The sequence below is a fragment of the Pan paniscus genome, chromosome 20 (assembly GCF_029289425.2).
Source record: "Pan paniscus chromosome 20, NHGRI_mPanPan1-v2.0_pri, whole genome shotgun sequence".
Lineage (NCBI taxonomy): Eukaryota > Metazoa > Chordata > Mammalia > Primates > Hominidae > Pan > Pan paniscus.
The window spans coordinates 35,504,333-35,572,634 of NC_073269.2; the positions used below are offsets into that span (position 1 = coordinate 35,504,333).

A 68,302-nucleotide genomic window follows, 5' to 3' on the forward strand; every position below is an offset into this window, starting at 1 on the left:
GGGCAGAAAACAGATAGACCAAGCTGAACAGACAGGAAAGAGACTACAAGTCTAGCTCAGGCTGCTCCTTGCTCCCATCAGTCAAGGGTAGGGCCTTGCTCTCCACACCAACTCGAGGCATCAGGACCAGGGGCTCACCTGGAGTAGGGAAGAACTTAGTATTTTGGTTAAGATCCAGGACCCCAGAGTAAGACAGGCTTTGGGTTGATGCGTCACTCAGCCACTTACTAACTATGTGACCTTGGGCAAGTTCCGTAAGCTTCTGAGCTTCAACCATAAAATGGGGTGAAATCACAGTGTCTACCCCTGGAGTTGTGACTGAGGTAAAATGAGCTCATTCATTCATTCCACAAGTATTTACTGAGCTCCTACTCTGTGCCCGACCCTGTTCTAGGTGCTAGAGATACATCAGTGAACAAGGCAGGCACAGTCTTAGAGACCTGCAACAAGACACTCAATAAATAAGGATGTGGTCCCATGTGTTGGAAGATGGCTGGTGAAATGGAAAAAATAAAGGAAGCAGAGTGAGGGCCTGGGAGTGCTGGGTGGTGGGAGGAGAGGCAGTGTAGACTGCAGTGTTAAATATGGTGGCCCAGGTGGGCCTCATGGAGAAGGTGACTGCTTGACAAAAACCAGAGCACAACGGAGTTAGCCAAGCAAGTATCTGTGGGAGAAGCATGTCAACCAGATGGTGCGGCTGGTGCAAGGGCCCTGGGGTAGAAGCATGCCCAGTGTGCTGCATTGTAGGAAGGAGAACAGTGTGGCTAGGGGAGTGTGAGCTATGGAGAAGACAGAAAAGATGAGGAGATGAAGGAAAAGGGTGAGCAGGAAGCAGAAAGGCAGATGGTTTGAACTTGGCTGCCACTGCAAGGCCACTGGTGTTTATGTCGAGTGAAATGGGAGCCACTGTGGGGTTTTTCAGCAGTGGAAGAGGGATCTGATTTCCCTGAGAAGGATCTCTTTGTCATGTTGAGAACTGATGCCTAGAAAGTGTCTAGTACATGGAAAGCATGTGAAAACATGTATCTGTCGCTCTTAGAGCAATACCAACTCATGCAGTGGGCAAAAAACACCCAACCCCACAAGGCGGTACAGGGATAAATTACTTCCAGATAATTCCCTCTAGCTACAGGGATTCTCCCACGGGCATCGCTGGTCTCCAGCATTAGCCTCTGCTTGGATCTGGCATCAGGAAAGGAGACTGCTACCTCTCCAGGTGGGCCACTGCGCAGTGGGCTAGCTCTTTCTTCAGAACCCTGCTTGGAATCAGTCCCCAAATGAGCCTGCTTTCCTGGAACCCTGCCGTGGTCCTGAATCTGCATAGAGCGGTGCAAGTCTGCCCTCTCCCTTCAGAAGCTGAGGACAGCAATGGGGCCCGGCAGGGTCTTACATTCGGGGGTCCAAAGTGGTTTCTAAGGGCACATGGGATTTCCTAGGAAAAGCTCCTGCCATGACAGAAGGAGCTGGCAACTGCCTCTGTGGAGCCCCTAGAGAGGAACTTGAGGGAAAGGAGGAAAGTCCTATAGGACCCCCTTCTTCCCTCTGCCCCCAGCAGGAGACCTTAGAAAACAAGGGCTTGATAGATGAGCCACAGTGAGCCAGGGGGTAGGAGTGACTCCTGGGCCATAGACGAGGAAACTGAAAGGCAGGCACTGGAGGCAAGAAGGGCTGGCCCGGGGCACCCGCTGGCGAGGACAGCCTTGGAGAGGGCCTGCAGCTCCTCCCCTCTGAGCTGTGCTGCGCTGGCCGCCTGGACCAGGGTGGCTGCTGGAAGGTGTTTTCCCTCTGGGTTTCCTTCTCCTTGGCTCCCAGGGAATCCTCTGGCTGCGCCTCCGGGAGGCTGGTAGCCGGGGAAGCAGGCACGTGAATCCACCGGGCTGCCCCACCCCAACCTGAGGTCAGAGCTGAGGCGTAGGGGCGGGGTAGGGGCAGAGGTGCCGAAATGCACTAGTTGGGGACTCCCCGCGGAAGGAGAGAGGAGAGACCCAAGGCGAGCCTTAGGACTCGCCCCTATGACTATGACTACGCGCTGTGTCCGAACCACATGTCCACCCCGCATTTGCCTTCGGGGACCAGACCGCGCTCCCTCAGATGGCTGGGGAGGGAGCAGGCTCCGGGTGAAGGCTGGGGGAGGTACCGGGATGCCGAGTACGCCAGAGCAGGCGGGGGATGGGTTCCGGCTTCCTGCCGCCTCGGCATCTCGCTTTGCACCGGGCAAAGAAGGGGCCACGACCGGCGAAGAGCGCGTGGAGACGCAGGGACCCGCGATCCAGGGGCAGGAACCCCGCCCCCTCCCGGAAACCTCCCGGGCCCTGAGTCGTGCCCGGCGCTCCCCACCCCACCCCCGCCGCCCCTGCCGTCACTCACGGCCGCTGCGGGCTGGCTAGCGTGTGCGCTCTCCGCGCCGCAGGCACCTGCTCGCTGGGCGCTGTGCGCTCACTTCTCCCTCGTGCACTGCAGACTCCCGGCGCTGCCGCCGCCACCCAGCGTAGTCTCCGGCTGGGCACAGCGTTCCGCCCTTCTCGCGGCCCCGGGCGCCCACCCACCCGCCATGGCCCAGGCCTGGGCCAAACAGCGGGGCAGCTGGTTGCCCAAACTGGGGTAAGGAGTTGAGGGCTGGGAGCTGCAGAGAGGACCGAGGGACACACGGGGAGCAGGGATGAGCGGCCGTCTGGAGCCGTGGAGACTGGGAAGAAGCCAGGGAGAGTTTGGGTGGGAGGACTCCCAACCCAAGCGGGTGCGGGGCGGGGCTGTACTCCAACCAGAAAGACGGTGGTCCCTCCGAGCGACCCCCGAGGAGAGAGGGGGCGCGCTCTGGGGCGGGGGCGGGGCGGGCTGTGGCAGGAGAGGGGAGGGCGGGGGCGATGCAGCGGTGGAGGCGGCTTGGCGCCCAGCCACTGACCGCCCCCTCCCTTCCCCTCCCCTCCCCCTCTCCCCGCCTCTCTCCGGCTCCGGGTCCGCCACGCCGGACCCGCTCTCCCCGCGCTGCGCTGGGTCGGACGCCAGGTCTGCGCGCCGCGGCTGAGCGCCCACTCGCCCTGCGGAAAGAGCCGCGGAGGAACCGGCGGGGGCGGCGGCGGGAGCCGAAGGAGGTGGCAGTCGGGAGCAGAACCAGAAGGAGACAGGGAGGCAGAAGCTCGCGGCTCCGTGGCACGCACTCCCTCGGCCAGGGATGGGTCCCGGCGCGGCCCAGCCCCTGCCCGGCCCGCCGGGCAGAGACTGAACCGCGGATCCCCACCGTCCTGTGGACGACCAGACAGAGAGAGGCACTGACCGATCGCCAGCAGCCTCCCGGTGGGACCGCGTCTCCTGCACACCCCGCGCAGCGCCCCCCGCCGGAGCCGCACCGGGCAAGCCGGCGAGGGAGCGGGGCTGATTGGCGGCCGCCGGCGGCCAGGGGAGGGGGCGCCGCGCGGGGCCATGGCAGGCTCGGAGGCGTCCTAGCCCGAGCCGGAGCCGATCCGAGCCCACGCGGCCGCCGCCTCTCCGCTCCCGGGCCCCCGCCGCCACCGCGCCCCCCGCGGGAGATGGAACAGCGGAACCGGCTCGGTGCCCTCGGATACCTGCCGCCTCTGCTGCTGCATGCCCTGCTGCTCTTCGTGGCCGACGGTGAGCGCGGGAACTTTGCTGCCGCGGTGGGCTCGGGGGGGTCTTTGCTGGGGCCGCCACCGAGAAGAAGAAGAAAGAGAACGAACCCGGAAGCTTCGCGGTCTCCAGCAATCCCGCTGTGCAGCCCGGGCCCGGAGGGGTAGGGGGAGGCGAGCGGCGAAGGGTCGCCGCAGCAGCAGCGCCGCGCCCGAGTCGTTCCCAATCCCGCCGGGGCCCCGGCTGCGGAAAGGATGCCTGCGGGGAGCGGGAGTTGGCGCGCCCCAGCCAGGCTCTGGCGGTGCGGCCAGGGGCGGGGGAGAAGCACGAGTCGCCCCTGCCGCCCCGCCCCATCCGGAGGGAAGCAGTAGGCAGCCGATGGCCGGTCCCTGCCTCGGCCCTGCAGCCGCTTCCCCGAACTTTGCTAGCCCCTCCGGCCGTGCGCCAGGGAGCAGCTGCGGGGTGGGGGGCACAAGGCCAGCGAGCCAGAGACCGATTGCCTCGCTTTGGGTTGCCCCAGGCCCCCGACCTACAGCTGGTCACGCCTCTCTCTCTCTCCCCACCCCCAGCTACATTCACAGAAGTCCCCAAAGATGTGACAGTACGGGAGGGAGACGACATCGAAATGCCCTGCGCGTTCCGGGCCAGCGGAGCCACCTCGTATTCGCTGGAGATTCAGTGGTGGTACCTCAAGGAGCCACCCCGGGAACTGCTGCACGAGCTGGCGCTCAGCGTGCCAGGCGCCCGGAGCAAGGTAACCCGCCGCCCACGCGGTACCGGCGCGCGCCCGGCTCGCGCCCGGGGCGGCGAAGGCTAACCCGCGGAGGGAAGCAGCGGGCTTCACTCGCGCAGGGCGCCGCCCTGTGGCGCAGCCCATCTTCCACCTTCGCATCCCAAAGCATCTTCAAAGTCAGCAGTGGTTACCCCCAAACCTGTCAATTATTTTGACAGCATCGCTGTTCCCGCCACCTCCCAGAACTCCATTCACGCCCAGCCCCTAAAGAGCCACACCTCAGCCAGGTCGCTTGCTCGTGCTCGCTGGCTGCGGCCCTCTGATGGGTGCTGGGTAGTGAAGGAAGCCCCCTTGGTCCTATCTGACTCTCCCCGCCCTCTGCCACTTTGAGGACCCCAGGGCTCCCACGGCTGCGTTCCAGAGGCCACCAGAAAACCGAGTACCGGAAAGCCGGCAGGACCTCCAGCCCTCAGGGGCACAGAGGGGCCACTTCTCTGTGGCCGAAAACGGGCCCACGCTGCCTGTCTGCCTCAAAACCCACACTCTCTTACACACTCTAGTGTGCACGCGTGCACACACACCTACACACACACCTACATTCTCCCAGGGTCCCACCCAGAGTTACTCCCACTGAGCCTCCCGCTGGGTCCTGTCCGGACACAGCGGCCCTCCCTCCAGTTCTTCACGGCTCCCAGTGAGCTGGGGGAGGATTTTGAGCCACGCGGCAGGGCCTAAGGATGCCCAGAGGGAAGGAGAGGGGCTTTCCTTCCCACGCTGGTGTCCATCCAGTCTCCCCAGTTCAGCCGGCAGGTGTGCACCAGGGCAGCCACCCGTTGGTCAGGCACCATGCTAGCTCCAAAGCCCGCTTCCTCCTGGGAAACTCCTGGAAAGCCGGACGTCCTTTGTGCCCTCAACCCCCATCCCCCGGGCGGTTTCGGTCCTAGCCTGCCGGAGGAGGGTGCCCTTGCCTAAAGGCGGATCCGAGTTCCCCTAGCCAGAAGGCCGCGAGCCTCACGTCTCTCTCTCTCCCTCTTTGCATTTTAGGTAACAAATAAGGATGCAACTAAAATCAGCGTAAGTGTGGAGCCCAGCGCGGGCCGCGGGAGACCCCTTCTGGCCGCCTCGGGTCCCGCAGCTCCCTCCCTTAGCAAGCCGCGGCGGCCGCGCATGTGGGGCCGCGCAAGTAGGGCAGCGATCGCAGCCTTGCATTGGTGGCTGCTCGGCGTGTCCGGGCGCCATCTGTCGCCGGTTGCAGGGTCGGGTTCTCTTTTGTGTAAATCAAGGGTCCAAGGCTTGAGTCCCCTAATTCGGCTCGGCGCTGACCTGTAAAACTCCCCTTGGTCCGGACTGCGCGCTTAGGCCCTCTCGCGCCTGCCAGCCTCCGCTCTGCGGGCATTCCTCCTAGCACCGGGAGCGCGCGGCTGCTCGCCCCCGCCGCGACCGTGGCGCCAGCTTCCCGCCCCCTCTGCCCCGCCCTGAGCATCTGCTCTGCGCCCTCCGCTGCAACCCTTTATCCTCCGCCTGGATTGCGGGTCTGGGTGCGGGGTGTTGCAGGCTTGCAGGGGACGGGGTAGGGGGTGGTTGTGCCAGGCTGCGAGGGGCCCGGGTCATGGGGTTGCTAACTCTGGGAGGAGATGCGCCCAAGCTTCCCAGCTGGAGCGTAGAAAGGCCTGGAGATGACGAAGCCTCCTCGGGGGCTCGGTTCAGAGGTGAGGGCTCCCTGGGTGTTTGTTGAGAGCCATAGAGCAGTACTTCCCGAAGTCCCCACCGGGGCGCAGGGGAGGAGCACTTCGCTGGGGGGCTTCTGGAGATCCCGCGGAAAGGCGGGTTGGTAGCAGGTGGCCAGGGAGCCAGGCAGCAGCCTCAGCGTTGCTTGCCTTCTTAAGAAAGCAGAGTGTTAGCCGTAAAGGGCGGTATCCGGTGACAGGGTGGCTTTCCTTAGGAAGCGATTCAGGCAGGCCCTCCGTGCTCCGGGAGGTGAGGAGGGCCGGCTGGGGCGGGACTGTCGGTTGGAGCGCGTCGGGGCGGGAAAGACGTGGGGCAGTTAAGGAACAAGGAATCCAGCCTGGGGTTTCCTGAAGGGGCAGGAGGGAGGAAGGAGAGGTGGACTCTGCCCTTCTGAAGCGCCAGCTACGGGAAGACAAGCAGTGTTGGTTTGTATGGGCGGGGCAGATGCAAGGCGGGCGTTTGGTTAACGTGATGGGGACGTGGGGACACAGTCCAAAGAGCTGGCTGCCCGGCGTCCACGCAGAGTTGGAAGCCCTATGCCACGGGGTAGAGCGGGTGAAAGGGAAGCCGGATCGTGATGGTGGGCAAACCAGGATCCGGGAAGTGTTGGGGTGCGCGGATGAGGGGGCGCGACGGCTAGGGTGGCCAGAAGAGCAGGTTTGGGAGCTGCCCAGCCCGGCCTCTAACCCTGCTCTCTTGCAGACCGTACGCGTCCAGGGCAATGACATCTCACACCGGCTTCGGCTGTCTGCCGTGCGGCTGCAGGACGAGGGCGTGTACGAGTGCCGCGTGTCGGACTACAGCGACGACGACACGCAGGAGCACAAGGCCCAGGCGCTGCTGCGCGTGCTCTCGCGCTTCGCGCCGCCCAACATGCAGGCCGCCGAGGCCGTGTCCCACATCCAGAGCAGCGGCCCGCGTCGCCACGGCCCAGCCAGCGCCGCCAACGCCAACAACGCGGGCGCCGCGAGCCGTACCACCTCCGAGCCCGGCCGCGGCGACAAGAGCCCGCCGCCCGGGAGCCCTCCCGCCGCCATCGATCCCGCAGTCCCCGAGGCCGCGGCAGCCTCCGCGGCCCACACGCCCACCACCACAGTCGCGGCAGCTGCTGCTGCCTCGTCAGCGTCGCCGCCATCGGGACAGGCGGTCCTGCTGCGCCAGAGGCACGGCTCGGGTAAGGGCTCCCGGAGAGGGGGCGCACGCGCGGGGATGGCGCAGGGCTAGGGCTGCGCCGGGACGCCCCGGGGGGCTCCGGACCCAGGACCCGCCCCCTGGGCGCATTTGCATATGCATACTCCTTCCTAGTTAGGTCGGGAGCGCCCTCCCCTAGGGCCCTCTTCCCGCGGTTTCTCTGTCTTTACTCCTGGCCTCTGGAAGCATTTCTGATGTGCATTTATGAATGGAGGAGGGGGCTGCCCTGCCAGCTACCTCAGGGTACGCTGGAGGCTGTAGTGTGGGGAGGCGACCTCTTTTGGGTTTGGAGAACTGGACCCTGAGGGCTGAGCTCCGATGGTGGCAAGGGGCCAGTACTCAGCCAGCACCGGTGGTGGAAATGAGCTATCCCCAGATGGGGGCACTGGCACCTGGTGGAGAGCGGGAGGCGGTTAAAACTTGAGTTGCGTTGGTTTCTATTTTGTGTGCTCGATTGAACAGACTTTGTCCAAGGGCGTGGAGGGGCCTGGCTGTGTAACCTACGCCCTCTTTGGCTAAATGCAGGATGGCCCTAGGCACCAGTTCTGCACTCTGCTGTAAATCGCAGATCTTCTCCCTTTGGCTTTGGGGTGGGGGCAGTAAGGACTGAGCCCTAAGCCACTGTTAGGAAGGCACCCAGAGGGGAAGGCTTGCTTTCTTAGGGAGCTGAGAGGCTGGGAGAAGGGATTGGGGGTGGGGGGCGGGATGTGAGAAGGCAGAAGGAGGAGAAAATGATGGCTTGACTACCCCCTGGTAGGCAGCTCTGGGGCGGTAGAAGCCATTGGCAGAGGCAGGGGTGGAGGCGGTGGGAGGTGGTTATGGAGGGTAGAAAGGTTTGCCCAGTGTGCCCCTCCTCCCAAGGCATCCCCCACTCTCTCCCCCTGCTCCAAGCTGGGCCTCAGAGCCCACCCCAGTGCCTGACTGTGAGCAGGTTGCTCCCTCCCTCAGCCCCTCTCCTCAGTCTTGTTTGATGCAGAGTCCCACAGGGAGCATCTCTCCTGGCCACATGGCCCTGGGAGCCTGGCTTTGGGTACAGGTGCATGTGAAACTTCCTAGATGTGATGGAGCACATTGTCACACCCCTACAGTGGTAGTTCTCAAAGGGTGGTCTTCCTGCAGGCTCCTGGACTACCTGCAGAATCCGCTGGGGCAGGTCTTCATGTCCTTAGTGTCACCATCTCATCCTGCCTCCCTGGCTAACTCTCAAGCCCTCCGACAGTTGAGCCTGCAGTCTGCCTGGCACATCAGTTCAGTTCTGTTTCTCATTTAGCTCTACCCACTGTAGCAGCCGCCTCAGTGCGTCTCAGGCTATTGGCTTGATCCAAAGGCCTCATCCCTCTTGGATGCCACACAGGGCCCCACAAGACTGTCCCTCAGGCTATTGGGGAAGGTAGGGACCTGCAGAGAGACTCCACAGCCCAGCTGGGAACTTTCCAGCCTCTGCACTAAGATATCACTAGGTGCTGTGACAAATAAACCCCAAAAGGCCAGTGGCTTGACACAATTCAAATTTAATATTCCTCGTTCATATCAAGTCCTGCCCTGGAGTGCCCCAGGGCATGTGGCGGCTCTGTTCCATGCAGTCATCCAGGGACCCAGGCTGAGAGTACCAGCCTCAGCAGGAGGCTTCCAAAGTCACTCTGGGCATGACATAGAGCCAGCAGACCAGTGAGGAGAGACAGAAGCAGCCCTTGTCAGCTCACTGCCCTAAGAGAATGAAGCCCTAATGCTCTCAGGCATGCATTGTGTATAATGAATCAACTTGTTTCATATGCATTTAGGACGGCCCTAAATATGTATCATTCTTGGGAGACTGAGAAAATAGCCACTCAAATCATTCTGGCAGCGCTTAACTCTCTCAGAGAAAAGCTGGTTTAGAAAAATGGCAAGACGTTTTTTAAGGGCTAGGTCTAGAAGTGGTAAATATTACTTCTACCCTCTTCCATCGGCCAGAACTCAGTCACATGGTCCAACATGGATGTAGGGCCCGCTGGGAAATGTAGTCCTTGGTGTGGCGGCTGCTTTCGGGCCTCATCTCTTCACAGTGCAAGGGGAGCGTGACTCTTGGAGGAGTTAGCCATCTCTGTTCAGCATACAGGCAGTGCTCAGGGAGAGTTCCTATTGACTTACAGAGCCATTGGCTTAACTGATGCTTGTTGGTGAAGAGAACATCCTTCTTACCCCTCCCCTTGGGCCCCAGCAAGGAAATGTGTGCATTACAGGCTGGGACGTACCTCTAGGATATTCCTGGAGGATTTGAAAGGCAGAAGTTCAGATGTAGGTTGTGCCTCCACCACTTACTGGCTGTGTGATTTTAGGCAAGTGACTTACCATCTCTGAGTCATCTGTAAAATGAACAGGATAATCTCTCTGACCTCAGAGGGAGCTTGGTATGGAAATTGCTGCACATATATGTTCATTATTATCACCCTGGTCATTAGCTGCACTAGCTGGAGAGGAGGGGATGGGCAGATAAAGCTAAAAGGTTGGCAGTTGGAAGCCAGGCTATGGAGGGCCTTGAATGCCAAGTGGAACCAGCAGTTGGTTAAAGACCGGTCAAGACCATGTGAAAGAGATCTTTGAGAGTGAACTTGGTTGTGCTCACAAAATGATAATGAGACCAAGGTCATAAGCGCACTCCTGCTTGAATCTCCCTCTTCCCTTGGCCTTCAGCCTGAGTCCCAGGCCCAGCCACAGATGACCTGACTGCCTGCCATAGCCAGTCTGATCTCCAGTCTCGGTGCTGGCCATGGAGGCTGAATGAGAGAGTGAAAATGCTCCAGGACATCTCATCCAGGGAAGGGGGGCCAGTCAGTGCCCTTCTTCCCAGAAGATATGGAGGTCCTCAAGTCAACTCAATGCTGATGGCACAGTGCCCAGTGCCATCCCAGCAGATAGGACCTTGGGCACCCACCAGCCACGGGGCCATATGTTAATGCCCATGTAGGTCACTCGGCCTTCCCTGGAGGGGCTGATGTCCACTGCCATCTAGAAAGCACAGCTTGCCTGGATCCCAGCGGGGCTGACAGCAGCACCCCTGGGATAGAAGTACAGTGGCCTCTGAGGTCTCTGTCACCCCCTAACCCTTGCCAGCTCCTGAACTGGCCAGGAACTGTGTAGACACATCTCAGAAAGAACCTCCAGTCTCTCTCCAAGTCTCCTTTGGGGTGCCCAGAAGGTGGGCCTTCAGCTGGAAGGTCAGAAAACCTGTGTCCCTCACTCTCCAGGTGAAGCTCTCATAAGAGTGGTTCCGCTCCAGGCACTCTATGTCCCACTCTGGGCACGGAAAATGGATGGCAGACCTGTCATTCACAAACACATCCGAACAGCCTTGATGCCAAGGAGGGAACCATGCTCAGTCTTGTGTCCCACCTCACCCCGGTCACCCAAGGCCACGCAGGCTGTGTGCTGTCAATGTGAAGCCTGCAGACTGTGTTTTGGAGGATGGGCATTAGTAACCTTTCTGTAGGGCTGCATCACCAGCCAGTGCCCCGAGCTCAGCTGCTGGCACCAGGTCCTGCTGAGCGCCCTGAGAGGCAGCAAGCCAGCTGCTTTGCTCAGAACCACAGCAGCCTGAGCTGCAGAGGGAGCTCGGGGCAGACGACCTTGGGCCTGGCCTCCCAGCCACGCAATTCTAGGCAGCTTGATGGGGAGGGGTCCAGAAAGGACCGCTGCCTCTTGGTTAATAGTCAAGAGTGTTTGCAGAGGATATCAACCAGGGTGCTGGCAGAGGCACATGGAACATTCAAACAGGGTCACCGGGGGGGATGGAAAGAGCGTAGGTATCAAGGTGTGGACAGGATTAGGGCAGCCAACAAAGGATTGGTGCAGGTCCCCAGGGCTGGCATCAGTGGGAGCCATCAGCAGACCTAGCCTAAAGGTCTGGGGGCAGCTGGTAGCACCCAGAGAGTAGGAGGGGAGGCACACAGCCAACCCACAGTCACCCAGCAAGGATCTCACTCTCCTCCTGCCCTCCATTCCCTGTCTGGGCCTCCCTTTGGCCAAACCCTCCTGGAACCTGAGGGCAGGGGCACCCAGGTGGTGCAGGCTGTAGAGGTCAGCCCTCAGAGGCTCACAGCAGAGTGGAGAAGGGTGGGCTGAGGACCTGGGGGCACCGAAGAGGCTCAGGGCCAGGCACAGTGGCTCACGTGCTGGGCACAGTGGCTCACGCCTGTAATCCCAGCACTTTGGAAGGCCGAGGCGGGTGGATCACCTGAGGACAGAAGTTTGAGACCAGCCTGGCCAACATGACGAGATCCTGTCTCTACTAAAAACACAAAAAAATTAGCTGGGTGTGGTGGCAGGCACCTGTAATCCCAGATACTTGGGAGGCTGAGGCAGGATAATGACTTGAACCTGGGAGGCGGAGTTTGAAGTGAGCCGAGATCGCGCCATTGCACTCCAGCCTGGGCAACAAGAGTGAAACTCTGTCTCAAAAAAAAAAAAAAGAAAGAAAGAAAAGAAAAGAAAGAGGCTCAGGACACTGGCCATTTCAGATTGGCAACTGCAGGGGCGGTCCCAGTACATCTCCCCAAATAGTCCCCCATTAAGCGATCGTTCCTGGAAGGAAGTCAGAAAAAAAGTCCCTATTTTTTAAGTGAGCCACTTTGGTAATGCCACGAAGGAGAGAGGGGGGACTTCCTCCAGCCCTCATCCGTTAGCTACTGCACAGCCAGGCAAGAAAGCCCTTCCCATGCCGCATGTGTACCTAATACACCCAAATACATATTTGCACTAAAAGTTGATGTGCAAAAACTCATTCATTTCACGTCTCATTTGTCAAGAGACATTTTGGTATTTGTGCTTAAAAATAAACTTGGACTGGATTAGCAGAGCAGAGCAGGCGCAGGAGGCCGGGCCCAGTCTTAGCTGTGTTCATAAATCTGGCTCCTAATTAATCTGAATGCTGACCCATTTTTCGTGAACACTTTGTTGCTGGTTGCCATTTCTAGAAAAGAGAGAGAGAGACCAAACAGAGTATCTTCCAGACTAACACTTCTAAATGGAAAAGGCACCGCAGTGAAGTCTAGCGCGGCCTCAAAAGAATCCAGTTTGCAACTGAATGGCTGGTGTGTTGGCCAGAGGTTCCCCTCTGCAGGGACCTTGGGATCAGAGCAGTGGCGTGTGAACCTCTAATTAGCCTCAGGGCTCTGGCTCCAAGGAAAGGCACCATGGCCCCCACAGAGAGCCGGCTGGATGTGTCAAGCTGCCGCTGGGTGCCCACACGGAGAACTGGCTCTCAATATTTCAATTAATAATGAGAGAAAGACAGCCAAGGCCATGGGTATGATGGCTGTAGAGAGGCTGTGGCTGCTGGGAGCCATCAAAGGGGAGCATCCTTGGATGTCGCCATGGCAACCGTAAACCATGACCAAAGGGGGCCGTGGGCAAGGTGGAGACAGTCACTACATCTCGACCCATGCCCCGGTGGTGACAGAGCTGAAGGAATGGCACACACGTGACCCAGGAGAATCGCAATGCAGCAGAGTCACCAGCAGTACCAGCAGGCCCAGGACCTGTGGGCCCTGAGCAAGCCATTGAGGCAGCCATCTGGTTTTCCCATCTCCCCAGACCCACAAGGACCCAAAGGCCCTCACCTTAAATGAACAGTCCACTCTTCCCCCAAGCTCTGATGTGACATGAGAATTATAATTAAGAAGAAAACAAATCTGGCAAGGGATGTCCCAGAGAAGAGAGGGCGAGGCTCTCTGAGCATCCTGAAAAAGAAAATTAAAGGATTTCATAAAGGAAATGGCTGAGCCTCACAGCTGGCAAGCAATGCCTGCTTCATCCCTAACAGCAGCAATCTTACGCCATTATCAGTGACATGGCATCCTCTCCCCCAGCAGCCAGTCACTGGGAGCCTGCTGGGCCCAGCCCCACGCTTGCCATGAGGGGGAACCAGAGATGGCAGCGTGGACCCAAACTTAGAGGAGCCAGGGCACCCAGGTAATTCCAGGACAAAGCAGTCTGTGCTGTGCCAGCACTAATCCAGCTGAGGCAATCAGGAGAGGCTTCCTGTAGGTGGTGTGTGACTTACAGCTTGAAAGAAGCACCTGAGGCTGAAGTCCTCCCAATTAGGTCAGACCTTGGAAAGCTTTCAGATGCCCCCTCTCTCCTTCCCACGGTTGGAGAAGTCCACACCAAATGGAATGGCCTTTGTGTATCAGTCAGCTCACTGGGCAACCATCCTCTCAGCATCAGCAAGACCCTAAATTCAGGATAAAAACAGCTGCTCTTGGATTATAATAATGATAAATAATAACATTTGCCTTTTACTGAGCACTTACTATGTGCCACGCTCTCCTCTCACCGGCTTTCCTCCTTCCCGCAGTTCTCCCTAATGCCTCCTGCTTCAGTCCATCCCTCAGAAGACAGAGCGCTCTCTCTGTGCTCATAGCCAGAGCCCACACTCTCTGCCCAGCTGGAGTGGCAGCCCCCAAGAAAAGAGCTGGAATCCAGCCTTGTTAAATGTCACCGGGAACTAACCCCCCAACAAGGAGCTGCTCATTAAACACGCCAGGTGCATATCCTTAAAGCTCTGAATATTAAGGATTCCCCAAGCATCCGTGGGGATAAATGAGGTCAAGTGCTTTTGTAATATGATATTGATTAGTTCTGCTCTGTGTGGACAGAGCAAGGCCTTGGCTGTGGTCTAAACTCCTGAGCTTTCTGGGAGATGCCAGCATGGTTTTAAGACATTTTTGCAGCACAGGAGAAAAATAAAAGCATTATCTTTTTTATTCCCCCATGCTTTGCTGACTATCACCAGGCATCTCTTGTAAACTTGTATCCAGAGTGGTGAGAAGGTTTCACTTTGCCTTACATAAGGGCTGCAGGGAAGTTTGAGATGGGAAGTCAACAGGCTCAGCCCCTGTAACTCTTGATTCCTGACTATTCCTGATGAAGAATGACACACCTCCTTCCCTGGGGTGGTGCTTCTAGGGAAATTAGCCTGCTTGTCAGTGGCTTTGGTGCTCTCAGGGAAGATGCGCTATAAATACCAAGATGGAGGATCCAGTCTGGCCTGCTATGGGTTAGGGTGTAGCTGCTGTTAAACAGCCAGCGGTGGAGGTGGCTGGGGGTGCTGCTTGCAGACAGCAGCACCCTCGGTGACCGCAAAGTATGAGCATAGCCCAGGCCCCTTCTCCTGCCTGCATCTTCCACAGGACGGCCCTTGAGAGACAGACCTTGTGCGAAGCCTGTCCCTGCCAGCAATCCTGTTTCTGGAAGTTATTGGTTGTTCTGTTCTGTCGTTACTGCTCTCTGGGCTAAAATATCAAAGCTACTTTGGACAGGCTTCAGTTAGCTCTGGTTCTTGCAGTTCAAGAGGAATGTTGAGGGGTCCTGGCGTTGGCATGAAATAAGGAGCCAAAGTGGACATTTCGGAAGCTTTTCCCCACAACCACCCGCCCCCACACCCACCTACTCTCCCGCACCCACCTAGTCTCCTGCACCCATGGGCCCTGCTCCATCCAGCTCAGAAGTAACCAGCTTGCCAGAAGGGCCACTGAGAGGGACAGAGCACCCCCTAAAAGTCCCAGCTGAGCACCCGATGCCCGCTAGAGACCGAGGCCAGGAAAATTACCTAGGCAGATCAGTCCTCCCCACAGCTGCCCATGCTGGTGGGATAACCAAAGCATCACCCGAGGGAGACTGAACATGGTTCCGGAGGAAGTTACACTCACCACCACTTCCAACCATTGCATTCTCTCCTGACATTTCAAATGTTCCTCACTGTTCAGCCTGCTGGCTCACAGGTAAGCCAGGATTTCAATGCCAACAAATTTGCCCCATTTCTGGGCCATTACAGGGCTCTGGCCCTGCAAAAGTCACAGCATGTGCTTCTCACTCCTGCCCTTCATACCCTAAGTATTATGCTTGTTTTCCAGATACATCCAACCATTTGATTGGAATCTTGAGTCCATCACTTCCCACTCTCTGTGTGCGAGTTCCATCATCTGTTATCATCAGCACGACACCGATTCCTATGCCAGAGAGTGGTTGGCAGGATCGGGGGGGATAATCCATGGAAAGATGTTAGCTTAGCACAGGGCCTGACACCTAGAATACACTCAGTGGATGTTGGCTTTGGTAACCAGCGTTATTCATGGGAATGGTGTTAACCATCCAGGATCGCTTACTAAGCTGGACAGGGTGCTCCGATCTGAGACTTCCTTCATGAGACCGCCCTCCCTCCTGCACATGCTGTGAGCATGATGGAGCTAATTGTGATTGTATTCGTCCATTTTGCATTGCTATCAGGGAATACCTGAGTCTGGTCATTTATAGAGAAAAGAGGTTTATTTGGCTCACAGTTCTGCAGGCTGTGCGAGCAAGGCACCAGCATCTACTTGGCTTCTGGTGAGGCTTCAAGGCGCTTTAACTCAAGGCGGGGAACTAGACGTGTCACATGGTGAGAGAGGAAGCAAGAGAGAGAGGGAGGATGTGCCAGGCTCTTTAAACAACCAGCTGTCATGTGAAGTAACAGAGTAGGAACTCACCCATTATCTCATTACCATGAGGAGGGCACCAGGCCATTCGTGGGGGATCCACTCCCATGACCCAGTTACCTCCCACCGGGACCCACCTCCAACACTGGGGGTCACATTTCAACATAAGGTTGGAGGGGATGAACGTCCAAACCATCTCAGTGATGGGGCTGATGGAACTCAGAAACAGAAAGAGCCATCAGATTGCAAATGGCTCGGAGAGTTGCTGTTTTTGTACGTTCTCTGGCTGCACCATTTCAAGGGGGGAAGGTAGAAAGATGGGGATGGTGCCACATCCTCATCCTAGTCTGGTTGGGGTTGTTTGCCATGAGTCATGAGCTCCTTGGTGAACAAGGACAGCTTCATCATGGTGTCGTGTGGTCCATCAGCAAATTAAACCCCCAGGTTTGCCCATGTGCCGAGTCCTGGCTGTGCTAACAGGGCTCCTGGGGAAAGCTGCTCCATGTCATGCCTGGTCGTGCTTCTTTGTCATATAGGCTGCTGCCAGTGGCACGGGCACTGTGATGTGAGGGGGTAGGGCCTTTCGGGTGGCAAGGAGAAGCTCAGAGGAGAGGCTGGTGTTTGCAGCACTGGACAGCTGTGTCTCCAGGGGAGAAGTGGGGAGAAGGTAGAAAGCTCTCTCACCATGTCATATAGCCAGAGAGCCTCCTGGGGTAGGTCTAGACTGAGAGGAGGTGCCCGGAGTCCCCATCCCTGGGGCCTTTACAGAGATAGAGTGAGAGAGAGAGTGAGAGCCACCTATGTCAGGGAGTGCCCCACAGGGATGGGCCTTTTGGGGACTCACGCCACCGTTACAGGCTCAGGACGTGTGCTGGTTCTTCCACTTGCGTTCCTGCATTTTGCTTTTCATGTTCACATCCACCCCAGCTTCCCTTTCTGTGGCTCACTGTGCCCAGAGATTGCTAATAAAGGTGCCACTTGGCACCGAGGCTAGTGAGAAGAATGCAGGACAGAGATACCACCTCTGGGATGTGCTGGGAGTGTAAGCAGGCTGCAGGCCAGGCCAGGAAGCCAGGACCCCTCCTGCCTGTCTCCACCCCTCACGCCCATGTGAGCCTGCCTCCCTCCCAGCACAGACAGCCCACTGCAGACTCCTGCTGAAGGCCCACCCACCTGTAATCATATAGCTCTAGAGACAGAGAGCCTTCCCTCTGCTGACCCTGGCCTGCTGTCCATCAGCTGCCCTCAGGGAGGAAGGCACAGTTTTCTTTAAGCCAGGAAAGCCCAGCTGCAATGTCAGTCCCCTTAGAGTGACTTTTATTACAATTGATTCTCATACAAATGCCGCTTGGCCCAGAGGAAAGATCTTTAATAAACCCATGGAAGGGGGAGCTGACATCACATCAGGCTCAGTCCGAGTGGGGGGTGGGGATTCCTGGTCTGCTGTATCTGGTCTGGCTCAGGCCAAGGGGCAGGGAGCTACCCAGAGCATCAGGCAGACCTAGCCCCTGCCCCAGGGAGGAGCTCATGGTCTAGTTATGGTGGCCATGCAGGAGGATGAACCCAGGGCTCAGCTCAGGCACAAGAGGGGCTCAGAAATGGTGGGCTACCAGGATGGACTAGTAGTTGGGAAGAACTCAGAAAGGTGGGGCCAGGGTGGGCTGGTAGTTGGGAGAAGACTTCCTGATCCTGTAGCCAAAGGAGTTTCTTTCATTCTGAGCACCTAGATGTGCCTTGCTGCTGCCTCAGGGCTCCCAGCAGTTCTTTCCCTGTCCTGCAGTCAACACCTGGCTGAGTGCCCCATCCAGACTGATGCCCACGGACAGCAGGCCTGGTTCATTCTCACTGCTGTTTCCCCACTGTCCTATATTCATTGGACTTGGTACTAGTTCATTCATTCATTCAATCATTCATCCAGCAAATGTCCATGGAGCATTTTTTTATGTGCAGGAACTTTTCTAGTCACTAAGGGCATAATGTGATTAAGACTAATGAGGTCCTGAGAAAGTGACAGAGGAAGAGACAGATATTGATCAAATAGTCACATAGCAAGTGGAAATTAGCAGCCATGGCTGGTACTCTAAAGGAGAGGCCCATGGGCTATGGGAGCTAAAATAGGGAGATTTGACCCAGTCAGGGAAGGGTCACCAAGAAAGTGACATTTGAGCCATAATCAGGAAGACAGTTAAGAGTTGGCCAGGTAAAGAAAGAAGGTAGAGCTTTCCAGGAAGAGAGACTCACATGTGCAAAGGTCCTGTGGCAAGAGGGATCTGGGGAAATGCAAAGGCCTCACAGAAGCTTACTGTGGTGGGTGCAGAGAAAGCAAGATGGGGAAGCAAAGGGGAAATTAAGTCAAGGTTAGAGTTTACTGGTCAAACAGGGTCAAACTGTAAGGCCTTTTGAAGAGATCAGGAAGCTTTGACTTTATCCTAAGGGCAGTGGGATGGGGTTTGAGTGGCTAGGGCATGATGCCTTCAGAAGTGGTCACTCTGGTTGCAGTGTGGAGATTGGAGAGGTGGGATGAATTTGATAGATGGGGAAGACCACTTTGGCGGCAGTGATCCAGTCAAGAGATGATGGGGCATGGACTCATTGGATGGATGGGTTGATGGATGTCTGAATGGGGTGATAAAAACAAGTAGCTGGTGGGTGAGTGAAGGGAAGGATGTGTGAATGGATGGGGGATGAATGGGAGGAAGGATGAATAGATGGGTGGATGATGGAAGAATGAATGGATGGGTAGAAGGAAGAATGAGTGGATGAGTGGATGAATTGGAGAATTAATAGATGGGTGGAAGGAAGGATGAATGGATGGGATAATGAATGGATGGAATAATAAATGGATGGGATAATAAATGGATGGGTAGACAGAAAATGAGTGGATGGGTAGATGGGTACATAGAAGGGAGAATAAATGGGTGGGTAGAAGGATGATAAGTTGATGGGTAGTTGGGTGGATGGGTAGAAGGAAGGATGAGTGAATAGGTAGATGGGTGGATGGTGGGAGAATTATTGGATGGGTGGAAGGAAGGATAAATGAATGGGTGAATGAGTGGGAGAATGAATGGATGGGTAGAAGGAGAATGAGTGGATGGGTAGATGGGTGGGCAGATGGGAGAATGAATGAATGGATACAAGGATGATGAGTGGATGGGTAGATGGGTGGGTGGATGGGAGAATGAATGGATGGATACAAGGATGACGAGTGGATGGGTAGATGGGTTGATGGATGGGAGAATGAATGGGTAGGTAGAAGGATGGTGAGTAGATGGTAGATAGGTGAGTGGATGGGAGAACGAATGGATGGGTAGAAGGATGATGAGTAGATGGTAGATGGGTGAATGGATGGGAGAATGAATGGGTGGGCAGAAGGATGATGAGTAGATGGGTAGATGGGTGGATGGACTGGAGAATGAGTGGATGGGTAGAAGAATGATAAGTAGATGGATAGATGGGTGAATGGATGGGAGAATGAATGCATAGATACAAGGATGATGAGTGGATGGGTAGATGGGTGGATGGATGAGAGAATGAATAGGTGGGTAAGAAGAAGGATGAATTAATGTGTGAATGGGTGGATGGATGGGAGAACGAATGGGTGGGTAAGAAGAAGGGTGAATCAATGTGTGAATGGGTGGATGGATGGGAGAATTAATGGATGGATAAAAGAATGATGCGTAGATGGGTAGATGGGTTGATGGTTGGGAGAATGAATGGGTGGGTAGAAGGAAGATGAGTGGATGGGTAGATGGGTAGATAGGTAGATGGATGGGAGAATGAATGGGTGGGTGCAGGGATGATGAGTGGATGGATAGATGGGTGAATGGATGGGAGAATGAATGGATGGATGGATGGATGGATGAGTAGATTGGGAATGAGTGGAAAAACAAATAGCTGACGGATAGGTGGAAAGAAGATATAAGTGGGTGGATGGGTGAATGGAGAGTAGAAAGTAGGAGAAATGGGTAAATAGGTAAAACATGGATGAAAAGATGGGTAGATTTGGGATACAAGTTGAGGCTTGCAGGATGGGTGGGATTGGGATTGCAGGCATGCCTAAGGTTGGAGTTTCCAGCAACTGAATACTGCACACTCATGTCTTCCAGGAAGGAGGCCATAGGAAAAAAGTCTCCAAGTGGTGGTAGGGCCCAGAATTCCATGCCATTCCATGCTTCTGCCTGCAGTCCCTAGGCCACTGAACATAGACAGAGGGGAAGGGCAGAGTGAGTGGACACAGCCAATCCCAGCCTGCTTCCGGCTCCCCTAACCCCTCAGCCTTCAGGGACAGGAGCAGCGGACCTCCTCCCTCTGCTGGGCACTGGGTTCTCTGGTGGATGCAGCCTGGCCCAGATTTGCTGATTCTTGTCCACGTACAAATTAATGTAGATATGTTTTTTCAGGCATTTAAGAAATCTCATCTCCAGGTGGGCAGATAAATAACTCTATTCACATTAAAGACTAATGTAACAAAAATACACCAGGCAATAATTCATAATGCATTCTATTCTACAGAGTCATATTTTAATGTGTGACATATCCCAGGCAGCTCCTCTGTGCTAATTTCATTTAATGAGCACATGTTATAGAATTTTCAGAGCACTATCCCTGGGCAATTAAAATATGTTAACCTTTTGGTTAAATTGTGTTTCTAAAGAAAAGTCCTCACTGTGAAACAGAAAGAAATATCCAGGTGTCACTGAGGTGGAACCCAAAGGCGGATTGTAATGGGAAAGGGCTGCTGTTAGGTCCTGCATGTGCTGGCTGGAGGGACCTACAGCCTCCTCCCGGACCTCAGGCCATGCTGCACCATCCCTGCCCTTGCATGACCCCAGGCCCATTTCCACTGTGCAGGACAAGGAGCTGAAGCCTGGACCCATACAGTGAGCAGCCTTCCTTGAGCAGTCATTAATTGACTACCCACTATTTGCCTGACCCAGGAGATCCAAGGTACACCCTGGCTCCAAGGTTGGGAAGATTGTAGCGTGGAGGTGAGGTACCCCCAGACAACTGGGGTTTAAATAGGGCTAGTATAGGAGACTTCAAGGAGGGGCAGGCTCCTCTCTTTCAAAATATGGACAGGTCCCCCAGCTCTGCCATCTACATAATGGGCACACCAGTGCTCCAGCATTCCCAAGTCCGAGAGTTTCAGATCTGGAAGGGGCTCTTAGAGAGCCTAGGGTGAGTGATTCCCAAACTGTGCTCCTTAGAACCCCAGGAGCCCCACCCCAACTTCAACCAGAGCCATTCTGCTTCTAATGGTTTTACATATTGGGGTTCCATGCAGCCATTAGTTGAAAATAGGGTTCTACTGCTTTAAAAGATTTAAAAGCAGCTTATATAGTTCTCCTGTGTGTATATATATATACCTACATATATATATGCACATTATATTAAATATATATATGCACTTTATATTAAATATACAGATAGTTTTCATATATATGCTGCCTTCTAAGGGAAGAATTTGAAGTGGCTTATAAAACTGAATGTGGCATAATAGAATGAAAAGTTTTTAATGAACAAATTGGAATAAAAGGAAAATGAAGGTGAATTTGTGAAATTATCTTGAGAAAAAGTTAGACAAAGACATGTGTACTGGCAGTGTTGGGAAGCTGGAAGGTGAGGTCAAGGTCACTCTTGCAGCCCTGGGCTCCCCAGAGGGAACTCAAGACGGGCCTCTCAGCCCCAGCTTGTATCTGAAGGTTAAAAATGCAAGGCCACCTTTGAAGGACCTGGCCCATGTCTGGTGCATTATGGATGGTTAGACCAGCTGGGATGTCTAAGAAAGACTTTCATTCGTGCATTCAACAAACATTTTGTGAGCCTGTCAGGGTTCCGGCAGTGTGCTGGGTAATGAGGACATATGCAGCTGAAACAGCCATGGTCTCCACTCTCTCAGGCACACCCGCTAGCAGAGAAGACAGGGGTCAGACGGTAACACACTACGGCCATCCACATACAGCCCCGAAGAAATGGAACTTGCCTTGGAGCCTGTAGGACAAAGGGAGCCTCCAGACTGGATCAGCGAGGGCCCAATGTCTGAAGGAGACCCATGGTCTGAGGAGGACGGAAATGAGTGAATGGGAGGTCTCCGGGGGTTGGCAGGGTGGATTCATGATGGCACTGGGAGTCAGGCAGGGGTGCGGGGAGAGAGGTAGCCAGGCGAGAAGAGTTAGGTCTTCAGCCTGAGACAGAGACTCCTGGGAACCTGGGGAGCAGGAGGAAATTGTGCTTTGCATGTGAAAAGAGTACTCTGGGTCGGGCACGGTGGCTCACACCTGCAATCCCAGCACTTTGGGAGGCCGAGGCAGTTAGATCACCTGAGGTCAGGAGTTCGAGACCAGCCTGGCCAACATGGTGAAACCCCATCTCTACTAAAAATACAAAAGTTAGCTGGGTGTGCTGGCGCATGCCTGTAACCCCAGCTACTCAGGAGGCTGAGGCAGGAGAATGACTTGAACCTGGGAGGTGGAGGTTGCAGTGAGCCAAAATCATGCCATTGCACGCCAGCCTGGGTGACAAGAGTGAAACTCCATCTCAAAAAAAGAAAAGAAAAGAGCACTCTGTTTCTGCAAAGGACATGGTTTGGTTCTTTTTTATGGCTGCATAGTATTCCATGGTATGTATGCATCACATTTTCTTTATCCAGCCCACTGTTGATGGGCATCTGGGTTGGTTCCATGTGTTTGCTGTTGTGAGTCATGAGTGCTATGATGAACATACAGGTGCAGGTGTCTTTTTGGTAGAACCAACCTGCACATGTACCCCCGATTCTAAAATAAAAGTTGAAAAAAGAAAGAAAAGAAAAGAAAAGAAAAACGGCACTCTGGGCAGCCACGTTAGAGTGCTGGGCTATCGGTGACTGGCTTGCGGGGGCTCAGTGGATGCAGGGAGGCCAGTCAGGAGCTGCTGCCCCCACCCAGGTGAGAGCTGATGCAGTGAGGGGGACGGTTGGAGTGCCAGGGCAGGCTGGGTGTGGGGTAATGGCAGGGGCAGGAAGTAGATAGATTCAGAGCTGTGTTGGAGTCAACTTGTGGGGGCCTCTGAGATGGGCCAGAGAAGATGGGTGAGCTCGAAAGAGCCAGAGAGGAACAGGAAGGGAATCTAGCAAAGGGAACAGACTGAGCAAAGGCCTGAATTCAGGAGAGCCTGGGTGCATGCAGCCCCCAGCGCAGGAGCCCCATTTACCTGGAGCTCAAGACACTCAAAGGAGTGTGGAGACAGGCAAGGCAGCACTGTCCACTGGGTGAAAGGGCTTCCAGCTGGCTAAGGAACTTGGACTCATTCGTAGGTACCAAGGAGTCACTGGAGATAACCTTCTACCACCTACCCACTGTGTGACCTTAGTCAAGTCACCCAACCTCTCTGGGCCTCACCTATGAAAGGGGAAAGTGGTTTCTACCTCCCAAGGCTGCTGAGAGGGATAAAGGGGAAAATTCTCTTGCAGGGGCCGAGTGCAGCTGCTGGCACTGAGAATTGTGTGCCTTTTAGCAGCCCACAGCCTCAAAGGTTAGCAATCCAGATGGGGCAGGGGCCCCTCAGGTGAGGAATGGGCCCCACGCTGAGGGAGGCAGCCTCGCCGTCCCGGCTGGGGAGCGCCCCCCCCCCCACCCCGGTGCTCACTGCAGTTGGGCCGCCTGCGGCCCCCTCTGACAGCAGCTGCCCGACCACAGAGAAAAGGCCTGTTTACCATTCACATTAAGTGACATCATTAAAGGGCCATTGGGGGCAAGATGTTATCTCAAAAGAGGTGGAAAACTGGAGAGGAGGTGGCAGCGAAGTTGGCCACATTAAAAAGCCACCATGAATGTTAACATTCAGGGAAAAATCTCATCCCCCATTCTCCTTCCCTTGCAAGTAGTCAGGGGCCAGGGTCAGGCTGAGGCATTCATGGGGAAGGAGAGTTCCAGCTCTTTGGGCCCGAGAGGTGGTGTGTGTGGCAGTGGTTAGGTATACACAGGGGCCAGACTGCCTGGGTGCAAGTCCCAGCCCTGCTGTTTATCTCAGTGTGGCCTTGGTTGGGCTGCCAGATTTAGCAAATAAAAATATAGGACACCCCGTTAAATTTGAATTTCAGATAAACCACCAGTAACATCTTATGAATGTAAGTATGTTCCATGCAATATTTGGGACATACTTGTACTAAAAAGTATCCATTGTTTTTCTGCAATTCAAATTCAATGGAGTGTCCTGTTTTTTACCTGGCAACCCCAGGCCTGGGGCAAATCACTTCATCTCCCTGGACCTCAGTTTCCCCAACTATAAAATAGGGGTAAAAGTAACTCCTGCCATTACAAGGACTGAATTTAACGTAGGTCACATGCTTGCTGCAGTACCTGGCCCTAATAAGTGCTGGCAACCTTTGCCTTATTATCCGAAAGGTGCTGGGTTCTGTCTGCTTGACTGGTCTGGTCCCTGCCATCTGCTCTTGACTAGAGGTCATCAGTTGCAACACCAGGCAATTGCCATGTCCTGGCTTTGGGTGGGGCTGCTTGCTGGGGGCTGAGGAGAGAGGGAGGCCCTAGGCCAGCCCTCTGACGCATGGGCTTCCTCCACGACCAGAGAGGTAGGACATGTAAGGAAGGCACTTGGGGGTAGCAGAAGAGAAGAAGGCAGAGGCAAGGGGCACCTAAACAAACAGCACAGACGTTTGTGCCAAGCTCTCTGTGTTTGGGTGCTCAGGGAAGGCTGCCTGGAGGAGGCAGCATCTAGACAAAGGAAAAGTAGGGGGCCAGTCGTTCTGCGGGGTCAGCCTGGATATGCTTGTAGGGAACCAGAGCACATGGCTGCAGCAGGCGAATGGTCAGATTGAAGTGGGGGGATGGGGAATTACGGACAAACCCCAACTGTGGCACTCAGGCAGTGGCTCTTTCTCCTGTGGGCAGAGGGCAGTCATCAAAGGTTCTGCTTCTCAGGGAGAGTGTCCAAGTGCATCTGAAGGATGGAGTGGTTATGAAGGCAGGAGAATGCTGTAGGGGCCACTGCTGTCATTGGGCATAGTGGAGGCCTGAACTGGGGCTGCAGCAGGGGAGAGAGGGCACAGCAGGGAATGGCTAAAACAGGCGGGGAACAGGCAGTCCAGCCACATTTGCCCAGGAGTACTCAGGCTCCTTGCACGTCCTGGACACGGAGGCAGCCATCTGGGCATCATCACCAAGGGATATGACGTCACCCCTAGGAGGACAGCTTGTCTGCAAACCCAGGAGCTGACTACCCAGGGCCTGGAAGCGAGGGACAAGGCAGGAGGACCTGTGCACGTCTTGTCTGCTCTCAAAGGTCCGCACCCCACACTGGACTTTTCTTTAAAATATCTCGATTTCCTTTAAAGCCCAACTGCATCAGTGGCCCCTCGCTTCTGCCCCACTTACAGTACACATTAATTTTATGGCAGAAACTAATTCTACCCAAACTCCGTTAGTGTTCAATTATTCCTCGCTGACTGCCTTTGAATAAATATCCATGAAGAGGCTTTTAATAAAACATCAACAAGGGAGGCAGCCTCCTTGCAAGGTGGCAGAGGTTCTCACCCTGCAGCGGGCTGGGCCAGTGCTGCGTCCAGGGGAGAGCTGGAAGCCAGGTTCTCAGCAGGGCCTGGGAGATCCCGCCAGATGCTCCCAGGGTGGGGCAGGCTCAGGAGCCCCATCAGGAAGCCGGGAATGTGGGAGCTAGGAGAGCCAGCCCCCTACATGAAGGAAGGGGTGTGTCTGGCCACACAACTGCACAGGGACAAAGATAGGATGCATGCCAGGCCTCCTGGGTCCTGCGCCAGGCCTGGCACATAGAGTGCAAATTCAGGCACCCACAAAGGGCCAGGTTGGCTGAGCAAAAGGGGCCCAACTGCGCAGGAGGCTGGGGCAGGACTGGCAGCTCACCCTGGGCCCAGGCTGGTGGCTAGCAGGGAGGGATGAGGGGAAGGATTTCTGCTGGGAAGAGCAGCCGGCCCCCGCCCACCCCAGTGTCCTGTAGCTTGGTGGAAAAGCAGGCCTGGGGTTGCTGATTCTGGGGCCTTTCTAGGAAATACCTGAATCTCTGCTTTTATGTAGAAGTCTCCCAATTTTTACATGCCGGATTATAATTTACAATTTGTAAGACTCTGTGTGCACCAAACTAGACCCTTCTGCAAATCAGACAGCCCTCAGGTGGCCACTTGGTGCCTTTACCTTGTCCCTGGGCTCTGTAGAAGACAGCATTTTGTAACCAGGAAATCAGGGAGTGGGGCAGGCAGGGAAATAAGAAAAGTGAAAGGCCAGTCTCTGGGGGAGTCCCGACGCTGCCCCCAATGCTGCACCCATGCTGCCCCAGGGGAGCTCTAGCACTGGCCCCAGTGCTGCCCCAGGAGAACCTGATACTTCCCCCAGTGCTGCCTCAACATTGCCCTGGGAGAGCCCCAACGCTGCCCCCAGTGCTGCCCCAGGAGGTCCCTGACGCTGGCTCCAGTACTGCCCCAGGAGGCCCCTGACGCTGGCTCCAGTGCTGCCCCAGGAGAACCCTGATGCTGGCCCCAAGGCTGCTCTAGGAGACCCCAGACACTGGCCCCAATGCTGCCCCAGGAGACCCCTGATGCTGGCCCCAATGCTACCCCAGTAGACCCCTGACGCTGGCCTCAGTGCTGGCCCTGACCCTGGCCTTGGCATCTGGACCATATATGTCTCCCCACAGGGAAAAGGATGGGGTTTGACTGTAGCCAGGATGGCTACTAGATGCCCTCTCCTACTCTCACTCCACAAGCCCCTGCAAACCCAGAGAAATTCGTTGTACACTGGCCCCAGGAAGCTCGGAGACGGAGGCTCCTCCTTCAGCTGGGGCATGGCCTTCTGCTGCACTCCTGAGCGGGCCCCAGGGCAGGTGATGGGGAATCGGGAAGAGCAGGTCTGCTCCCAGCTGCCCCAGGCAGACAGCCATCCCCATGGCTAAATGGATGTTCAAGTCCAGCCCATTAAGGCCATGGTTGCCCCTTGGGGGCAGCCTTCTTGTTTCATTCTCAGATGACAGCAAAAGAGACTAGAAATAGGCTTGAACATCAGAGCTGAGGGGCCCCTATCCAGGACCCTCAGCTTGGCTCTCTAACCTTTCTAGCCAAGAAGCCCTTGTTCTGACTAAAGATCTGTTATAAGCCAGGAGTGGTGGTTCTCACCTATAATCCCAACACTTTGGGAGGCCAAGGCGGGAGGATCACTTGAGGCCAGGATTTGAAGAGCAGACTGGGCAACATAGCAAGATTCCATTATTACCAAAAAATTTTAAAATTATCTGGGCATGGTGGCATGTGCCTGTAGTCCCAGCTACTCAGGAGGCTGAGGCAGGAGAATCACTTGAGCCTGGGAGTTGGCTGCAGTGAGCTATGATTGCACCACTGTACTCCAGCCTGGGTGACAGAATGAGCCCCTGTCAATCAATCAGTCAATCAATCAATGTGCTATGACAGCACAAAATGCAGAACAGACATGAGTGGCCTTGATCTGCTTGACACAGAGGAGGGATCTGTCTGTGAGACCTCCATGGTTGTCCTCATGGTAGAATATCCAAGCTTGCTGTTGGAATGGCTTTGTCTGAAGATGACAATGTCTTCCCTTGAACTAGCTCTTCTCTAGTGGCTGCCTGTACTCAGTGTGTGAATATTCTATGCAATACTGGACAAAGCAAGTGAAAGACAGAAGCATTACAGCATCAGCCTATGAAATGAGCCTCCACTTAGCCAGGCTGCAAGAGCCAGACCAGCCTGTTGTCCATTTTTGTGTGTAGAGCCAGACCTCAAATGTGTCTTCATTTTACTTACTCTTCTCAAACCTGAAAAAAAAAAAAAAAAAAAAAAAAAAAAACAGCGCTGTTTGCAAACCCCTGAACCCAGATGCAGCTCCCAGGCCACCAGCAGGTTTGCAGGGGCAAGGGACCTGGCCAGGCCCAAAGGATCTCAGCCCCAGCGGAGAGGGCTGCAGCTCTCTTCTAAGCCACAGCCAGAAAACAAGGGCCACAGACTAAAGCTGGGGCCCATATTACCCCAAAGGCAGAGGGAAGCCATCCATACTTCTAGAAACATGGGCAGCAGTGGCTGCCCTGGTGAGCTGTGCAGGCTGGTAAGCTGGGAGCCCCCTACTGTGATCCCAATGCCCACAGGGTAGGAGTGGCCCCTCTGCACTCCGTTCCACAGCATAGAAACAGATACTCCATGCCTATGGAAGTCCCAGCCCATATGGGTATTCCCAACCCTTCTCCCCACTCTCCAGGAAGCTAACTCACAGGCTTGGGCAGAGCTTGGGTCAGACGATGGCCTGGAGGAACTTTCACCTTTACTTTTAGCACAAGGCATGAAATGGCTTGAGAGCTGCCATATTGCTTTCTGGCAGGGATTTGGAATTCTGCTTTTGCTTGATAAATTGAAATGAGGAATTTCCTAGACAAGCTGCTGGGCTGGCACCTTTAGTGTGCTTATGGTGGGGTGGGGGGCAGGGGGAAGTAGAGATGCCTGTTGTGTTCTTTGAGGGTCTCTTTCAAATGGCTCCAGCGTGTCTCTTATCCTGCTCACTATCTGAATGATAAAAATTAATATCTTAATTGATATCTTAATCTTGAGCCAAAGAAGCTTTGATTCCTTTAAGAAGAGTGATTAGCAAAATGATGATACTTGCTTAATATAAGGAATGAATCAGCTACTGTTCCATCAGAGGGCTTCCCTCACCTCTCAAGCAGCCTGATTTTGCACCTTAATCAAGACAAATAAACTTGTGCATGCTCCAGCGCTATTCCTGGTACTCCTTAGGACAGGAGGGAATAGATAAAGAAACCATTAGCATCCAGTCAATGCATCAGCCTGCATGCCAGCCAGCCCGCTCAGCACACAGCCCCCAGGAACACAGATGTCTCCACGCCATGTAAAAAAAGAGGCTACAGGGATGGGAATGAGATCCTACCTCAGCTAAGCAGAACGTACCCTCTGGGCCTTGCCTTGTAGGGTCAATTTGGGCCTGGGACCTGTCATTCTAGACAGCAATGGACAGCAGAGGCCAAGTGCTAGACATTGGAACAGACAATGTGATCCTGGGCAACATCCTTCACTTCTGTGGGTCTTGTGTGACATTTGGAAAAGGAGGCAATGCCTGGGGAGCAGGTGGACACAGGGCTGCAAGACTCCTGAGCTCTGAACCATTGCTGATGTACAGACCCCACTTACTCAGGGTCAGCCTGGAAGCCAGTCTTCCTTGGTCTGCCCCGATTCATTTGGGAAACCTAGATTGTTTATATGTCTGATGAATCAGGTAGTAAAATATTGCAAATCCTAGGTCCTTTTGCCGAAGATCCAGGGATGTCTCAAAATAAGTGGTTGAGGAATCCTGCACAGGCAACTAGGGTATCCAGGTTCTCTCACTGGTACTGACTTCATTGGCAAGACCCATGAGAGTGAGGAAAAGCAGGGTGGTGCGGTGGCCCACCTGGGAGCCACATGGGGCAAGGGAAGCACCTACCACCAGCCAAGGGAGGCAGTGAGTGATCATGCTACCTTACCCAGGAAACCATGCTATTTCCACAGATCTGTGCAACCCGTGGGTAAGGGGATCTCCCTCATGAGCCCATGCCACCAGGGCCTTGGGTCCCAAGCACGCCACTCAGCTAGAGACTGCCTAAGACTACTGAGTTCCGGGGAGAGGGGCAGCTGTCATCACTGAGGCTGCCTGCTGCCTAAGATGGCTAAGCTCCCAGGGGGAAGGGTGGCAGCCATCACTGCAGTTCCAGTCTGCTGCTTTTCCCCTGCCAGTATTGGGGAGACTAGGTGGTTTGGACCCAGGAGGAATTCCCCACAGTGCAGTACAGCAGCTGTGGCAGATCAAGGTCAGACTGCCCCTTTAGGCCCAACCCTGACCCATCCCTCCTCACCTGGTAGGGCCTCCCTGCAGGAATTTCAGCAACTACAGCCAGGCATATAGGGACAGAGCTCTGATCTCCCTGGGACTGAGCACCTAGCGGGAGGGGCGTCTGCGGTCTTCACAGATCAGCAGACTTAGTCTTTTCCCCTGCTGGCTCTGAGGAATCTGGGCAGTCTGGACAAGTGGGATCCCCCCCAGCATAGCACACCCCCTCTGCCAAGGGGTAGCCAAAGTGTTTCATTAAGCAGTACCAGATCCCGTGCCTGCTGACCAAGACCCCCCAGAACAAGGGTCACCATACACTTCATACAGGAGTGTTCATGCTGGCATCAGGTTGGTGCCTCTCCGGGATGGAGATCCCAGAGGAAGGAGCAGGCAGCCATCTTTGCTGTTCTGCAGCCTCCACTGGTGACACCTCCAGGTGTGGGAGAAACCCAGGTGAATAGGGTCTGGAGTGGACCCCCAGCAAACCACAGAAGCCCTACAGAAGCGGGGCCTGACTGTTAAAACAAAAACAAACAAACAGAAAGCAACAACAACAGCATCAACAAAAAAAGTCCCTGCAAGAAAACCCCAACCAAAGGCCAGCAGCCTCAAAGATTGAAGCTACATAAACTCACAAAGATGAGAATCAATGAAAAAACACTGAAAACTCAGAATGCCAGAGTGCCTCTTCTCCTCAAAATGATTGCAACACCTCTCCAACAAGAGCACAGAATGGGGCAGAGGCTGAGATGGATGAATTGACAGAAGTAGGCTTCAGAAGGTGGATAATAACAAACTTTACTGCACTAAGAGACATGAGAAAACATTACAGGAGCTGTTAACCAGAATAACCAGTTTAGAGAGGAACCAAAATGACCTGATGGAGCTGAGAAACACAACACAAGAACTTGACAATACAATCAGAAATATCAATAGCCGAATTGACCAAGTGGGGGAAAGAATTTCAGAGCTTGAAGACTATCTCACTGAAATAAGACCAGCAGACCAAATTAGAGAAAAAAGAATGAAAAGGAATGAACAAAACCTCCAAGAACTATGGGATTATGTAAAAAGACCAAACCCACAACTGGTTGAAGTGCCTGAAAGAGGTGGGGAGAACAGAACCAAGTTGGAAAACACACTTCACGATATCATCCAGGAGAACTTCCCCAACCTAGCAAGACAGGCCAACATTCAAGTTCAGGAAACCCAGAGAACCCCAGAAAGATACTCCATGAGAAGATCAACCCCAAGACACATAATCATCAGATTCTCCAAGGTTGAAATGAAGAAAAAAATGTTAAGGGCAGCCAAAGAGATAGGCCAGATCACCTACAAAGGGAAGCCCATTATACTAATGGTGGACCTCTTAGCAGAAACCCTAAAGCCAGAAGAAACTGGGGGCCAATATTCAACATTCTTAAAAGAATTTCCAACACAGAATATCATATCCAGCCAAACTAAACTTTATAAGCGAAGAAGAAATAAAATCTTTTCAGACAAGCAAATGCTAAGGGAATTTGTCACCACTAGGCCTGCCTTGCAAGAGCTCCTGAAGGAAGCACTAAATATGGAAAGGAAAAACTTTTGCCAGCCACTGCAAAAACACACTGAAGTACAAAGACCAATGACACTATGAAGCAACTATGTCAACAAGTCTGCAAAATAACCAACTAGCATCATGATGACAGGATCAAATGCACACATAACAATATTAACCTTAAATGTAAAAGCTCTAAATGCCCCAATTAAAAGACATAGAATGGCAAGCTGATAAAGAGTCAGGACCCATTGGTGTGCTGTATTCAAGAGACCCATCTTACATGCGAAGACACACATAAGCTCAAAATAAAGGGATAGAGGAAAATTTACCAAGCAAATGGAAAGCAGAAAAAAGCAGGGGTTGCAATTCTAGTTTCTGACAAAACAGACTTTAAGCCAACAAAGATCAAAAAGACAAAGGGCATTACATAATGATAAAAAGGATCAATTCAACAAGAAGAGCTAACTATCCTAAATATACATGCACCCAATACAGGAGTACCCAGATTCATAAAACAAGTTCTTAGAGACCTACAAAGAGACTTAGACTCCCACACAATAATAGTGGGAGACTTTAACACCCCATTGTCAATATTAGATCATTGAGACAGAAAATTAACAAGGATATTTAGGACTTGAACTCAGCTCTGGATTAAGTGGACCTGATACATAGCTACAGAAGTCTCCACCCAAAAACAACGGAATATGCATTCTTCTTGGTGACACATGGCACTTACTCTAAAATCGATCACAAAATTGGAAGTAAAACACTCCTCAGCAAATGCAAAAGAACTGAGATCATAACATTCTCTCAGACCACAGTGCAATCAAATTAGAACTCAAAATTAAGAAACTCACTCAAAACCACATGACCATGTGGAAATGGAACAACTAGCTCCTGAATGACTCCTGAGTAGATAATGAAATTAAGGCAGAAATCAAGAAGTTATTTGAAATCAATGAGAACAGGGACAATGTACCAAAATTTCTGGGACACAACTGAAGCAGTGTTAAGAGGGAAAATTATAGCACTAAGTGCCCACATCAAAAAGGTAGAAAGATCTCAAATTGACACCCTAGCATCACAACTAAAAGAACTAGAGAACCAAGAGAAAACAAACTCCAAAGCTAGTAAAAGAAAAGAAATAGTTAACCAAGATCAGAGTGGAACTAAAGGAAATAGAGACATGAAAAATCCTTCAAAAAATTAATGAATCCAGGAGCTAGTTTTTTGAAAAAATTAATAAAATAAATAGACTGCCAGCTAGACTAATAAAGATGAAGAGAAAGAAGAATGAAATAGAAAATAAAAAATGATAAAGGAGTTATCACTACTGACCCCACAGAAATACAAACAACCATCAGAGAATACTATAAACCCCTCTATGCAAATAAACTAAAAACTCTATAAGAAACGAAAAAATTTCTGGATACATATAACCTCCCAAGACTGAACCAGGAAGAAGTTGAATCCTTGAATAGACCAGTAATAAGTTTTGAAATTGAGGCAGTAATAAATAGCCTACCAACCAACAAAAGCCTGAGACCAGAGGGATTTACAGCTGAATTCTACCAGAGGTACAAAGAGGAGCTGTTACCATTTCTTCTTAAACTATTCCAAACAATTGAAAAGGAAGGACTTCTCCCTAACTCATTTTATGAGGCCAGCATCATCCTGATACCAAAATCTGGCAGAGATACAAAAAAAAAAAAGAAAGAAAACTTTAAGCCAATATCCTTGATGAACATCGATGCAAAAATACTCAATAAAATACTGGCACACCAAATCTAGAGGCACATCAAAAACCTTATTCACCACAATCAAGTCAGCTTCAGCCCTGGGATGCATAAAACATAATTCTAAACAGAACGAAAGACCAAAACCACATGATTATCTCAATAGACATAGAAAAGGCCTTCGATAAAATTCAACATCCCCTCATGTCAAAAACTCTCAATTAACTAGGTATTGATGGAACATACCTCAAAATAATGAAAGCCATTTATGACAAACCTACAGCCAATATCTACAGAATGGGCAAAAGCTGAAAGTGTTCCCCTTGAAAACCAGCACAGGAAAAGGATGCCCTCTCTCACCACTCCTATTCACCATAGTGTTGGAAGTTCTGGCCAGGACAATCAGGCAAGAGAAAGAAATAAAGGGTATTCAAATAGGAAGAGAGGAAGTTGAACTGTGTCTGTTTGCAGATGACATGATCCTATATCTAGAAAACCCCATTGTCTCAGCGAAAAAGCAACTTAAGCTGATAAGCAACTTCAGCAGTCTCAGGATACAAAATCATTGTGCAAAAATCACGAGTATTCCTGTGATAGACAAGCAACAATAGACAAAAAGAGAGCCAAATCACAAATGAACTCCCATTCACAATTGCTTCAAAGGGAATCAAATACCTGGGAATACAGCTGACAAGAAAAGTGAAGGATCTCTTCAAAGAGAACTACAAATCACTGCTCAAGGAAATCAGAGAGGACACAAACAAATGGAAAAACATTCCATGCTCATGGATAGGAAGAATCAATGTTGTGAAAATGGCCATACTACCCAAAGCAATTTATAGATTCAATGCCATTCCCATTAAACTACCATTGACATGCTTCACAGAATTATTTTAAAAACTATTTTAAAATTCATATGGAGCCCAAAAAGAGTCCATATAGCCAGGACAATCCTAAGCAAAAAAGAACAAAGCTGGAGGCATCATGCTACCTGACTTCAAACTATGCTACAGGGCTACAGTAACCAAACAGCATGGTACAAAAACTGATACAAAACAGCCACATAGACCAATGGAACAGAATAGAGAACTCAGAAATAAATAAGATGCACATCTGCAACCATCTGATCTTTGACAAACCTGACAAAAACAAGCAATGGGGAAAGGATTCCCTATTTAATAAATGGTGCTGGGAAAACTGGCTAGCCATATGCAGAAAATTGAAACTGGTCCTCTTCCTTACACCTTATACAATAATTAACTCAAGATGGATTAAAGACTTAAATGTAAGCTGGGCACGGTGGCTTATGCCTGTAATCCAGCACTTTGGGAGACCAAGGTGGGTGGATCACCCGAGGTCAGGAGTTCAAGACCAGCCTGACCAACATGGTGAAACCCCATCTCTACTGAAAATACAAAAAATTAGCCGAGCGTGGTGGTGGATGCCTGTAATCCCAGCTACTCAGGGCACTGAGGCAGGAGAATTGCTTGAACCCGGGAGATGGAGGTTGCAGTGAGCTGAGATGGTGCCATTGCACTCCAGCCTGGGCAACAAGAGCAAAACTCCATCTCAAAAAAAAAAAAAAAAAAAAAAAAAGACTTAAATGTAAAACCCAAAACTATAAAAACCCCAGAAGAAAATCCAGGCAATACCATTTGGGACATAGGCACAGGCAAAGATTTCATGACGAAAGTGTCAAAAGCAATTGCAACAAAAGCAAAAATTGACAAATGGGATCTAATTAAACTAAAGAGCTTCTGTGCAGCAAAAGAAACTATCATCAGAGTGAACAGACAACCTATAGAATGGGAGAAAATTTTTGCAATCTATCCATCTGACAAAGGTGTGATATCCAGAAACTACAAGGAACTTAAACAAATTTACAAGAAAAAAACAACCTCATGAAAGACTGGGCAAAGGACATGAACAGACACTTCTCAAAAGAAAATATTTATGCAGCCAACAAACATGTATATATATGTATACATATATAAAGCTCAACATCACTGATCATTAGAGAATGCAAATCAAAACCTCAATGAGATACCATCTCACACCAGTCAGAATGGTGATTATTAAAAAGTCAAGAAACAATAGATGCTGGAAAGGCTGTGGGGAAATAGAAGTGTTTTTACAGTGTTGGTGGGAATGTAAATTAGTTCAACCATTTTGGGAAACAGTGTGGTGATTCCTCAAAGACCTAGAACAAGAAATATCATTTGACCCAGCAATCCCATTACTGGGTATTTACCCAAAGGAATATAAATCATTCTGTTATAAAGATACATGCACACACGTGTTCACTGCAGCACTATTCACAATAGCAAAGACATGGAATCAACCCAAACGCCCATCAATCATAGACTGGATAAAGAAAATGTGGTATGTATACACCATAGAATACTATGCACCCATAAAAAGGAATGAGATCATGTCCTTTACAGGGACATGGATGGAGCTGGAAGCCATTATCCTCAGGAAACTAATGCAAGAACAGAAAACCAAACACCACATGTTATTATTAATAAGTAGCAGCTGAACAGTGAGAACACATGAACACAGGGAGAGGAATGACACACACTGGGACTTGTCAGTGGGGAGGTTAGGAGGGAGAGCATCAGGATAAATAGCTAATGCATATGGGGCTTAATACCTAGGTGATGAGTTGATAGGTGCAGCAAACCACCATGGCACATGTTTACCTATGTAACAAACCTGCACATCATGCACAAGTGTCCCGATACTCGAAATAAAAAATTTTTTAAAAAGAAACATAAAAATAAAACCACAATGAGATACCATCTCACGCCAGTTAGAATGGCAATCATTAAAAATCAGGAAACAACAGATGCTGGAGAGGATATGGAGAAATAGGAACGCTTTTACACTGTTGGTGGGAGTGTAAATTAGCTCAACCATTGTGGAAGACAATGTGGCTATTCCTCAAGGATCTAGAACCAGAAATACCATTTGACCCAACAATCTCATTACTGGGTATATACCCAAAGGATTATAAATCATTCTACTATAAAGACACATGCACATATATGTTTATTGCAGCACTGTTCACAATAGCAAAGATTTGGAACCAACCCAAATCCCCATCAATGATAGACTGGATAAAGAAAATGTGGCACATATACACCATGGAATACTATGCAGGCATAAAAAAGATGAGTTCATGTCCTTTGCAGGGACATGGATGAAGCTGGAAATCACCATTCTCAGCAAACTAACACAGGAACAGAAAACCGAACACCGCATGTTCTCATTCATAAGTGGGAGTTGAACAGTGAGAACACATGGACACAGGGAGGGGAACATCACACACTGGGGCCTATTGGGGGTTGAAAGGCTAGGGGAGGGATAGCATTAGGAGAAATACCTAATGTAGGTGACTGGTTGATGGGTGTAGCAAACTACCATGGTATGTGTATACCTATGTAACAAAGCTGCACATTCTGCACATGTATCCCAGAACCTAAAGTATAATAATATTTTAAATAAATAAGTAGGTGGTTGAAGAGATAGTTTGCCTTGCTGGTTCTAGCTTGGAAAATTTTCCTCTTGAGAGAAGGAAATCCACAACTTGAGAAAGATTATTCTCCAGCCCTTTTAAAGAAGAAGCTATGTCACCTTTTTCTGTAACATCTATTTGCATGGCACTTGACTCTGTTTGAGGCGCTGTTGTTTACATGTTTGTATTGTTAGCTTTTGATACATAATGAAGGTCCCCAAAACTCAATGGCTTTGGCAGAACACCACAGCTGTTTTTAGCTCAGGATTCTGTAGCTCAGCAATTTGGGCTGGGCTCAGTTGGGCGATTCTTCTGCTGGTCTGTTGGGCTCATTCATGTGTCTATGATCAGCTGCTAATTCAGTTGAGGCCATGTTGGTCTAGAGGGATGTCCACTACGACATCTCATGGCTCTTATCCTGCGGCAGGCTGGCCCAGGCTTGTTCATGTGACAGTGGGTTCTAGGAGGCACAAGAGAGAGGGCAAACCTCAGTGCACAAGCACTTTTCAGGCCTTTGCTCACTTCACACCTGATAATGTTCCACCAGCAAAAGCAAGTCATGTGACCAAGCCCAGAGTCAGTGTGGGAGGGCACTATGATAGAGATGCTGGGATGGGGAAGGGGGACTTGTAGCCATTTTTGCAATCAACCACTATGATATTGCTTAATCTGGACCCCTGCCCAGGGGTCCATGCACATATTAATTTTATGGAGCCATGCACATCCCATTTTATGAGGTGAAGAATGTTGCCCTGGGTCACATAGCAAGCTGGAAACAGGACTAGGCTTGGAAGTCCATCTCTCCAGTGCCAGCCCACTGCACCATACCACTTCTCTTGGTTTCCTCCCACCCCAACATCAGTGCCAGGCCAGGGAGAGAATGAAGTGTCATCCAGGAGCCAAACCCTGGCCACCCGTACGGACTTCCAGCAACAGAGACACAGCAGACCCTGGGTGAACCCTCCCCAGGCATCAGCCTCCAGGAGCCAATGCTGCAGCCCCACTGCCACTGTAGCCCCCACCCTGGCCCAGCACAGAGTGCAGGCTGGTTATTTCAATCAACGGTGTTTTGAAAATCTTGCAATTTAAAACCTTTTAAACATGAGTAGGTGAGGCTGTGATAGTGCCAATGACTAGTTGGGAGTACTTAGAGGCAATTTTAAATGTCTCCTGAAATCTCCATGCCAACGGTCCCATGGGGCACCAGGCAAGGTTCACGTTGCCAGGCTCACCCTCCTGTTAGCCATTTCCCCTGCCGCTGCATACCCTGAGGGCCTGGAGTTCCATGCACAAGTGCATCCACCTTTAAACACCTCATGCAGATTATTTCTGTCTCACCTGCACTTGCCTTCGTGTCAGGATTTGCAGAGGCCTAAAGATCAGAGCCAGGGGCCAGGCACGATGGCTCATACCTGTAATCCCAGCACTTTGGGAGGTCAAAGTGGGCAGATCACTTGAGGTCAGAAGTTTGAGACCAGCCTGGGCAACATGATGAAATTCCATCTCTACTAAAAATACAAAAATTTGCCAAGCATGGTGGCCAGCACCTGTAATCCCAGCTGCTTGAGAGGCTGAGGCAGGAGAATCACTTGAACCTAGGAGGCGGAGGTTGCAGTGAGCTGAGGTCACGCCACTGCACTCCAACCTGGGTGACAGAGTGAGACGCCATCTCAAAAAAATAAAAATAAAAAAAAATTTAAAAGGCCAAGCGTAGTGACTCACACCTGTAATCCCAGCACTTTGGGAGGCCGAGGCAGGTGGATCACCTGAGGTCAGGAGTTCGAGACAAGCCTGGACAACATGGTGAAACCCCATGTCTACTAAAAATAAAAAAAATTAGCTGGGCTTGGTGTGGGGTGCCTGTAATCCCAGCTACTTGGGAGGCTGAGGCAGGAGAATTGCTTGAACCCAGGAGATGGAGGTTGCAGTGAGCTGAGATTGCACCATTGCACTCCAGCCTGGGTAACAAGAGCGCAACTCCATCTCGATTAATTAATTAAATTAATCAGAGCCAGGAGATCTGTGAGGCCCATGGGACCAGTCTGGCTGTGGGTGAAGTACCCAGGAGGCAGTACCCTGCTCTCCTGGCTGGATCCCCACTTTCCACGCACCCGAGCCTCAGTGAACTCCACCCAGGCACGTGGGCATCCATCAGCTTGTCCATCACATCCGCCTGTCGTCCTTCCCAGTAATGCCTGACAGCAAGGAATGAGAGCAGATTGGAGTCTTCGCAGTGACAAATGCAGGACGATTCTTCCCACAAAAGGGGCCCAGAGGCAGAGCACCAGCCTGAGCTGTGCTGCAGGAGGGCCAGGAGGGATGACTGCCTGAAGCATAAAGATCTGGAGAGGAAGGTCTGCACACCTGGAGTTTTGCTGTCCTAACGCTTCTCAGCCGGGGCCCAGAACTGTGTGCAGAAGCGATGGTCTATGGACAATTCACCTGCCCCTCGGACAGCACCACCCACTTTGCATTCGGATGTTTGAACACAGCCTGTGTTTCCCACAGTGGTCAGGTGGAATCCTGGACTTTCAGGCCAGATGATTTGTACAACCTCCTCCTTCTACAAAAAGAGGATGATGGGGGCCAGGACATGAACTCCATGACACAGACAGCTATGGCCAGAGCAGGGAGAATTAAGGAGCAGGAGACGCCTTGGATAGGAAGGACTAAGTGTGCTGCTACCTGGAGAGAGGAGAGCTGTGCATTCAGGCCCAGCCTTGTCAGGGAAGCCTCAAGTCTCTGTTTATTAAGGCTGGAGGGAACCAGCCATCCTGGCTGCAGTGGTGGAGTGAAAGTAGCCGAGCCCTCTGCACTACTGAAAATTGACACAGGGTAGGGTCTCCCACACCCCTCTTCATAGGCACGGGGCTGCAGCCCAGCTTGTGGGGTCAAGAGAAGGGAGGAGAGAGGCCTCCGGATGGTGCAGGTGAGCAGGGCGGGGCTGAAAACTGCATCCATTCATGCCGCTGACTCTAAGCAAGTAGTGACGTCCCCCAGGGGTTTTGGCAGCACCAAGGATCATGCAGGGCGCTTCCACACTTGCTCCTGTCATAACCCTGGAGGGAGCATCCCACTTTCCAGGTGAGAAGCCCAGGGTTTATGGGTGGGCTTTCCCCAGTTGCACGGGAGGCCTTAAAACAGATGAAGACCCTAAGGACCGACGAGGAGCCAGGCGGGGGACCAAGGTGAAGCAGGGTGAGGCACAGGTGTTACAGCATCCATGGCAGGCCAGGGGCCAGGATATGATCACATTGGAGAGACAGGTGGGAGTGACCCAGAGGTTGCTGGGGTCATTCCTCAAAGACCCCAGCCCACTCATCTCCACCAACCTGCAATTTCTCAGCTCCACACTGCAACCCAAAGGGTGGACAGACAAGGTTGCTGTGGAAAAAAGACTTACACACAGCAACATCAGGATGCCCGAGACAGGGTGCGTGGGAGTGCGAAGCTGTGCAGTTTAGGCAGGGGCATGGAGGGGATGCCGGGATGCACAAGGGACAGAATTGTGTGGGATCATGTAGCCTTCATGGAGGAAGAGGACAAGCAGGGCCAGAAATGATGAGGACATTTTGCAGCATGTATCTGGGGAGAAGGAAGCATATTGTCTTTTTTTTTCTCTTTTTTTGAGACAGAGTCTCACTCTGTCTCCCAGGCTGGAGTGCAGTGGTGCAATCACAGCTCTCTGCAGCCTCCAACTCTTGGTCTCAAGCGATCCAGCCTTCTGAGCAGCTGGGAATACACGTGCATGCCACCACACACAGCTAATTTTTTATTTTTTGTTGTGATGGGGTCTCACTATGTTGCCCAGGCTGGTCTCAAGCTCCTGGGCTCAAGTGATCCTCCAGCCTCAGCCTCCCAAAGTGTTGGGATTACAGGCATAATCCACCACACCCAGCTCATATCATCTTTTTATTAAAATAAGGTAATGACTTGGACATTAGAGCTGTCACTCCCCACTTCAGGCCAGGCGCTTGTGTCTGATCTCACTAGGATGCTAAAGTGTATGGTCTTTAAATTACAAACTGCAGCAACAAAATGCTTTATCTTTAAACCAAGGCAGCCACCATGCACCAGCCTCCAGCTGGGTGCTAAGCGTGAGTGGCCCCAGCCTGGGGAAGCCTCACTGTTCCTGGTCTGCTGTGAGCTCCTAGGTTCTTGAGACTCAGGTATTAACCTTGCCTGTTTTCTCATCCCCTGCAGGCACCGGCCGTAGCTACACCACAGACCCACTCTTGTCCCTGCTCCTGTTAGCTCTGCATAAGTTCCTGCGCCTGCTCGTGGGACATTGACAGACAAGACCAACCCGAGCATCTCAGAGGCCGCACGTGACCTGCCCGGGGCCCTCGGTGAGGACCACGTCGCTGGATGGACAAAGAGAGACTGAGAGACGCATGAAAAAGTCCACATGGAAAATAAATAAATCATATTTTTGGGAAAGTTACACAAATGTAGAACACCTAAAATAATGCATCTAGTTTCCAAATAATTTGGAGTTTGGCCCATGCAGTCTGCATGGGAATCAATGATTTCTCTACTTCAATGTAGTTTTCTTTTCTACACTTTGCCTCCAAGTCTTCATTTTGCACGAACTGTTGAGCAGTTATCTTTAGGATAATATGTACAAATGTTGGGGTCAAAGGCTTTTGACAAAGCAAAATATTTTTAGTAGATTATTGTGTTTAGGATTTTTTTTTAATTTACTTTTTTTCTTTAGGGGCTTTTCTTTTTTATTAAATTATTTCTTTTGAGGCATTTTGATTAAAAAAGACACATCTTATCATAATTAAAATTCACTGTCAATAATATTTATTTTTAAATAAAGATTGGAAACAAGGTCAGACACTTGTTTATAAACTGTATTGTATATTGCTGAAGAACAGTTGAATAAAAAACAACTTTGAAATAACTTTTCTACAGCCATGTATGAATGTCAAGCGTTGGTGCCCACTGCAGCCTGGCTGCCTGCCGTTCCCTCCTGTGCTCTGACACCAGCTGCACTTTTGGCTGGGTGTCACCCGGCGTGGAGGACAGCCCAGGGCACCTGGCTGAGACCACGCTGAGCAGATGGGAGCACCTGACCAGCCTCCCCTAGGGACAGGGCACTTCATGGAGGCGGCAGTGAGACGAGCCCCCAGCCTGGGTCCTGAAGGAAAGGAGATCGCTAGGAGGAGGTGTGAAATAAGTCAAGAACCACTCCTCCCCCACTTCGTTTCAATGAATCATGCAATTCATTCGCCCACTTGGAGATTGTACATCAAGGTGTATTTACTGTGGTTAGCTTTGCTGCTAGTTTGAAGGGGGAATTTGGAGAGAAAGTAGGGCTTGCCACACTCCTTCCTGTGCATCTGAAGATTGCTTTGAGCCTCTGAAACTCATAGATTTGGGGCAGGTTACACATGCCCTAAGGAAACGGGCATGCCCTGGGTGGGGGCTACTATTTATACTTCATTCTAAGACAGCATCTCATTAGATAGCTGGAGCCCATGGATTTGTTTAAAACCCAGCCAGATTTTAACACCTGCAGTTTCAATAAGTGTGGTTGTCATTGATGTTGTTCACCAAATACTTCTGTTCTCCGCTGGCCAGGCCCAGGGCAGGATCGCTTCCTGGCCTCCTGTGGCGGGTGGGGCCACAGCTCTGGCGCATGAGCTGGGAATAGAAGGGATCCGCATTGCTTCTAGTCCAAGGCACAGGATTGCTAGTGCGACGCCCTCCAAAGCACTTGTCCTCTAACGTGACGACTCGCAGCATTCACATCAGCAAGTGTTCTTCCAGCCTAGGTCGCTGAGTGACTGCGATGAACACAGCCTTCCCTGTGGCCAGCGCTGGATCCTGCGGCCCCATGAGAAGTCTGCCATTGCCGCTTCACCCACTCATCTTCGGGCATTATCGCAGCATAAGCCAGCCTGTCCTGATTGGCTCAGCGTGTAGTTGATCGACTGTATTTAGCTCAGGGGAGGAGTAATTGTGCATTTGGACAGTCCCACGTGTACAGAGACCCCCAGGATGGAGCTGATGTCGGGGGAAGCCTGTGTGGAGAGAACATTGGGACGGCTGTTTCTGATGGGTACATTAACTTGTTTCACATTTCCTTTATATTGATCAGCACCTGTAAGTTTAATCACTCTGTCTGGTGAATAGTGATTCTGTCCAGAAGGATCATCTCCTTTTATAGTTAACTCAATACTGCAGCAGCTAATGTCATGTGAAATACTGGCCCAGTGTGCTGGAGAGCAAACCGTACTTCCCGGATACCAGTGGAACGGGGACAATGTGTCAGTAAGGGTGACGTTGTACCAGATCGTTCCAGGGGATGGAGGGCTGGGGAGTCATTCCCCATCACCAAAACCAGATGCCTCTGTACAAACACAGGTGGTCAGGTCCCAGCCTGGAAGCTCCCAACCTTTAGCGTGATATGCACAGGGGAGGGGCAAGTGTGATGGGCACAGTGGAGGGGGCAGGTGTGATGGGTACAGGGGAGGGGCAGGTTTGATGGGCACAGTGGAGGGGGCAAGTGTGATGGGCACAGGGGAGGGGGCAGGTGTGATGGGCGCAGGGGAGGGGCAGGTGTGATGGGTACAGGGGAGGGGCAGGTTTGATGGGCACAGGGGAGGGGGCAGGTGTGATGGGCACAGGGGAGGGGGCAGGTGTGATGGGCACGGGGAGGGGGCAGGTGTGATGGGTACAGGGGAGGGGACAGGTGTGATGGGTACAGGGGAGGGGCAGGTGTGATGGGTACAGGGGAGGGGCAGGTTTGATGGGCACAGTGGAGGGGGCAAGTGTGATGGGCACAGGGGAGGGGGCAGGTGTGATGGGCACAGGGGAGGGGCTGATGTGATAGGCACAGTGGAGAAGCTGGTGTGATGGGCATGGGAGGGGCTGGTGTGATGGGCACAGGGGAGTGGGCAAGTGTGATGGGCACAGGGGAGGGGCTGGTGTGATGAGCATAAAGGAGGGGCAGGTGTGATAGGCATAGGGGAGGGGTTGGTGTAGTGGGCACAGGGGAGGAACTGCTTGATAGGCACAGGGGAATGGGCAGGTGAGATAGGTAGAGGGGAGGGGCAGGTGTGATGCCTACAGCGGAGGGGACAGGTGTGATGGGCACTGAGGAGGGGCTGGTGTAATGGGCACAGGGAAGGGACTGCTATGATGGGCACAGGAGAGGGGCAGGTGTGATAGGCACAGGGGAGGAGCCGGTGTGATGGGCACAGGGGAGGGAAGGGGCTGGTGTGATAGGCACAGGGGAGAAGCTGGTGTGATGGGCACAGGGGAGGGGCTGGTGTGATGAGCACAGAGGAGAAGTGGTGTGATGGGCACAAGGGAGGGGCTGGTGTGATGGGCACAGGGGAGGTGCTGGTGTGATGGACACAGGGGAGGGGCTGGTGTGATGGACACAGGGGAGGGGCTGGTGTGATGGGCACAGGGGAGGGGGCAGGTGTAATGGCTACAGGGGAAGGGCAGGTGTAATCGGCACAGAGGAGAAGCTGGTGTGATGGGCACAGGGGAGGGACTGCTGTGATGGGCACAGGGGAGGGTCAGGTGTGATGGGCATAGGGGAGGGGCTGGTGTGACAGGCACAGGGAAGGGGTTCAGGTGTGATGGCACGGGGAAGGGGACAGCTGTGATAGGTACAGGGGAGGGGCTGGTGTAATGGGCACAGGGGAGGAACTGCTGTGATAGGCACAGGGGAGTGGGAAGGTGAGATGGGTACAGGGGAGGGGCAGGTGTGATGGCTACAGTGGAGGGGACAGGTGTGATGGGCACAGGGGAGGTGCTGGTGTGATGGGCACAGGGGAGGGGCTGGTGTGATGGACACAGGGTAGGGGCTGGTGTGATGGGCACAGGGGAGGGGCAGATGTGATGGGCACAGGAGAGGGACAGGTGTGATGGGCATAGGGGAAGGGCTGGTGTGATGGGCACAGGGGAGGGACTGCTGTGATAGACACAGGGGAGAAGCTGGTGTGATGGGCACAGGGGAGGGGCTGGTGTGATGGGCACATGGGAGGGACTGCTATGATGGGCACAGGGGAGAAGCTGGTGTGATGGGCACAGGGGAGGGGCTGGTGTCATGGTTACAGAGGAAGGAGCAGTTGTGATGGGCACAGGGGCGTGGCCTTGTGTGATGGGCACAGGGGAGGGGCAGGTGTGATGGGCACAGGGGAGGGGCTGGTGTGATGGGCCCTGGTGAGAGGAACAGGTGTGCTTTGGAGAAACCAGCTTTTTCTGCACAAAGAGGATTCCCCTCAAACACAGAAAATTATTCCTCATATCTGCCTCCTGGGGACAGAGAACTTCCAGGTGGGAAGCCGAGCATGAGGCTGAGCAAGTTCCCTGAAGGGGAGGCTGAACCCGGCCTCCAGCAGAAGTTAATGGAACTGAGACTGGGGCTGTCGTGGGGCTGGAAGCCAAGGCAAATCTCTAGACCCAGGCTTCCATGGAGTGGCTGCCAGCATTCCCACTGGTCCAGGGCCCCGGACACAAAGAAAGGAGAAGTTAAGTGCACCCCTAAGTATCCGCAGTGCCGATCCACGGGGTCTGGGCTCCTGCTTTCTGGGGTCTCACGCACTCCGAGAATGAGGACAAAGAATGCTCAGCCTGCACTGTGTTTTATGGAATGCATACAAACCAGAAGAGAGAAGCGCCCTCCAGAAACAAAAACCGTGGCGTGGTGCTCACTCCCAAAACTGCCTTTCCCTTTGGAGTTTGCTTTCAGCCTCGGCAGACATGGGCTGGGGTTGGAGAGCAAGACAATTTATTTCGGTTTGGGAAGAATGCACTGTGGGCGGCCTCGGGAGCTCGGGTGCAGGCTGAGAGGACCCCCGCCTGCTTCAAGGGACTGTGGAGCTGTGGGTCTGTGTAGCAACTAACTCCAAAGTGAGGGACAGGAGTCCAGAGGGAGTGCAAACTCCACCCCAGCCCGGGGCTGAGTGACAGCAGGAGGGCAGCCAGGGTGGGGGCAGGTAGAGACCGAGCCAAGCCCAGACCCCCGTGGAGGAGCCCTGCTCTGCCTGGTGATGAGGATTGTCCCTGATTCTAGCCCCTCATGTGGTGCTGACCCACCTGCGCCCTCCAGGCAGCGGCCAACATTTAGGGGCATAGCCTGGAAGGAAGGACAGGAATTCCCAGAATTTGACAGGAGGTGGTATGAGCAGAGCTGCAGCATTCTGAGTTTCAGTTCTGTTTCAACCCCACACTCCTGGTTACAGCTCTGGCTCAGAAAACAACAGCTCTGTCGGATCCAAGCCTGCCGTTGGTTGGAATACAGCAAACAGCCATTTGTGAGCTGCTGAGCTCCTGGCTAAAGGGACTTCTGCCCCTGCCAGCCAGGGGAACAGTTCTTGCCTTTTTTTTTTTTTTTTTTCTTTTTGAGATGGAGTCTCACTCTGTCGCCCAGGTTGGAGTACAGTGGCGTGATCTCGGCTCACTGCAACCTCTGCCTCTGGGTTCAAGCAATTCTCTTGCCTTGGCCTCCCAAATAACTGGGACTACAGGCACCCGCCAACACACCCGGCTAAATTTTTTTGTATTTTTAGTAGAGACAGTGTTTCACCACGTTGGCCAGGCTGGTCTCAAACTCCTGACCTCACGTAATCTACCCACCTCGGCCTCCCAGAGTTGGGATTACAGGTGTGAGGCACTGCACCCGGCAAGTTCTTGCCTATTTTTGCACTGCTTCTTCCAGTGGGCCCATCCCCACTTTGGGTGACACTGGGCATTCATTTTGCCTGCATTTCAGAGGATGCAACTCCTGCTTTTCCTGGGGGACAGGTGGCCAGAGGCTTTGATGCATTTGCCCCTATATGCATGCACACACCTGTATGTAGCAGCCTGCTGCTTTAGAACACCATTTCTTTCCTTCTCACTAAGGCTGCAGCAGCAGGAGTGGTGCAGCACTGGTGAAACCTCAGCCAACTGGGCACCCGGTCTCCCCAGAATGGAGCTGCTACCCCTCAGGGCTCCCTGCCTTCATCAGCCAAGAAGAGCCTGCACACCCTACCACAGCATAAATACACCTTTTACCTCATGCCAGGGGCCCTAGAAACACATGGAAAACCCACGACCTTTATGAGGGACCTGCCCCACTTTGTGGCTGCAGACACAACATGAGGTAGAGTCTGGAAACACCACCAGGGGTGACCCCTTTTAAATGACAAAGACCCAAGGAGCACCAAAAATATATTTCAAGTCACAGAAAACATGACTTCACACCAAGCCTAACTTGCCACCAACTAGCAAAGACCCAACAAAGATCACATGTGTTCCCTGTACCTGATTGTTTAAAAGGGAGAAATGGTAAGTGGACTCTTAGTAGAAAGCATATATGGTCTCATTTAGATTTTGAAGTTAGAAAAGATTTTTTAAATGAGACTGAAAAAGCGGTATTATAAAAGAAAATATGGACCGGGCATGGTGACTCATGCCTGTAATCCTAGCACTTTGGGAGGCCGAGGTGGGTGGATCATGAGGTCAGGAGTTCAAGACCAGCCTGGCCAACATGGTAAAATCCCATCTCTACTGAAAATACAAAAATTAGCCCAGTGTGGTGGTGCGCACCTGTAGTCCCAGCTACTCCAGAGGCTGAGGCAGGAGAATTGCTTGAACCTGGGAGCCAGAGGTTGCAGTGAGCTGATACTGTGCCACTGCACTCCAGCCTGGGTGACAGAGCAAGACTCTGTCTCAAAAAAAAAAAAGAAAGAAAGAAAGAAAGAAAATATAGACAATTTTGACTACATTATAACAAAGAGCACTCCTTTACCAAAAACCATCACAAAGAAAGTGAAAAGAGACTTACAAAATACACCCAAGAAAGGATTACTATCAAACATGTACAAAGAATTCCTAGAAATCAATAAGAAAAGCAAAAACAGGCTGGGCATGGTGGCTCACACAGGCGAGGCAGGTGGATCACCTGAGGTCAGGAGTTCGAGACCATCCTGGCAAAGATGGTGAAACCCCATCTCTACTAAAAATATGAAAATTAGCCAGGTCTGGTGGCACATGCCTGTAATCCCAGCTACTCAGGAGGCGGAGGCAGGAGAATCGCTTGAACCCAGGAGACGGAGGTTGCAGTGAGCCGAGATCGAGCCACTGCACTCCAGCCTGGGCAACAGAGCAAGTTGACTCCATCTCAAAAAAAAAAAAAAAAAAAAAAGAAATGCACAAAAAGTACGATGGGAAGATGGACAAAGGATGTGAACCACCATATCATGGGAGAGAAAATATGGCCAGAAAAAACTATAAAAGGTTTTCAGCCTCAATAGTTACAAGAGAAATGCAAATCAAGGCCACAGTGATTATGCCCACTTAATTATCAAAAATTTAAGTCTGACAAAGGCCGGGTGCCGTGGTTCATGCCTGGAATCTCAGCACTGTGGGAGACCAAGGCAGGAGGGTCACTTGAAGCCAGGAGTTCCAGACCCTGTCTTAGCATGACAGCGAGACCTCATCTGTGTTAGTCCATTGTTACTGCATTGCTGTAAAGAAATACCTGAGACTGGGTAAATTATAAAGCAAAGAGGTTTATTTGGCTCATGGTTCTGCAAGCTTTACAGGAAGCATGATTCTGGCATCTGCTTGGCTTCTGGTGAGGTCTCAGAAAGATTTCACTTGTGGTGGAAGGTGAAGTGAGAGCCAGGGAGGGGAGAGCCGTGAGGAGAGAGACGAGGAGGGGATGGGTGCCACACTCTTAAAACAACCAGATCTCAAGTGAACTAACTGAAGGAGAGCTCACTCAACACCAAAGGGATGGCACGAAACCATTCATGAGGGATCCGCCCCATGACCCAAACACCTCCCACCGGGCCCCAACTCCAACACTGGGGATCACATTTCAACATGAGATTTGGAGGGGACCAACATCCAAACCATATTACTGTCTTTGCAAAAAAAAATTAAAGATAGCCATGCATGATGGCAAGCCTGTAGTACCAGCTACTCAGGAAGGTGAGACAGGAGGATCGCTTGAGCCCAGGAGTTCAAGGTAGCAGTGAGCTGTGGTCACGCCACTGCACTCCAGCCTGAGTGACAGAGTTAGACCATATCTCTAAAAAACTAAAAATAAATAAGAGTCTGACATACCAAGTGTTAGAGAAGTTATCCATCTCCAAGATCACCTAAGCATTGACTGTGGGTGACTGTGGGAGTGTAAATTGATACAACCTCATTGGAAAACACTTTGGCACTAACTGTTAAAAGTGAACATTCACATACTGTGACCCAGAGATTCCAATCCTTAGTAGCAAAATCTCTTTCTCTTGTGCTCTGGGGAACATTAAAAAAAAAAAAAAAAAAAAAAAAACCTTCAAGGCAGCCCCATTCAATACCCTGGAAACAGATGAGTTCCCATCTACAGGAGAGAGGATGCAGATGCTGTAGACAGTTCTCACAATGATATGAACACGACACCAGCTACTCCATCAAGGGTCAACGTGAATGAACTGCAAGGAACATGCAACAAAACACTGAGTCTTAGCATCTATTAGTGGGGAAAACCCCCAAAAAGGGCAGAGTGCTCACGTCTGTAATCCCAGCACTTTGGGAGGCTGAGGTGGGAGGACCGTTTGAGCCCAGGAGTTCAAGACCAGCCTGGGCAACACAGCAAGACTCTGTCTCTATTAAAAATTTTAAAAATGTAGCCAGGTGTGGTAGCATGTGGGAGGCTGAAGTGGGAGGATTACTTAAGCCAGGGAAGTCAAGGCTGCCATGAGCTTTGACTTGATAGCACCACTGCACTCCAGCCTGAGCGACCTAGTGAGACCATGTCTCAAAAAAAAAAAGAAAAAAGCCCTGAAGATTACATACAGTATAATACCTTTGTCATAAAGTTAAATCCAAACTAAAACCAACAGATAGAGGGAGGATGGATGGATGGATGGACGGATGGATGGATGGATGGACAGATAGACTTCTTAAGAAAACACATAGCTAAGATAAAACTGTCTTCAAAGGAAAGCAATGGAAAGGTGAAGATGGATACAGGACCGTGGTTACCTTGGTGTGGGGAAGCAGAGGTATAAGGAGCCCACAAGTGGATGAAGGTCATCATCAAACTCTTAGTTTTCAAACTGAGTGATGGGTTAGGGTACATCTCGTGTTATCAAAAATGAATGAATGGCCAGGTGCGGTGGCTCATTCCTGTAATCCCAGCACTTTGAGAGGCCAAGGTAGGTGGATTACTTGAGGCCAGGAGTTCGAGACCAGCTTAGCCAACATGTTGAAACCCTATCTCTACTAAAAATACAAAAATTAGCTGGACGTGGTGGCGGGTGCCTGTAATCCCAGCTACTCGGAAGGCTGAGGCAGCAGAATCACTTGAACCCAGGAGGCGGAGGTTACAGTGAGCCAAGATCACATCATTGCACTCCAGCCAGGGGGCCAAGAGCGAAACTCTGTCTCAAAAAAAAAAAAAGAGGGGGGGAGAGGAAAAAATAATACAGTCCTATCCAGGACTTATATTAAAACAAAAACAAAGTACCAACTTTTCTTTTCCACAGTCCCCAAGACAAATTCACATCTAACTCCCTCTCCCACCCAGAGGTTGCAAACTAGCGCTTCTCAAGCTGCATCTGGCTGCAGACATGCTATGTTTGACGTTCACAGGGATGTTTCTTGTTATTTTACAATATCGGAAAGTCTCATGTAAACATCCAAATTTCTCCTGTCCTTTGCAGCAACATGGATGGAGCTAGGGACCATTATTCTAAGTGAACTAATTCAGAAACAGAAAATCAAATACCACATGTTCTCACTGATTAGAGAGCTAAACAGTGGGTACATACATAGGGACATGATGAGAATGACAGACACTAGGGACTCCAAAAGCCAGGAGAATGGGAGGGAAGTGAGGGTTGAAAAATTACCTATCAGGTAGAGTGTTCACTGTTCGGGTTTGCTAGAAGCTCAATCCCAACCATTACGCTATATGCCTATGTAACAAACACATACATATACTTAAAATTTGTTTTAAAAACCCAAATTTCTGGCTTCTCCTGAAAAAAATATAATATGCAGCCACACGGGGCCCATATTCCTATGTGGTGACAACTGGTGGGTGCCAAGTAACAGCTGCCCCCATGATACTCCAGGAGGTCCTTCCCTGGCTCTACCCTGCCTTCACCCTCTGCAGCCTCGGCCAGCTGTGGTCACTGTACCAGCCTCACCGGGCCAGAAAACATTGCCGCCATTCAGAGTGTTTCTCAAAGAGAGCTGAAGCAAAAGAAGTTTTAGGGTTAACCAGAATCCCATTCCTGAAGCAGGTAATTGATGTTTTCGAATAACATGTATCCAGTTTTTTATTTAAGAACACAGCAAAGAAGTTAAATTAGATTGCAGATAACCTGCGCTTTCTTTTTCTGTGCAAGACTTTTCTGTGCTTTTTGATTTTGTAAATTATAGTATACAAAATTTTCTGGTTTTGCTTTGAAAGAAGGTCTGCTGTGTGTCTAAAACACAATCTACTAACATACTCTTATCTGCATAACCGATTAACTCCCTGTTTGTGACCAGACATCTTTCTGCTCCCTAAATACCAAAAGACGTGGCCATTATTGTTTAAGCCTCCTTCACGGACTCATTTCTAAGCCCTTTGATGGTAAAATTTTGCTCCCCGCCCCTGCACCTCCACCTGCCATGGTTTCTCCAAACTGTGCCCTAATGAATTGGTGCTTTTAACTAAGACAGACCACGGTCACTTTTCAAAACGTTAATTCCCATAAAATGGGATGTCAGTTTTACAAGGAAGGCTCTCTTTTATCAGCAAAAACTGATTCCATTTGACTGATTAATTGTCCTTAGAACTGTCAAAGGCTTCCGGACTAGGGAAGACGGCTTGGGAGGAGGCAGACATGCAGCCTTGCGATGTGGGGCACTCCTGGGCTGGGGAAACCAGGAGATTACAAATGCACAAATAATTAATTCAAATCAATACAGCGAGGGGTTCAGGCTGAGAGACATTCAATTAAGTTGCTCAAAGAGAAGATGCTGATCTTCAGCTAGTCCGCTCCATGCTGCAAATAATAGAGCATTTTTAATTTGTGCAGCAGGGATGTTAATCTTTTGCCATGTAATCCAGTCCTTGGGGAATGCCATAAATATGTGGCACTGCGCATGTGAGGCTCCCTGAGGAGGGCACTCAATCAACCCAGCCCTGGCTTTCCTGCCTGTCTGTATGTCAATCTCTCAACACTCAATTAGGAAATATATGATAGGCTAATAGAGGATGGATGGATGGATGGATGGATGGATGGATGGATGGATGGACGGATGGATGGATAGATGGACGGATGGATGGATAAATGGATATAGAGGCAGAGACAGACAAATGTTCAAAGATTATCAGACATCCCTCACCATCCCCCACCCATAAACACTTTATGACTTCTGGATTTTGCCTGAACCAACAGCACAAATAAATCCCAAGGAATTATTCATATTTCAAAAGGATTCACTTTAGAATGCCTTTAAATAGCAAGCTCCTGTAGCATGTTTAAAATAGGATCTGAATCCCAATTTTATTATACAGAGAGAAGCACACACATACATATGAATAATGATTTAGAAGGTTAGACACCAAGGTGTTAAAAGTTTATGTTTCTATGTAAGTAGGATTGTAGATACTTTAATGCCTGACTGAGGTCTGGCTTCTCTGTGATGAACATTTATTACTTCTGTAATAAGATAAAAGCAGTAAAATATTTTTAATTTAACAAAAGACAATTCCACCCCCCAAAAAATGTAAGCTTCAATTTATAAAGATGTAACTCTCCACCTGTTTTCAGAAGAACATTTGCTGTGTAAAAAGAGGCTCTCCAGGAACATGCTATTTAGTCCTCGTTCTTTGATAACTGAGCACGGGGGCTCTGAGCACATCACTTGGGTGGGGAGCTTGAGGCACCTCTGGGTGGGTGGTCCCCTACCACACCCACCACACCAAGAGATGGCCCACCAAGAGTTGTCCTGGTGGCAACCAGGACTCAGGGGAAGGAGAGGCTGGAAATGTGGGGTGCCTCTTGGACCATGGACCCCCAAAGATCTGCAGCACCTGGACATTAACTACGTTTATTCATTCAGCAAACACACATTGATCACTACTCCATAAACAGCCCTGTATGGGAGAAAGAGATAAAGTATGCAAGGATCACCCCCTAACCCCCGGTAAGGGAGCTGGTGGTCTGGTAAGAAGAATCAACACCTCCACAGCTAAGTGGAATACAAGCTGGACTGTGAGACCCACAGTAGGGAGCTTAGCAAGAGACTCAGGAAGGGAAACAATTCATTGTGATGGGTGGGGGTGGGGGAGATAGCAGGGACTTATCAAATGTTTGTGAAAATGAGCTCAAGTAGCATTTGAGCTGGGTCTTAAGAGGCCTCCTCGTCTCTCCCTGGTGCTCAGAGAGTCTTATTAGACACAGACAGCTGGATCTCCCCTACAACCAGAGCCACTGTTGTTTGGGCAAAAGTCAATCCTTCCTCGCCAGCGGCTGTCACCAGAAGTGGCAGCCTCATTGCATCTCTTTCTGAGGCGTGTTGAGATGTGGAAACAAGAGCCAGTGAGTCTCTGGGTATCTGAGCCACAGGCAGCCCGTGTGGGAGTCTCGGAGCCCACTCAAGAGCATGGATAAATCTCGGGACAGGATTGTGACAGGCAGCATACGCAGAAAGTTGAGTCAGCCCTGGAGAGTTGTGCATCCTGAGCAGCTCCAGCAGGCGGTGCCTGGGAGAGATGGGCTGCACCGCGTGAATCAGAGGGCACCTATAATGATGGAGACAGATGTGTGGGGTAAGCCAGCCACACCACAAATCAAAAATAACAAGGAAAACTCTGGGCAAATGAAACTAGAGAAACGTCAGCTCTTAGCCTTGCCAAAGCCGGGCTGCTCTGTGCACAGAGACTCACCCGAGACAACAGAAACAGGGCTGGGTGGACGTTTTGCAAATGAATAGTCAGAGAGAGCCATGGGTTGCATTTGTTGACGGTGTCAGAAAACTAAAATCAGTCAAATAAATGAGAAATTTGCCGTTTCCCCCCCAAATTTTATGAGGCGGGGACTAAGAAAATGATCCATCAAGCAGGAAATATTTTAGCTTTTGGTTTTTATTTATTAGAGAGGTGTACAGAGTTTGGCATGCTACAGTGTACATTTTCTACAAAATAGAAATCCATAAAAACCAGAGAGAAAGTTGAGATTTTGTCCCTGCTTGTTGCTATGAAGTTCTCTGTTTCCCAATGTATGTCACTGGTAAAGATGAAAAGGGGAATTTTCGCTGTAAGATCATATGCAAATGACCCTCGAGATGATTCAGCCACTCCAATGTGGGGGCGTCTACTACCTTCCCACAACCTGGCTTACTCAGGCACTCAGGGCTAGAGATGTGAACTTTAGCTGTATCCTGACTATAGCAGAATCTTTTTGCGCCGTGCCTGACATTCCCGTAGCCCTCCCGACTTCAGCCCCTGCTGGGGTGGAAGCTTCTAGGACTGACCCAGGCTCCAGTACAGGATTTACTCAAGGGGGAAACCCGCGCCTCTCTGATTTTCCCTCCAGGGCTTCCTCTAAGCCATGTAGCCTGTTTGGCTCAAGATCAGGCTCTGCGGAAGCATACTGCAGTTGGATGGCTCCTGGAGGGTCCCACAGGTGAATGTCTGCATCTCCCTGTCCGCAGGCAGGTCCTTCCGGAAGGCGTTGTGCCTGCTCCTCAGTGTACAGCCACACCCCTGTTGCCCAAGCAGTGAGCTCCATAGCACATCCTTTCTTGGCTTTTTCTTCTTCCAGACTCACACTCTCTGCTCCTTCTCTCCCACTTTCTAGACTGACCCCCAAATAAATGACTTCCCCCTCTGTCCTTGCCCCAGGCTCTGATGAGAACACAGACTGTGCAGCTGTGTGATACCAGCATCCATTTGCCTCACTGGGGCATAGACTCGGTGTTTCCTTGGGGAATTACCATGCTCTTGGTGTGCACAGATTTGAGGGAGGCAGATCCAGGAGGGAACCAAAGTGGCCAGAAGCTCGCTTCCCCATCCCCGAGGCCACCTCTGGGACAAGCACTGACTCATGCCCGAGCCACCAGTTTCCCCTGGAGGGGAGCAAGGATGAGGGGAGCAGCTCACCGCCGGTCCCCAGGGACAGGGGCTTGGTTTGCTGAACTGTCTCTGCTCTATGGCCCTGGCTGTGGCTTCTCCTGCCTGGCCCACCCAGCTCCCTTGGTGCCACCCAGCTCCCTTGGTGCCGCCTACCTCCCCTGAGCTCCTGACACCCCTTTCCACTACCACCACCAAGAGATTCTCCCCGGTGGAAGGGAACGGGGCAGGTTCTGTGGGTGCAACCCAGATCCCCAGCTGACATGGTTAGCTGCAGTGACAGAGCCAGCTCAAGCCAGCCTAGGCTAGCCAGGGTAGTATATCAGGATATGGGGGAGCTTCCTGGAACCCAAGTGTGGAATTTCACCTGCGCGTCAGGGTGGGGTTATGATCTGAATGTTTATGTCCTCCCAATATTCATATGTTGAAATCCTAACCCTCAAAATGATGGTACAAGAAGGTGAGGGCCTTTGGGAGGTCATTACGTCATGAAGGCTCTATGGAATTAGTGTCCTTATAAAAGAGACCCCAGAGGGACCCTCACTCTTTCCACCAAGGACACAAAAAGAAAGCACTGTCCATGAACCAGGAAGCCCTCACCAGACACCAAATCTGCTGGTGCCTCCATCTTGGACTTCCCAGCCTCCAGAATGGTGACAAATAAATTTCTGTTGTTTTTAAGCCATCCAGCCTATGGGATTTTGTTATAGCAGCCTGGATGGACTAAGACACCATCACTACCCAGTGTCTAACACATCTGCTTCATGCCCCTCTCTCTACCTACTGGCTTCCTTCACTCAGGGCCGTGCAACTGGTGAAAAATGACCCACTCCCAGATATTCGTGATACATGCAGCTACCCAAAGAAAGGGTGTTCACCTCTTTCTCCCACTTTCTCTCTCTTTCTCTCTCTCTCTTCCTCCCTCCCTCCCTCTCTCCCTCCCTTCCTTTCCTCCCTGCATTTCTCTCTCTCTCTCTCTCTCATGCATACACACACACACAGAGAGAGAGAGAGAGAGTCCTAATTCAAATTCCCAGAGAAGCACTCAGATTGGCACAGCTCGGGTCAGACAACCACCCTTAATTCATTCAGCCAATGATGACAAGGCATGAGGAGTTATCCAGTAGGACTGCCAGCCCCAACCCCTAGGACTGCCAGCCCCAACCCCTAGGACTACCAGCCTCACCCCCGCTGTTGGAGGGAACAGAGAGCCACCGGGATCTGGGAAGATGCTCTAAAGGATGTTCACCACAGCAGCACTTTTCAACAGTCTCCATGCATACGAATCACAGGAAGACCTTATTAAAAAGCAGGTCTTGTATACATATGTAACTAACCTGCACAATGTGCACATGTACCCTAAAACTTAAAGTATAATTAAAAAAAAAAAAAAAAAACAGAGTCAAGAATATGAGTAGAAGACAAAAAAAAAAAAAAGAGAGCGAGAAAACCCCTGCATGACTAGAGCTGCCCTATAATAATAGGCCGGAAGCCTTTCCAGGAGGCAGTAAATAGAGATCTGGAGAATGAGAGAATGAAGAGAGAAATGTCAAGATTTAGTGGTTGCAGGTGACCCTGCCAGACAGCAAGAGCAGAATAATGACAGTAAACATTAGAAAGCGCCAAAAAAAAAAAAAAAAAAAAAAAAAGCAGGTCTTGCTTCACTGGGCCTAGGGTAAGGCCTGAGGGTCTGCATTTCTAGCAAACTCTCGGAGGCTGCTGATGTGACTGTACAGGACCCATACGTTGAGTAGCAGAGCATTCCAGATTGGGTAAGGAGGACATACTCACCCCTCTTCATCTCACCAAGGAAGCCACCCACCCCTCCTTCCTTCCAATGAGAGAAATCTGTTTGCTTAACTGCAAAGATTAAAAGGAAGCCTTCTTGCTTGTTGAGATATGATAAGGGGTGAGTTGTCACTGACATTTTGATGAGGCTTTTTTTACACAGGGACATTTAACAAAGCCTACAAACCAAACCATTAAATGTTCAGCCAAGCAATTACTTTCACCAAGTAGTGAGCAAATCAGATCAAATCAGACCCCAGCCCTAAGCCTCACCCCATCATCTGCCAGGGATGGTGATGGGAACATCACTGATAAATTATAAATGGTAATTCTACATCTGGACACAGCACTTTTGCCTTGACCACATCAACTGGCCACGTCAAAGTGGTCTGTCATCTGTCCCACTTGCCCAGTCCCCAGAGTCCTCAGCTATTTACCCTGCACCCCCAGCCTCCCGTAAATCTCACCCCCTGCAGTCGTGGTGTCTTCTGCCTTCTTTCAAGATGGATCCTGATCTGCAGAGACCCTGATCTGCACTCATCATAATGTGCCTTCCCCTCCCTGGTCTCTATCTGCTCCTGTCCTGTCCTGTTTGTGATCTCGATTGCCACAGGTACCACCAGCCTTCCCTATTCCAACTGCTCTTTGTGGCTGCAGCCAGTGTTGCCCTTCAGAGACCTTCCCTTCTTGCTATCAGTCTGCAGGTGGCCAAGGTCTCTGCACAAGGCACCCCAGGCATGGGTCAGGGACCATTTAGGGCAGCAGCACCATCTTACCGGTGACCCTACAAACTGAATGCTACAGTGCCTGCCGTGAGGCTGCCAGGTGGTGGAGGTCCATATGTCCCTTTACTCAGAGCCTCAGAAACAGGCATATGGGGGCCCTGGGGGGCCACATGGCACTGTGTTCTGGGGACCACCTTCCAAGGGGAATCCTGCCAATGCAGAAGCAACACAGCCATGCATCAGGTACTCAGCACTTCACACGGCCACTGTACCCTATGTTTTGGCCCACCCTCTGCACAGCTGCCTTCTGGAAAAGCAAGTTTCCCAACACTATCCAGAGCCAGAATTGGGACCCAGAATGTGCCTGTGGTCTTCACAGAGGTTAATCTTGGATGTAGGCCTGGCCCCAGAGCCAAGAGTCTTCTTCTGGGCATCCACGCTCGCAAAGTAGCTTGCAACCCTCATTAGGGAAGCAACTTCTGAGAAGAGAATTCTGCATCCCTGATCTCCACCCAGAAAGAGAACCCCCCTCCTCAATTCAGCAGCATGGTCAGGACTGGTTCAATCGTGAGTAACAGAAAAACAACTCATGTGACTACAAAGTGCAGGCATGGCTGGATCCAGGGTGCAAGCATTATCAGGCCCAATTCTTCTCCTGTCTCTTGGTTCTGCCTTCCTTGGACTGACCTGGCTGCAAGGCAGGCTCCTCTCCATGTCTTGACTCCAAGGGCTCCTGCCTCACATATTCCTAATTTAGCAGCTAGTGGAATGGGCCCGTTGGTCTGGCTTGGGTTGTGTGCCACACAGAGCCATTCACGGTGGTCAGGGAGACATGGTGCTCTTCTTGGCCAGGCATGAGTCATAAGCCTAACACTAGAGCTAAGGACTGAGGGTGGGAGGTGGGGCTCCCCAGAGAGAAGTTGAGGAGCTGCTAGCAAAAGAAGGCAAGCAAATCACAATTTGGCTAAAATAACTAAACCTTTGGGAACAACACATAGCATTTTGACTTGCAATTACTACAAATAATATTACATTAAGCAGTTAACCAACAGACTCAAGAAATAGCATGTCCTGGATAATTCCATATTTCTAGTTAATGTAGTTGAGCCCCACACACCATACTCTCAGATTGCTGAAATTCTTAATTTGGGTTGACTCAGATGCAGATCCTGAGATTAGGATTTGAGCAAAAGTAGTCTCTTTGGGAAGTCATGAAATATCTGCAGGGTAGAGGGAAAGTGAGATAGGGAAGGGAAGACACCCTAAAAAGGGTGTGCTATCAGGCTAGTTACCACTATGGGAGATTAGAACTAATCCAACAGGGGAACTGTATTCACCTGTTCCCACGCTGCTAATAAAGACATACCAGAGACTGGGTAATTTATAAAGGAAAGAGGTTTAATGGACTCACGGTTCCACATGGCTCAGGAGGCCTCACAATCATGGGGGAAGACAAGGAGAAGGAAAGTTATCTCTTACATGGTGGCAGGCAAGAGAGTGTGTGCAGGGGAACTCCTATTTATATAATCATCAGATATTGTGAGACTTATTCACTACCACAAGAACAGTATGGGGGATCGCCCCCATGATTCAATTATCTCCACCTGGCCTGCCCTTGACATGTGGGGATTATTACAATTCAAGGGGAGATTTGAGTGGGGACCCAGCCAAACCATATCAGGAACACTGGGGAGACTAGAACTAATCCTACTGGGGAATCCAACTGGGGAACTCCAATCCTGGGGGAGATTGCAAAACACACCTCAGAGCTGTCCTACCCAAGGGATGAGGGAGGTGGGGTATTGATACTCCCACTGCTGTCTGTCATTACTGAAAGCTGTTCTTGGGGCTGCCGACTTCCTGGCACTTCTGGCTTGCTGCTCCCATTGACGAAGGAGCCCCAGGCAAAGAGATGCAGGTTCTGGCCATTGGAAGTGGGAGTGACATGCACAAAAGTGGGAAGGGTGAAAGGATACAGACAGGGAGCCAACCACATCCACTACACCAATTTCCAAAGAATAACTATGCTGAATTACCTTGCCATGGAGGCCCAACAGTCACTGGAGAATCATGTAACTCCTCTAGGGCTATCACAGGAATATCATTGTCTGCTGTGTCAAGCCCTTTACAAAAATATAGTTAATAAAGATTTTTGATAGACCATTGAGTGAAGTCTCTTTATGGTGTTTAAATGTTAGAAATGTCTGCTTGGAGACTGATACTTTATTTCACTTTGGTATTATTCTCACTAAGAATTTCAAAACATTTTTTAAATAACATGGTCTCTAAGTCATCCTGAGAAAAGAAAACTGAATTTCAAGTGGGTTTTTTTTTTTTTTAGAGTCAATTTCTTTTTTAAAAAGATCCAAACCAGTTGCATAACCTTCTGGAGACAAAGTCACTGACAGATTGATTTTTGCACATTTCACTCAATTGTTCTGACTTTTGACTAGAAACCGCGACAGCAAATGTAAGCACCAGCCTCTGGTGGGTTACTGTGGCCAGTCCACAGAGCTTGTCCCCACTTGTTTTCATCCCAAAGAAATAAAAACAGAGGTTAAAGAAGGAACACTTTGCTCTAGGAGAGCCCAAGCTGAGGATCTGATCATTACACATCAGAGTCATCCCAACGGCAGGCCATTAACCTGACGTTCACAGGGCACTTTACCGTTTAAGAGGCAATTTAATGTCCATCATTTCATGTGACCCTGTGAGATGGGAAGGACATGGGTTATGAGTTCCACTCCACAGACGAGGGAACCAGGCCTCACCAGGCGGGGAGTTCCTGAGGTTGTTGGAAGAGGTAGAAGCCAAACAAATCTCTAAACTCACCACGTTCTATGGTGAAGGTCTTTCTGCTACACTGTTGGTCCCAGATGTTAGGTTTCTCATGAATTAGTAAAAGTATTTGATTGAACCATCTGACATTGCCATTTTTATGGGTCACAACGATCAAATACAGCAAATTTGCCATTTTATGGGTCAAAAACAGTCAAATGTTAGCAATTTCACATGGTCTGACCTAATATGAAACAATTGGAAAGCTGGTTTTGGTGAGCAAGAACACTGAGAAAAACTTCACTATTAACGCCATTTCAGACGAGAAGGACATTTTAACCAAAAAGATAGGAAGGTTGCATCTTGGCACACAGGACCTTGTGCTTTTGTGCTTGCTGTGCTGTCCACGTTGTGCTCATTGGAGCAGGTTTGTGAGCCAGGGATCCACGTCACTCTGGAGTCTTCCGGACTGACTTTCTCCCTCATGAAAAGAAAATGCCAGGGGAGCCCCTCTTGGGGCCACTGTCATGGAAACTCTGTGCTCCAGGGATAGGGCTCTGATTCGGCCCCCTCCTTCATCCCATTGACCTGCCAGCCAGCCCCACTGGCCCCAAGAAAGGAAAGAGGGTGGCAGGTAGGAGGCAGCTGTCATCTGATCCTCAGGTAAGGCATGGCAAAGCATAGGAGGGCTGCAAAAGTGGCAAGCAATGTCATCTGCCTGCGGAACCACCCCCACCAAATAGTGAAGATTAGATACACAAGGGAGCAACTCCTCCCATGCATCTCACAGCAGAAAGCTGCAGGCTGAGTAAGAGTGATGACTCATAACGCACAACTGTTTTAAGACAATATATTTTTATGTTTTTAAAAAAAAAAATTGTGTGTTTAGTCTTCCCCTGCACCAAGCTCAATATTCAAGTCAAGCATTTTCAAGAATGGGCCCCACAGATCATCATCTTCACTGCATTATTTCTAATTGCATTATTGCTTAATTGCAGAGCAATAGAGTGTGTAATTTGAGAGCTGTGATGCCTGGGGGGCCAGGGATGATTTAACTTTCCATGCAAAGCCCAGAGCTGGGGAAAACTGGCCTGAAGACAGTAGCAGGGGTACAGCTTCCTTTTCCAGCTGACTTATTGAATATCTCACCTCTGCCACATCAGAGAGGCAGCTGAGAGCAAAGACCCCTTGCTTGGATCACACCTCATGCTACCCTTGCAGCAGAACAGCCTCATGAAGAGACTTGATGTTCAGAAATGATGCATCCGACAGTCATTCTATGCCTGCCACTGGGCTGCATGAGCACCAGGAATGCAAAGAAAAATAGAGCTTGGTTCCTGGCAACTGGAGAGCCAGAGTCTAGCAAAGGGGAAACAGAGCTGTCAACAGAGCCACTCGATGATGGAGACAAGCTGAGGAGGCTTCCTTGAGAAGGGGAGCCTAGACCAAGTCTCTATTTAAAAAAAAAAAAGAGAGAGAGAAAGAAAGAAGAAAAGAAAGAAGAAAAGAAAGAAAGAAAGAAAGAAAGAAAGAAAGAAAGAAAGAAAGAAAGAAAGAAAGAAAGAAAGAAAGAAAGAAGAAAGAAAGTTAGGTAAATAAGGGACTGTGAGACTAGGTGCCGACCAGACCTGCTTCTTTTGGATCCCATCGATTGGTTGAGTGCTGCCAGAAGGAGCCAGTAAGTGGGGCGGGGTCGGTGGGGGGTGCAGATATAGAGAAGGGGAGAAGGAAAACAAAGGTGTGATTTTGGATGAAGTCCCAGACCCAGCCTAACCCCGTGGGAATCTCTGGAGTATAATTGCACCTCAGAGTTTGACCTGCACGAAGGCAATGATGCTGGGCTTTTTTTTTTGGAGACGGAGTTTCACTCTTGTCACCCAGTCTGGAGTGCAATGGCGCTATCTCGGCTCATTGCAACCTCCGCCTCCCAGGTTCAAGCGATTCTCCTGCCTCAGCCTCCCGAGTAGCTGGGATTACAGGCGCCCACCACCACTCTCCGCTAATTTTTGTATCATTAGTAGAGACAGAGTTTCACCATGTTGGCAGGCTGGTCTCAAACGATGCTGGGCTTTTCTTCTCCCAACCAGTGGTTGACTATGGGCTGCTCTGAGATACACAGGTACTTCTCTGCATGCGTGGGAGGAGGCTCTAGTGCCCAAGAGCAGCGTACAGGAGGTTGCAGGTTGCAGGTGCAGTCTATTAGCAGAAAGCACACAGATGCTTGGGGATAGCTGCATGGAGTTGATAAAAGTAATCCAAGAGGATCAAGGTGGATACAGCCTCCAATCTGTAAATGCCATGTGACTTGACCCTGACCATAAGATGTGGATGGAACGAGATTTGCCAAATTCAGATCTGCACATATAAACCCCAGCACAATTAGCCACTTGACCTGCTCTCTTTCCAGTTAGTGTAAGTCCTCTAACTTAGTTCTTCCTTTTCAAAATCATTTTAGCTATTCTAGATTATTTCACTTGCACATAAAATCTTTAATTAGCTATTTTCGATTCTTTTAGTTCCACATAAATTTTTAAACTAGCAGATCAGTTTCTGCAAAAAAAAAAATTTTTGAATTTTGATTGGGATCATGTTGAATCTGTAGATCAAGTTGGAGACAATTGACATCTTAATAAAATTGAGTCTTCTGATCCATGAACATGGTATATTTCTCCCCATTTTTTTAGATCTCTTTAATTTCTCTCAACAATGTTTTGTAGGTTTCAGTCCACAAGTCAGGTACATCTTTTGCCAAATTTATCTCTAGGTATTTCAAATATCTGACGCTATTTCATTATTCTAAATTTAAATTTCTTATTGTTGATCATATATAGAAAGACAATGTACTTGTGCATACTGATCTTTTTCTTGCAACATTACTGAACTTATTTATAAGTTCCATAGGTTTTTTTAGATTAATTCCTTAGGATTTTTTCCATAGCTGAAGATGCTATCAGCACTATCAGCAAACAAAGATGGTTTTGCTTCTTCCTTTTTAAACTGTATGCTTGTTGTTTTTTTTTCTTTTCATGCCTTATTCCACTAACTAGAGACTCTGAAATAATGTTGAACAGATGTGCTAAGAGTGAACATCTTGTCTTGTTACTGGTCTTATGGGAAAAGCGTTTTGCTTTTTACTGTTAAGTATGATGTTAGCAGACTTTTCATAGAAACGTTTTATCAGCCTAAGAAAATTTCTCTCTATTGCTAGTTTACTTAGGATTTTTATCATGATTGGATATTGGATTTTGTCAAGTGATTTTTCTGTATCTGTTGAGATAAGCATATGATTTTCCTTTTTAGCCTGGTATAAGTGAATCACACTGATTTATCATCAAGTCTCTCCTTGGTCATGATTTTTTAAGTTCTGTTGGAACCAACTTGCTAAAATTTTGCTAAGAATTTTTGCATCTGTGTTTATGAGGAATCTCTGTAGTTTTCTTTTCTTATAGTGCGTTTTTCTGGTTTTGAGATTAGTGGTAATGCTGACCTCATAGAATGAATTAGGAAGTATTGCCTCATCTTTAATATTCTGGAAGAGTTTGGGTAGAATTGACATTATTTCTTTCTCAAATGACTCAAGCTACCTGGGCTTGGAATTTTCCTTGGAGGGAGATTTCTAACTCTAAATTTAATGTCATTAATAGATATAGGGCTATTTGGGTTATCTATCTTTTTTTTAATAAGCTTTAGTCATTTGTGTCTTTCAAAAACTTTGCCCACTTCATCTAAATTGTGGGGTGCTGAGTGTTTTTCCTGATTACCTGTGTATTACAAGGTCTCCCATTCTGACTATTGGGAATATGACCCAGCCCAGCCCTTGTGATTTCCAGAAATTGTTCTACCTTTTTCTTTCCAGGGTTTTTTTCACTGGCCTCAAGCAGCTTCCTCATGTGCAGGCGTTGATGGGTACTCAGCAGAAGACCTGAGTGGGACCAGCAGATCTCTGAGCACTCTCCACACCACACTGTCTCTGCAACTCAAAGAAACCACTAGACTCTGTCTGGACACCCAGGCACACCCCCATCCCTGTCCTGGAATCTCGCTCCAGACAGTGAGCTCAGGCAATCCAGGCCTCATCCCATTTGTTTCCTTTCTCTCATGAGTCACTGCCTTATGCTGCCTTTTGATCAATGTCTAAAAACAGTTGTTTCAAATATTGTATCTGCTTTTTTAGTTGTTTATGATGGGCAGGTAAATCCAATGCCTGTTACCTTATCACAGCCAGAAGCAGAAGGCTACTCTGGACATTTTGAATTTGAGGTTCCTGCAGAATACCAAACTGCAGATATCTAGCAAACAGTTGTAAGTAATGAGAGAGGTTGCGACCAGAGATAAATTTTGGAAGCAAATGCATAAAGCTCTTGGCTAAAACACAGCTGGAGGGAGCTTCTAGTAGAGGAATGATGGTATCTTAAAGACAAAACCCACTGGAGCAGGGTAGACACAAAGGAGAACATGATGTGGAAAAGCAGAAGAAAGCGAGAAATACATGAGAACTCACTGAAGAAGCAGGTCATGGAAACCAGGGCTTGGAGAGTTTCAAGAAGCTGAAAGTATCCACAGTGCCTAATGCCCCAGAGACTATGGGCATGATGTTGGGAAGGCAGGCTCCAGGCACGATGCCATCATGCTGTGAGTGCACCTGTACTGTTGCTTCGTGTGTGCTGGCCCCACTGGTTTTGCTAATGTGACAGACTGGTCCCCTCTGCCACAGAAGATTGAGGTGGGGTGAGTGAATGAGATGTGAAGAATGGCACAGACCATACTTTCACAAAGCTTGGCTGAGAAGGGAGGGAGAGTAGTAGCTAGTAGTAGTACCAGAAGACCAGGGCAGGCAGTGGCAAAATTTCTTAGTTTCAAAGTCTTAAGCCTGTGAACAGTCCAAGGAAGAAAAGGGAATCAGCAGATAGAGCCTGGGACAGGGAAGGAAGAGAGTTGATGGGGCAAGATACCATGAGATGGGAAGGGGGAAGAGTTTTGCCCTAGGCGGGAGAAAAGAAAATGAGTGCCAAAGTAGAAAAGGTTTCAGATGAGATAACAAGTCTGTGATCCAACTACCACTCTCCCTATTTACCAAGAGAGGTTGACAACACACAGGCAGGTCACATGCTAGCCTGAAGGCAGCCTAGCCACAGCCTCAGATTGGTTCCCACTAGCTCAAGCCTGCAATGCTGAGAACTGTTTTCATAGCTGGTGGCAGGAAGTCCCATAAATGCACTGAGGTCACAGGCATCTGTGCACAGTGCTCAAGACCACAGTTTAGGGCTGCCTTGAGTCACCCAAGTGTTGTGACTCATACAAGACACTAAAGAAATCCATCTTCCATAGCATCTGTACCTGAAGCATTAGGTTCCACATAGCAGAGGGGGAAACATCTCGTTTCTTTTTCTTTTCTTTTTTTAACTTTTATTTTAGATTCAGGGCGTACACGTGCAGGTTTGGTACATGGGTATATTTTATGATGCTGAGGTTTAGGATGTGATTGATTCCATCACCCAGGTAATGAGCATAATACTCAATAGGTGGTTTTTCAGCCCTTGCCCCCCTCCTTCCCTGCTGTGGGAGTCCCCAGTGTCTATGTTTGCCATCGTTATGTCCATGAGTCCCCAGTATTTAGCTCCCACTCATCAGTGAAAACTTGCAGTATTTTTGTTTCCTGTTTCTGAGAAAATTCACTTAGGATAATGGCCTCCAGCTGCATCCAGCTGGAGAGGACCTAATTTTGTTCTTTTTCACGGCTGCATAGTATTCCATGGTGTGTATGTATCATATTTTTCTTTATCCAGTACACTGTTGGTGGGCACCTGGGTTGATTCCATGTCTTTGCTATTGTGAATAGTGCTGCAGTGAACATACGAGTGTATGTGTCTTTTTGGTAGAATGATTTATATTCCTTTGGGTAGACACCCAGTAATGGGATTGCTGGGTTGAATGGTAGTTCTGTTTTAAGTTCTTTGAGAAATCTCCAAACTGCTTTCCACAGTGCCTGAACTAATTTACATTCCCACCAACAGTGTACAAGCAATCAGTTTTCTCTACAGCATCATCAACATCTGTTATTTTTTGACTTTTTAGTAGTGGCCATTCTGACTGGTGTGAAATGGTATCTCATTGTGAGAACCACATGATTTCTACAAAGTATATCTACTAGATCTCTCATGGTTGACAGAACTTGGCAATCTGAACTGCTTTAAGCCAAAGGGGGATTTATAGGGCTGGATGCAGCTGCAGCTGTATCTAGAACTCAGAAATGCCAAGTCCTGGCCTCTCCCTCCATCTCTCGGGTCTGCCTGATGCACAGGTGGCTACATATAGTGGCACGTCCCCCAGCTTTACAACAGTTTCAGAGTTGGCTAGGCATGGTGGCTCACATCTGTAATCCCAGCACTTTGGGAGGCTGAGGTGGAAGGATTGCTTGAGGCCAGGAGTTCAAGACCAGTCTGGACAACATAGCAAGTCCCCATCTCTACTAAAAATAAAGAGGTTAGACAGGTGTGGTGGTGCCCACCTGTGGTCCTAGCTACTTGAGAGTCTGAGGTGGGAGGATCACTTTAGCCCAGGAGATTAAGGCTGCAGTGAGCCATTGATTGTACCACCACACTCCAACGTGGGTGATAGAGTGAGACCCATCTCTAGAAAAGAAAAGTTCCAGAGTTGATCCATCCTGGTTCTGTGTACCAGGGGGTACGAGGTACAGGTACAGATGCCCTGCATGGATCATCCTGAACCAATCACCAGGGTGAGAGAGACTGAGCGTGCTGACTTGGTGAGCCCAGGATGGAATAAGCCTCACCAGATGCATCTGGGCTGAGAGTGGGATGGGCAGATCCTCCCGCAAAAATCAGACAAGCTATTATTGGAGAGGAAGCAGATGCCAGGAGGCCAAACTGATGTCCCCTGCAAGAAATCTGCAGGGGCCCACCCCAAGGCAACAGCTGTGGGAGGACTGCCCCAGGATTGGAGCACACAGACCCAAGGAAACTTGGCCCAAATGTGCTTTTGTCTTGGAATTTCATCTTCACAGGGTATCTGTGTGAAGGAGAGACATGGCGAGGCTCAAGCTTGGAAGATGTACATGTCATTCTGGAAACACTTGTGCATCATTATATTAGTCTGTTCTAACGCTGCTGTAAAGAACTGCCTGAGACTGGGTAATTTATAAAGGAAAGAGGTTTAATTGACTCACAGTTCCACATGGCTGGGGAGGCCTCAGGAAACTTACAATCGTGGTGGAAGGGGAAGCAAACATGTCCTTCTTCACATGGCAGCAGGAGAGAGAAGAATAAGAGCTGAGCGAAGGGGGAAGCCCCTTATAAAATCATCAGACCTCGTGAGAACTCACTCAGTATCACAAGAATAGCATGGGGGAAACCGGCCCCTTGATTAAATTACCTCCCACCGAGTCCCTCCCACAACATGTGGGGATTATGGGAACTACAACTCAAGATGAGATTTGGGTGGGGACACAGCCAAACCATATCAATCATGTATGCTGAGAAAAACCATTTTCATTAGCTTCCCCTCGACCTTCCACGTTGCTGCAAATGAACCCACAGTTCCATCTCGAAAATTCAACTGGAACTATTCCCTTTGTTAAATAAACTTCATTTAAGGGCTGACTGCCTTGGGCCCTGGGAGAAAATGCATCTTTGCTTTTGCTGAGACCAATCTAGGTCAGCAAAGCAAAAGCTTTGTATTTTTTAGAGACATGAACTGCAGCTTAGATGAAGGCCAGGGGAAGCATCCACTCTGAAGGTGCAAAGTGGAGAACCGCAAGTAGTCACAGTGGGAGCAGGCTCCAGAGGCCTCCTGCCGCCTCCCTTGCCCCTCAGCCAGGAAAGCCCTTTGAAACAGAGCATCCTGCTTTTGCAAGCCGCACCAGCAATGTCTTCAGGGCAGTCTCAGAGCGCTCCCTGCTGCCTGGGGCCTGAAGCAGCACTTTCCAAAGTAGTTTTTGCAGAGGCTGCTAGTTTGTTCAGGAGGGAGAACAGACATGGGGGAATTGAGGTCTCTGTTCTCCACCCCTGTATCCTTTTGCTAGCAGGAGACAGCCATGCAGTAGCCACCTCCAAAACAGTCCCCAGTGACCCCTGCCTCTTGGTATTGTGGTCCTCTCCCACAAGGAGTAGGACTGGCTTATGCAACAATAGAACATTGCAGAAATGGTGGTGTCTTTGGAGAGTCGTTCATGAAAAACACTGCAGCTCCTGCCTTGCTAGCTCTTGGATCATCCACTCTGGAGAAGCCAGCTGAAGATATACTCAAAACTATCCTCAAATCATGGCAAGGAACTTAGGACCCCTACCCACATCCCTGTGTAGGGGCCATCCTGGGACCGGATGCTGCACCCACAGCCAAGCCTACAGATGAACAAACCTCTGGCTGACATGTGGACTGCAAGTTGGAAAACCCTGAGACAGGACTACTCAGTTAAGCCATTCCCAACTTCCTGACCTGCAGAAACTGAGATAGGAAATGTCCTTTTAAGCCACTACATTTTAGGGTAATTGGTTGTGCAGTAATAAATGGTAACACTCCACTTCCAGATGCAGGCGAACAAGTCTTGTCTCCTCATTATCCCCCGGTACTTGAAAGACTT

At 50.4% G+C, this 68,302-nt stretch overlaps 1 protein-coding gene across 4 annotated transcripts; it reads left to right on the plus strand.

Moving 5' to 3' along the window:
- Positions 1-2,442: 2,442 nt before the first annotated feature.
- Positions 2,443-41,239, plus strand: VSTM2B (V-set and transmembrane domain containing 2B). 4 transcript variants are annotated; one of them, XM_034945503.3, is made up of 5 exons: positions 2,443-2,601; positions 4,155-4,339; positions 5,363-5,392; positions 6,749-7,220; positions 40,534-41,239. In XM_034945503.3, the coding sequence occupies exons 2-5, from the start codon at positions 4,211-4,213 to the stop codon at positions 40,620-40,622; spliced, it is 720 nt and encodes a 239-aa protein (XP_034801394.1). In that variant the 5' UTR covers positions 2,443-2,601; positions 4,155-4,210; the 3' UTR covers positions 40,623-41,239. The 4 variants fall into 4 exon arrangements, with proteins under 4 accessions (XP_034801394.1, XP_034801393.2, XP_034801392.1 ...); XM_034945501.3 differs by lacking the exon at positions 2,443-2,601 and adding an exon at positions 2,870-3,609; XM_034945502.3 differs by lacking the exons at positions 2,443-2,601; positions 5,363-5,392 and adding an exon at positions 2,866-3,609.
- Positions 41,240-68,302: the final 27,063 nt, after the last annotated feature.

Coding starts and splice junctions, on each gene's coding strand:
- VSTM2B (XM_034945501.3), top strand. CDS start 3,528: ATGGAACAGCGGAACCGGCTCGGTGCCCTCGGATACCTGCCGCCTCTG. Junction 3,610..4,154: donor GCTGCTCTTCGTGGCCGACG/GTGAGCGCGGGA, acceptor CCCCACCCCCAG/CTACATTCACAGAAGTCCCC. Junction 4,340..5,362: donor TGCCAGGCGCCCGGAGCAAG/GTAACCCGCCGC, acceptor TTTGCATTTTAG/GTAACAAATAAGGATGCAAC.